Source organism: Gavia stellata, chromosome 27, assembly GCF_030936135.1.
Source record: "Gavia stellata isolate bGavSte3 chromosome 27, bGavSte3.hap2, whole genome shotgun sequence".
NCBI lineage: Eukaryota > Metazoa > Chordata > Aves > Gaviiformes > Gaviidae > Gavia > Gavia stellata.
In genome coordinates, this window is record NC_082620.1 from 5012245 (window position 1) to 5071616 (window position 59372).

Consider the following 59372-nt stretch of genomic DNA (forward strand, 5'->3'; position numbering starts at 1 on the left):
CCACATCATTGGCTTCCATGCACTTCACTTTTATCTCTACAGTTTTCCCCGACTCTTTGCCATCTTTTAAATCCTGCTTCTCCCAGGCTATTCCCTCTGTCCTCGCTGGCCTAACGCTCAGCTCAGGTCTGACTTTCAGATCCATTCTGCGTATTGGTAGCCACATTAAAACCTTGACATTGCATTGAAGCAGCTGGCTCAATACCTCAGTGCTCCTTTGACTCAGAACTTGAAAGGGTTAACTCCTTTCCCGCTGAATCAGCAGGAATTTCATCAGGGGTTGCAGTAATAGCTGCATCACTCCCAAGTCCAGCAAACATTTGACCAGGAACAGGCTATTTGATATGAGATGGACAGCTTGCCTTCAATCAGGCTATCTAGGTTTTTGTAAGCGAGCCTAAAACCTCTTCAAATAGAGCTCTCTCTGCTGAAGTCACGCTGGATGAATAAAAGTATTCAGAGCCTACACAAGTTTTACGAAATACAAAAAGCAGCTAGTACTGGTAGGCGCATACCCATGAGTAAAGCTGGCAATAGCTGTGCGGATTGAAACATGAGATCCTTTTATTCAACAATTCCTGTATTGTTTTTACACCTTCCTTCCAAAACTGGCCCTCGCGGCTTTGAAATTTTGCCCATGTGTTGGGTTTTTTTTCCCCTTTTTGCCCCCTGGCTTTCAACTACCTACAGAGATCACAGAAGTTAGAGGTAGAAAAGCGACAGAATTCATTTCTCCAGTTCACACAATCCCTTTAGGCCTCCTCCCACTTATACAATATTTTGATGTGCTTGGCTAAATTTGCCTTCTACTGACATAAACTCAGATACATTTGTTGATTCTGCTGAAGCTTTGTGATAGAAACGGGCTTTGAGGCAGCCAGAGATAGACACTGGACATTTACACCAGTGCTCCTAAAAGCGAGATTTGCCCATTTTAAAGCAGAGAAGTTTCCTTTGCGAATTCCATTTCACAATCTAACAGATCTCAGCATTAGCTACCTGCAGTTCATTGTCAACCTAAATTTTCTGTTGCTCAGATTCAGCCAATTACTCTTAGTTATAGCTATCGCCCTTGGATTATCTTAAAATACTTTTCTCTCTTTAATGTTCACATCACTTCTGGGGTGGTTATCACCTCACCGCACCACGAGCATGAGCAGCCTTTCACTCGCCATTTCCCCAAGGTGGCAAAAAGGACAATGTGATGCTATAAAAAGAAGATAACATGGTCAAAGAATCCCTCTTAATTTTCATTTCCAGGAAATGTAATTACAGTTCTTGTAATGTCTATATAGGTCTGCTCTACAGACTTGGCTGAAAATGACTTCATGTTCCGGATGTCTTCTTGAGACTTTAAAAAAAACAAAATGAGAAGGGAGGGTTAGGAAGGGGGAGGTCAATCTTCCCTCTGCATTTAGTCTAAGGTACACAGGAATGTGGCCTGAGTGTGGACTTTGAAGAAGCGCTGTTGAGAGCAGGCCTAGGAGAAAATTTTCCATCATACTGGGGCTCTGTGCTGTGGATTGGATGGTGTTGGGATAAAGACGGAATAATTCAGTGACAAGACGGCTTGGCATCATGTGCAAATACCTGTCCACCTTCTCAGACGCTGTGTTATTAATATTTTATGTATATCTGTACCTCCTTCCATAAAAGTATTCATTTTGCTCCTGATCTCCCAGTGTAATAACATGCAGAGGAAGCACAGTTGCCGCTAAGTGTCTCTGAAAATCAGTATTAACAGTGCATAAACACAGGAGAAGACCCCAAGCCCCTTAACAAACAAACACTCTCTGCAGAACAGATAATGGCTCTGGAAATGCGGCTGTTGCCCACTGCCGGGTAAGCTCTTTTCCTTTCTTATTTCAGCTGCATTGTGTGTTGAGCAGCTGTGACATCAAGTGGCCAAACACAATACAGTTGGGTTTGGGACAGAACTCTTCATACATGGTAAAAATAGCAGAGCCCTTCCATTGCACTTTTCATTTTCAAAGAGCTGTACAAAGAGTAATTCATTAACCCCCACACAACTCAGTGGGGCAGATGAATGTAGTGACCCTAAAAGTACAGGAGGAGGGGAAACCACTCTCCAAGCTCCCCGCAAGCATGGCAGTCAGCCCTCTAGGATGGTGCAGAGCCTGCCCTTGGGCCAGAGTACAGGACCGTCACCCACTGCTGCAGAGAGCAGCTGCTGAGAGAGAAGGGATCAGAAAGGTGCAGCCCATTCAGCATCTGATGGAGAGGCCACACCTGAGGCAAGGGTTGTGCTCTTCCTCCCTAGAGCAAGAGAGCCCATGGTTAGGGACTGGGGGAAGCTACATGAGAGGACACAGCAGGACCAGAGCTGGTTTGGAAGAGATGCTTTGTCAGAGGCCTGGCCAGAGGAAAAGGCTTCTGCGGTGATTTTCTGAAGATGTCAGAGGACTTTGTTGATAGATGTGGAAGGTAGGGAAGAGCAGCATGGATTTGGATTAAGAAATACAGTGGTGGAATCAAAGAAGTGTGACTGTAATGAGATCCCACTGGTTAACTGGGATTCCTGGTGTGACAGGTAAATTGGAAGATACAGTGGAAAAGAGGCGCTGGGTCTCAACCCGTGGAGCAGGGCATCCCAGACTGATGCTAGCAAACATCTATTCCAGAAAGAAAGAAATGGAGCAAGAGATGGGTTTTCGCAGGCCCATGTTAATGGGGAGGAATAGTGGGTATAAAGTCTCTGACAGAGGTTTAATCGTAGCGTTTAGTGCACCTGCTGCGTGTCAGACTTCGCTCAACTCTTTGCCTGCGCTTGAGGTATGCGCTGAGGGAGCCGAGCGGGTGGGCCAGAGCGGGTTTGCTGAGCTGCTCACAGCCTGGGAGAGTTTTCAGTCAGTGTTATAGGTGCAATTACTCCACATCCCATAGAGAGTAAGATCCAGGAAGACATGTAAAAGTTATGTGTCTAGGTACGAGTTTGCTGCCTTAAGCTTCCTTTCTCGCCCACGCAGAGAAACAGCCTTGATACAGATGCTGTGTTTTACGTGGGTACCTTTGAGGTCTATCCAGACATGCCTGTTTCCTTTTGATTATAAAAGCAGACTTGCGTGACTCAGAGATCCAAACTACGGACAGATGCATCCAGTTTCAGAGATCAAGAAATCAGTCCCCGCTTTCCCCAAGTCATCTGTGCCCCAGTGTTTGCTTGCTCAGACCTGCAGTGGTTTTTTGCTGCAGGCAAGGTCCATGCAGGGACATTCAGCAAGAGAAGTGCCCACAGCCCCTCCTCTCCCAGTAGCTCATCACCACTGCACTCTGCCTGTGCAAGAGCAGGGAAGGCGGTAGGAGCTAAAAGTGATTCCCATGAGAATGAGGTCGATTTTTAAGGCAGGAAGACAACATGAAGGAAATTTAAATCCTACCGTCTGTGCTGTACCTGTTCTGTGGCAAGAGAATCCTGCTTGATAACCTTTGTGCTTTACATAAGTATTATGCAGTCATTAAGAAAACAAATGAGTTGTTACTGGTTTAGTCATACTGGTTTTTGCAGGTTTCCATTGTAAAAAAACCCAACTAAATACCAAATTTAATTTCTTAATGGCTAATCGATTCCTAGCCTGCTTTCCCTTTTATAGCAGAATGTATGTCAAAGTGAGAGGGAAAGACCTACTCAGCAAGGAGTCTCGAACACCCTGTAAGAGACAGTGCAAGACTTGCACGCTGGCCTCTATAAAGGGGATTACTTAATGGTTTTGTCATGGTTTGATTGAGCAGCTATGGCCTTTGGATGCACAATTCCTGGTAATTGATACCCAGCTGGTTTAAAAGCTTTCAGTCTCACCTCAAATCACCATATCAGAGCATTAGCTGCCAGGAAATGTACTCTTTGGTATTAGCACCCTGAGCTGGGCATTGGTTCACTTCCCAATAACCCTTCACCACCACCTGAAAATGGATGTAGTAGTTTTATATGTAGGTTAGCATTTATAGTACTTAAAAAGTAGTATATATTTTTCCTATTCCAGCCATCTTATCTGCTTTTTTGCTGTTGCCATGGTTGTTCCATTTTAAATAAAGCATGTTCAAAGTATTCTGCCTAGTACATGAGTGTCCAACACGGCTCTCGTATACTCATGTAGGCTGATGATTGACCCACGCTACATATTCATAGCTACACACAAACCTGTGTCCATAGTATTACTTCTCAAAAATGGCCAGTTAGTCTAATGTTACCTGCATCTTCAACATTCATTAAACCACCGTTAGTACTGAATAAACCCTGAGCACCCATTTCACAGAAAGTCAGACATAGAATTCTCTGGGCAAGGTCTGTAGTGTCCCTGCCCTGTCCCTGCTGGCTTGCAAACCTGGGGCAGTAATTTCCATAGAAAATTCAAATCCCAAACCTACCGAAGCCAGCTGGAGTTGGAGAAAATCAGAAATCAGACTGTCAGGTGAGATAGCAGGCTGAGGTCCCTGCAGCCATGCAGGGTTTGTCACTCTGCTAGCAGATCCTCACTGACAACTCTTAGTTTAATTTTTGTGCTGTAATTGCGAGTTTTCTATATGAGGCCCTGAAAAGATCTAATTCAGTCTAGATCCTTCCCTTACCCCAGTCATTGTACTGAAGTTGCTTTCAGACTGGCTATTAAATGCACAAACTGGTGGCTTTTAAATAATTTTCAGGACACTAACCAGTCCATCTCTACAATCCTGGGAGAAGACAGGAGAATTAAGAGAAGCAGTGGAAGTTCCAAGCATTAAGAAAGACATCAGGTCTGTCATCTCAAGTCATTTCATTACTCACATGCCTAAAACCTGTGGTCTTTAATTGCAGAGTTAAGCTGTAAAACAAAAGCATGACAGAAAAGGGGGATGAGAAGCAAGAGAGAGGATGTGAAGGCAGAGGAGGTTTTGAATGCCTGGAAGAAAACATCTTAAATAGTCATTCAATAATTTTAATAGATACCCAGAAACAGCGTTAGTCAGATTCTGCCATTACCTTTCCAATGAACGTTCCTTAAAAATACCACGATCTGCAGAGTCAATGAAGAGAAGAAATCTGAGCGACAGTGCTGACTTCTGCATCCGATCGCTTTCCTCCGGAGATCTAACCTCGGCTATGGTGACGTAGTAACGCAGTCAGAAAGCCTCATTCATAAGGCCACTGAGATGCAGGACTGCTTTTCAAAAAGAAACCTACCAAAACATAAACAGGCTGGCACTTGCAGAACTGTCGGATAGAGTAGGTGAGGGTGGTGCATACACAGCGACCCAGACACATGTTCTTCAGGTGTTCTGTGAGGCACTGGGGAGAAAGAGAAGTTCCCAAGTATTCAGGAAGCGCTTTCAAGGTGCTACGAAAGCTCACGCCCTGGAATGCACCCTACACTGCATAATGGTTATTAAGCATATTAATGCACTGGCAAACAAGTCCTGATCTGTGGTGGATTTGCTGCCTGCCTTGGCATCCTCAGCTGTTTGAAGCAGTGATTTCACACTCTGCAAAGCTCTGAACTCTCCTGCCCAACCACTTTAAACAGGGAAGGAAAAGGCTGGCCTAGTCAGCTTCTCTGCTCAGGAGCATGTTGCAAGCAATCAAATAACTTACACATACTACACTTATGATTTTACCATGGCCTGTAAAGCACAAGGAATGCCTAGGCCTTGCAATGGAAGAGGCTTTTGATCACGAGAATTGTTTTCCAAGTGGTGGATGCCTGTAAGTCAGCTCTGTGTCAGTGTTTTTTCTTCACCTGCTCCATCAGCATGTTATACCAATGTGTTAGTGTACTCGTGTGGGCTGTCAAACTGGGTTACTGGCTACAGTGGCTTTATGTTTCCTGAAACTCTCTGTTCCCAGTATCCACCCCATTAGCCACACATCCCCAAACCATGAAAGAAATATATTATTTTGAAAGAGTGCACTGAGTATTTGATTAACTGGTAACAAGCCCGGATCCCCACAGCAACTCATGCCAGCTAGACATCTCATAGCTTTAGGGATGCTCAACTTTAAAGAAAGAGAAAAAGAAAAATCAGGCAGGATACATGATGGAGCAGTGGCATTTTTAATATCAGCGCTGACTTTTATTTTAATATATATAGCACCGTGCAATTTTAAATCTGCTGATCCAGGAAAAATTATACCAACACCTGAACAGTGCCAGACTACTGATTATGGATGCCTGATCAATGGTGCCTCTAGGTATTGTAGTGCCAGCGTCTTCAGCTGCACCCTCGCTCGCGGACACACGATTCAGTGGAGCGGACACGGCTCTTGGCATGGTGTCTGTGGCCAGGACCGTGAGTGGGTCCTGGCTGCCGGCGATGGGACCGTGCGAGTAGGGGGGGATGCAGGTTCTCAGCACACGGCTTGCTGCTCACACTCCAGCAGAGGAAATTTGCTTGCTTTGTGTTGTTTCTGTGGTCACAAGGAAAGAAGAGCCTAGGCAAGGGACAGCGGCAGAGTTTAGGCTGCTCTTCTACAGCCAGTCCTCTCGCACGGCTTTGCTTCGGTTGAACAGGAATACGGAGCTGCAAGAGCCTCAGTGCTCAGCCTCCTAGGCCAGAGGGTTTGCTTTACACTTCACTTCTGCCCGACACCAAGCTAATTATGACCTTTCATAATATGTCTTCTATTCTTAAAGAGCACCCTACCATACTTCACCATCCGTCTTTTGCTCGACTACTACAGTGTTGAATTTCCCTCAGCCCTAGGCTTTCTTGTGCTCCATCTTTTCCAGCTCATTATAAGACTCAGCACCTCTACGTGATTTTCCATGCATAGCAATCAAGGGACTTTTACAAAGTGCAAAGATGGTGGAGATCTCTAATTCAGCAGTTATCCAGCATAAAAATCCAGGTTTATGATTTCCAGCATCTGATTGCTCAGGAGTGCGTTTCTGCAGGGAGTGCTCCCCTCTCACGCCTTTGCACCAGGAAGGGTAAGGCTCCAGGGTAAGTCACGAACTGCTGCCAAGGACACAGCTGTAAGGGGTATAACATGCAGTTTTGGGGAGGTTGGCACTGCAAAGAATCATTTAGCTCTAAAGTGACAGTTTAATTCCAAGGGCTTTTCCTGGCCAATATTGCTCTCTTTCAGCTGTGTGCAATCCAGCAGCATTCCAACGTGATTCGTGGCTGTGCAGCCCACGTGAATCTGCACCCCCAGCGAGGCAGAAAAAGCACACAAACCAGCATGCAGTGCCACTCTGGGTGTGTGGGCCATATTGCATGGTCACAAAATTGGGTTTCAGACGGCGTCTCCTTGCTAGGAGCCTAGGAGTCATGCAGGGGGGCCTCGTGGGGTACCGTGTCAGCATGGCGTGCCTATGGAAGGTGGTCAGTTCAACAGATTTCCTTTGCTTTTTATTAGACTTAAAGCTTGTCTTGGGGGGATGTTCTCAGGAAGGTAAGAAAAACATGCCCGGAAGAAATGATCAGTCACAGTCAGGCTGGAAGGGCGAGGCAGTTCTGGAGCAAGCACGAACATAACTAACTTTGCAAGCAAAAACATGGCTTTGTATGGTGCAGTCAGGATGAACTGGGCACTGCCAGACCCCTGGAGCCCCTAAACCCCAACTCCAGGCTTGGGGAACTTGGCAGATTTGATGTTATGTGCTCGAAATACTGCAGAGCCAGGCCCCCATCAGTCTGAACAGAGGCTACAGAGTGTCAGTGAAATGGGAGGAAGCAAACCCAGGGGAACTGGGAGTCCCCATGGGATTACACGCATGGGTCTGGGCTCTGCAGTGTCCCAGCAAGACAAAGCACTGGACCCTGCTTAGGGCATCACGCTGTCACGGCTGGGGATGGTGCTCTGCCTTCAACAGGAGCAAACATGTCCAGAAGTGAAGGCTAAGGGCACGGGAAGGTGAGAAGGGACAAGACCGTGCCTTTCCCAGGTCAGCCTATGGCCTTGTTCAAATGTTTTGACCTTGCAATGGGATTTCCCTCATTACAGATTCCCTTCCGCAGTGCAACGTGTGACTATCCCTCAGTTCAAAAATCCTAGAAGAAAAACAGGCTCATGGAAAGCGTGGACACAGCTATTCTCCACAATAAACCCCAAAAGACCTTGTGTTACAACCGCAACTTATCTAACGTAACCAAAGCAGTATATTCCCTGGGGGCCATACCACCGGGGAGAGCCTGGAGGAATGGTGGCAACCAGGGCTGAGGGGGAAGGAGGCATGCCCCCCCGCCAGCACCCCACAGACCCACGGTCCGACGCTCCAGCACAGAGGAGGAGACGGAGCGGGACCTCACCAAGCTGGCTACAAGGAGCAGCTACCAGGGGGAGCTGGATAAATAAGTCCAAGAAGGAGCAGGATCTCTCTGCAGTGCCACAGCTGGGAACAACTCATGTGAGTGGTCATGTTCTTATTAAACACCACGACACGGGGCTACCGCTGAGTCCATAGAAAGCTGAGTATTACTTTCCAGGGATGGAGGCTTTGCCAGTCACAGAGCACCCAGTTCATTCAGTGGTGCATGGTTCATGCTTCACCATAATGCAGCAGACTAAATAATTAACAATGGGTAATTTGTTTTTTTTTTTCTTTACAGAACACCCACAGAGGGATTGGAGCTTTTCAGGAGCACGAGTCTTGGCAAAGTCTTCAATTTTGTGGCCCGGTGTTGAGCTCTGTTCTGCTCTGTTATTTTTTGGTCACAACAGTCTTCATGCACGTGTCTTGGGGCATCAGATGCCCTTGTGCAGACCTAGGCAAAACACTTGAAATTTGTTCCTGTCAGCACATTAGGACCTGAGGTGTGATAACTGATCGCGTGAGTGCTCCCTCTCCACCCCAGGAAGTGTAACTGTTATTCACTTCAAAATCAAAGCAAAAATTTATTGTAATTAACCTTTTCCTAGCACTAATAACCCTCTTCCCAGCCCCCCTCTCGCCAGCCTGCAGCCTTCTTGCCGGTGCCAGTCCCGTTCGGACACCAGCCCCTGGGAAAACATGGCGGCACCGTCCTCCCGCGCCGGGATTTCAGCGGCACGGCAGCACGAAGCTGAACCACACGCTTCTCCAGCCTTTGCAAAATCAAGGCTCAGCTTCCAGTTTTAGCGCCAACACACATGTTAAAATTCCTCCTCTCCCCCCCACAAGCGTGCGTTTGTACAGCGACACACTTAGGCCGTGTACCCAGTGAAGGCCTACGCGCACGAAGGAACCGTTTGCTTTGTAGGCGGACGCCGCAGGAAGGCCCTACGGGTGTCACCGGCTGAAGGGTTTGCCACACAGGAGAAAAATCCCCTCAGCGTGGACCCGGCCTCCCCGCCGCAGGCAGCCCCCCGCCAGCCGCCCGCTGCCCCCTCAGCACGCCGGGCCCCGCCGGGGGAGGTGGGGCGCGCGGCTCCGCCCCCGCCCGCGCTGGGATTTTCCACGAGGCGAACAGCAGAGCCGACCGGGCCGCCGCGGCACGTAGCGCACGCACGCGAGCCCGCCTCTGGCGCGAGGAGGAGGTAGCCAATGGGAGGGCGGCGAGGGGCCGGGCCTGCCAATGGGAGAGCGGAGGGGGGCTGAGCCGACCAATGGGGGGCGGGAGGAGGGCGGCTCATCTGCATGGGGTGGGCTATAGCCTGGCGTCCGCGCAGTCACTCGTTCCCAGTCAGAGGTGAGGCGGCGAGTGGGGCTGTGGTGCGGAGCGCGGCTGCCGGGGCGCAGGTGAGTGTGGCGGCGGCGGCAGGGCCTTTCGGCCTCATGGCCGAGCGTGGCCTCAGCGGCCCAGCCTCCCCGCAGTTGTACGCGGGGCGAGAGGTCCCGGTGGGGCCGCGGTTTCCTTTCTCCCTCCCCCGGTCTCCCCGGGCAGCAGGTCCGGAGCCCCCGCCGCCCCCGTGAGAGGGGGCCGCGCCGGCCCTGCCTGCCAACCGAACCGGGCCGGGCCTAGGCGGTCTCCGAGCGGGTGCTGGCCGCTGTGGGCGTGCTTCCCGCCTCACAGCGCGGCAGCCGCATCGCGGGGGCGGGGGGAGGCCTGCGCCGGCCATAGCCCCGCCAGCGTGCGCCGGGGGGGTAGAACCTTCTGGGGAGTACGGTGGGTCAAGGCTTCTGTCAAAGGCAGGGTTTAACCTCTCTCTCTTAATCATTAACAGTTGCTCTTGGATTGCGTGTCGTGATTTGGACCTTCGCCTCTTTAGTGGCAGTGGATGTCCTTCAGCTTCACATCTCAAATATTTAATGTTTGATGTCAGCGCTCAAATCTGCGTGCCTTAGGTCTCCCAGTGGGGTTAATTAAGTATTAGTTATCTCAAGGCAGCAGTTGTGGGGACTGCACCTGACAACTTGATGTGCATCTCTGGATGTTAAGGTGGGGGGGGGGGAAAAATTCCCTCTTAGCCAGGTTGCCTCGTGCAGGGTTGCCGGAGAGGATCTTGGTCTTTCTCTTGTTCCGTTACTTTGACTGCTGAGTCACAGGGCAGGGCTATGACTTTCTGAGCCTGGCAGGAAGTAGTGAAGTTTGTCATCCAAACCCACAGATTGAGGCAATGCAGTTTCAGGCCTCCATCTTATTAAACAACGAGAAGAGAAAGTGGTTCAACGTGTCTGTGACACGTTGCCCTGTCAGGCATTATTTAAAACACATTGCATCGTGTTGCAGAGCATAGAGGTGAATTAATACCGAGTGGCACACAAGGGAATGAGATTAGAAGGTGCCCTTGTTGGGCTGCATTTGTCCAGCTTTTAGGAGTGCTTCAGCAGTGGAATTGATATATTGGGATCTAATACAGTGAGGTCAAAGGTCTAATGAGCAGTAAGCTTTTTTCAGAGCAGTGATGGTATGAGACGTGCAGTCTTAGAGCACCTTTAAGTCATGTAAGACTTCCACTGATAACTGTATGTCAGTTCTGTAATAAGACAATAGTTCTTTCTATGGCTGAACTTTACTGTTGTTTTTTTAATATCCATTCAGATGCTTGCAGTGCTCGGTCAACCCTGTCTTGACTTAAGAGAAATGTGGCTGCAAAATAACTCGGAAGTACAGCTTTTGGTGATAAAAGTAGGCTGTAAATAAAATCTCTGGGAATGATTTTAGGTTGGAGTAGTCTGCACTGGTGTTAAAGTACTGTGTTCCCTGTGCAGAGCACAGGATCAGATAGGCAGTAAGTGGTGATTTCTTGGACTTCAGTTGAGAGTGGAGCTAGTGCTCAGAACTGGCAGTGGTGTGTTGGGCTGTAACTTAGCCTTGAAGAAGGTAATAACATGTGTGCTCCTGGGAAGGCCGGGAGAGCTAGTTTGCCTCCTGAAGGGAGGCACTGACCTTGCCAACAGATTATAGTATAAAAAAAGGTTTAAGTCAATGCACGCATTAAATACCGCTATGGTATTTGCATGGTTTTGGCTAGCTCCATCACTAAGTACAAAGGTCTGGAGCAGGCAGTGCTACTGATGAGCTCTCTTGCGTTCAGTTGGCGTTTCCACAGCTAGGCCTGTGCACAGGCTGATTCTTACTTTCTGGATGAGTTGACTGAATTGATTGAGGCAGAACACGTAATGCTCAGCCTGTGACGAGCTAAACAGCATCAGATTTTTACCCAGGAATAGCTCAGTGGGAAAACTGTTTCTTGAACATGGAAGTGAGGGGGTGTGCAAAATGAGCCAAAAAAAAATGGTGTGAGGAATTTCTGGAATGGCACAGTGCTGTGAAATGCTTCCTTCTAAAGAAAAGGGAGGGGACTGCTGGAGAGGTCATTTGTCAAGGACACTTGAGTGATGTCAAACCTGGCAGACATTGCCAGTGAAGCTCTTTCAGTGTGTATTCCTGAAGTGCCACCTTGTTTGTGAAGGTGAGCAAACAGTTTTTGCACTAAGACTTCCTGTGAGCTGGCTGTGCTTTCAAAGAATGAGGCACCTAATGTTTTGTCGCAAAGCGGTGGTTCTGAAAATGGAAGTAATGCATAGCAGGTGCCAGCCTAATAAGCTCTGAAAGCCCTTTTCAGATAAATGGGGATTCTTCCTGTTAGCCATTGCTCAGTGCAAGTGCAGAGAGATAAGTGTTAGCATGGATGGGCCTGATAACTAGAGAGTTGCAGGGATTTATTTCTAGCTGACATATTTACTGATTGAAGTTAAGTAGTGGCAATGTGAAGGCCAGCTTGAAGTAAGTTGCCTTGCTTCTTAGGGTAGCCATATCGTCTGTCAGTGTGCGGGGTCTTACTGTAAAACTGGCAATATCTAAAATCTTTGAGCTGCCTTATACAACATCCTGCTTAGAGGCAGGACAACTGGAAGGGACACTTTAAAGCCAAGGGGACAAACGGCTAGACTTGCTTTTAACATGGGGAGGGAAAAATTTGCTGTGGAGGAAGAATGAGTGTATGAAGTTAACCCCCACACACACTCCATACAAGCAGCAGTATTTCTAAGGCCCTGTTTTCTTAACTTTGCAGTAACTGCAGAGAGATTCGTGACCATTTCTGTAAACAAGGTTACCACCCACATTGGCTTGCCAAAAAGCCAGCTTCCAGATAGTTCTGTGTCTGAGGCTGAGCTTCATTCTTCTGCAGATGAAGTGGGTTTGGTGCCAGTCGATGGCTTACAGGCATTTGTATGACTTGGTTTTTTTTAAATGTAGCTGAGCTTACATAAGCCATTCCTTACTGCAGTTTTCTTGAAAAGTGTGTAGATATGTGAGAAGCGGGGAAAAGGAAGTATTCAGAAGATTGTGGTGATTTTTCTTCCTTTTAAGAGGAAAAGCTATTCCTGTAAATACTTAAGATGGGTGTAACTATTAATGCAAGTTCTTAATTAGAGCTGTGACTGTTTCTATTTCAAGATAGGTTACATTTGGCTCTGAACAGCTGCTGTGCATACTAAGAACTGTTGCACTTCAGTCTTCAATCAAAAAGAATTCTAACCAGTAGCAAAGACTGCCTCTATTAGGATTGCTTTGCTGCTCTTATGTGTTGAGCTGACATTCCCTTAGATCTCTCTGGAAACAAGGCTTCTGGTTTTAAATTGTTCTTCCCACCTAGGTTGAAATTTCTGTCCTCTCAACATATGGCTCTAACTCTCACCAAGTATAAAGTTTTCCCAGCTGAAGTAGTGTGAGGTGATGTTTTTAAACTGTTCTCATGACTGCAGGTGTTATTACAGGATATCAATGCCAAGCTGATGCTAGCAGCAGCAGGTGATGCATGCTGAAAGGAGTGCAAGGCTCATGAGGTCCCCGCGGAGGGTGTCTGAGGGGGTTTCTGCTCTCCTGGCACCCTTGACTGTGTGGGAGAGAGACCAGGCAGCAGGTCTCATGAGGGGTGAGTGAGAGTTGGGTGGTGCCAGCTGTGCCTGTGGCCAGTTCAAGCTGCTGGAAGCCTCTAGGGAGCACCAGCAACCAGTGTGTGGAAACAGGGAGAGGTGTCTGTTGGGAGCAGCATCAGCAGTTGGTGTGGCAGCTCTCCTGGGAGGAGTGTGCCAGGGTTTGGGCTGCTGCCTGCTCTGCTCACCTGCAGGCTTAGGCTGCAACCTGATGGTCACACCAACTAAGTGGTGGCTGTGCAGGCCTACCTGGAAGCTTGAGATCTCCAGGGAATTAGAAGGATGACATTTTTCAAAAGAATTACCACTTTTAGTGGACTTTTAAGAACTGTAAGGAGAGTGTAACCTACTGAAAGAGAATGGTGTCCAACTGCTGCAGCTGCAAGGCTGTGGCTGAAAGCCAAGCAGAAACACTACAGCTTACCTATGCTGATGTCTCCACCTAAACAGTCCTCCCAAGGACTGGAATAGCTGTCCAGACCTTAGGTTGCGTGGAGCATCAGTATCTGGAAGTCCCCCTGGCACATGAAGGCAGCAGTGGATGTCATAGCTGCAAGTGCAACGATGGGGAGAAACTCCTCAAACAAGTAGCTGTGTTAGAGGAGCTCAAGAGGCAGTGCAGTATCCAGGGATGTGAGCAGGAGAGAGATAGATGGTATTGTGCACTGTGCCATGCTGAGCCCTGCCTTAATGCTGGGCAAGTTATGCACGAGATAAAGGAGCCTGGACCCTTGTCTCCACTTGGGGTGGAAGAACCTTCCCCATCCTCTGAAATGCTCCTGCATAACAGACATGATGCTCTGGGGTTGAAGAATGAAAAACATGCAATTAATAGACAGGATCCAGGAAAAGCAAACCATGCAAAGTTGGTCTAGCCACCCATCTGCATTAGAACTGGTGCTGCCAGAAGAGCATGTAAGGTATTAGTAATTAGAGGTTCCTTACTGAGAGGCACTGAAGGGCCTGTTTTCCATTCAGACAATTTCTCTAGGGAAGTTTGCTGCCCTATCAGAAGCTTGCATTCGTGACATCACTGAGAGGCTGCCAAGCCTGCTGAAACCTACAAATTACCATCTGTTCCTACTATTCTGTGTAGGGTCTCATGATACTGCAATGAGGTAACTCAAAGCATCGAAAGAGACGATGTCCCTTGGAGCAATGTTAAAAGGATTGGGAGCACAGGTGGTGTTCTCCATCCTCTCAGTCAGAGGAAGGGGTTCAGGAAAGAGGAGGTAAATTCAATGGGTGATTGACTGGCTGCCTAGCTGGTGCCATAATCAGGATTTTGGCTTTTGTGATCATGGATCAACCTTAGAGAAGGCTGGGTCTTTTGGGAGCTGATAGAAATCACCTGACCAAGTGGGGCAAGAGCATTTTTGCCAACAAGCTGGCCAGGCTTAAGGAGAGCTTTAAGCTAGACTTAGTGGGGGAAAGAAATGGAGTTTAGAGTAACAGAGAAGAGCCAGGGGCTGCTGATAAATCAGGAACCAACAGGGAAACAGTTGTGAAATGCCTCAAAGGAATTCAGGCTTGTTCTAAAAAGTTGGCAGGGTTGGTAGCCCAACTGAACTGTCCGATGCATGCAGCATGGGTAACAAACAGGAGGAAGTGGAAGCCCCTGTGCACCTAGAAAGCTATGATCTAATTTCTATTACTGAAACTTGGTGAGATGAATCACACGACTGGAGTGCTGCAATCGATTGCTATAAACTGTTCAGGAGGGGTAGGCAAGGAAGGAGAGGTGTGCAGGTTGTTCTTTGTGTTTAAAAAAGAGACATATTGGTTGCACAGAGCTGTGTTTGAAGAATATTGATGAACAGGTTAAAACTGAAAGTTTGAAACTGGAAGAGGGTAGATTAAGTTTGGATGTAAGGAAGAAATTTTTTGTGGTGAGACACCAGAAGAGGTTGCCCAGGGAAGTTGTGGATGCTGCATCATTGGAAGTGTTCAAAGTCAGGTTGGGCTGTGCTTTGAGCAACCTGATCTAGTGAAAGATGTCCCTGCCCATGGCAGGGGTGTTGAACTAGATGATCTTTGAAGGCCCCTTCCAACCCAAACCATTCTATGATTAATGCTGAACTCTTCTTTTCAGGTGTTAAAGATGTCCATTCTCAAGATCCATGCCCGTGAAATCTTTGACTCTCGTGGGAATCCCACTGTTGAGGTAGACCTCTTTACCAACAAAGGTGAGTCCTTAGCTGTAGATGTACATTCTTTTCTTCTATCTGATAGAACTGAAGAGGCAGTCAAAAGTATACCAACTGTGCTGTTCTAGCAGTGGAATTGTGCTTACTCTTTCCTCCATACATATAACATGTTGCTGAGCTTGCTGTGGGACTTGCAGTAAAAAACTCTACCTCATTCTGCTGGGATGAATTTGCGGAGCTCAAGATACTGGCCTGGACAGTGAAGCATTTTTTGAAGTGCGCCACTTCTTACAGTCTAAATTGTGCAAGTGTTAATCCAAACCTGCCTTCCTCCCCTTGCCCTGAGTGTAAACTGGGATAGCATTTGTAAACTTGGTGCTAACAAGGCCTTCGTTCCTGTCCTTAAGCAGCTGCTAATGGTCTTAGTTTGCAGTGTTGCCCAAATTCTGTATGACTGCACTTCAAGTTTAATTCTTGATTTGTCTAGCAGTCACTTTGTGTAATGAAACAGTCTTTTGCTGCTGAGTTGAATCTTGGGTAATGGTTTCTTCTCTGCATAAGTTCTCAGGCATGACTAAACAACTTGTCTAATTGTGTTTTCACATATAACATCTTACATTTTTTAATTATTGTAGGACTTTCCCTTGGTCTGTTAGTTGTTCATCCCATATCTGATAGGATCTGACAAAGGCATTGTGCAAACACATACCAGTGTGGTTTGGTGGAATGAGCAAATACAATAGCTGTAATACCCTAACTAAATAGCTGATCTTTCTGCCTCAAAAGATTAATGCAGTCATTTAATGAGATTGCCCCTCCTAAGCTCTTTGCTGTAGTGGGATAAGGGGAAGACTGGAGATTGAAGCTGGCATCTTGAACCACAGGCAGAACAGACTCCAGTGTACTGATTTGCTCAAAGTTCAGCATCCTTGGCTGGAAGAATGGCCTGTCTGGGTGGCTGTGCTGTTGTCAGGAGAGCTCAGAACTCATATGAACAAAATAGGCCTCCTAATTGTCCCTTATGTGCCATAGCTTAGAAAAACTTAACAGCTCACCTGCCAGGCTGAGCTCAAAAGCAAATTCAGCGAAGAAAGCTGTCTTTTTTGGGAGGGGAATGGGTGGCTTCCCAAACTTAAACACTTGAAATGCACAGTGGAAGAGAATGAGTGAGTCAGCTTGCTGTTGATCAGTATGAGGGAGACACTGATGAATTGGTGATGCTGTAAAGGAGCGAACAGCTCTCAGGATGACTCTGTAAGTGAGCAGAGATGTGGTTTAGAGATGACCTCTCCAATCTCCAGGGATGGAAGTATGGGGTAGGTTGGGATGGAGTATGGGTGGAGAACGTTTTGCGGGTTTGTATGGGCTAAGAGGGTTCTTTTCTGTTGTAAATAGGTCTGTTCAGAGCCGCTGTTCCCAGCGGTGCCTCAACTGGAATCTATGAAGCTCTGGAGCTTCGTGACAATGACAAGACACGCTACATGGGGAAAGGTAAACCTGAATTTTGGTACCCAGCTTGGCCCGTTACAATGGCTGTGTTGCTGCATATGTTTATGCCAGATTGTAGCAGAGGATGCATGGGCTCCTTCACTGCTGTTCATATTCTGTACAAGGCATGGCAATTAAGCAAAAGCAGTGGAGGTTTACAGTAAGATGATAGCAATGTATGCCATGTGCAGGCTGCATGGTTGGGGCAGATGTAAAGCACAGGCTGCTGGATTTTCCGGCGGACAATGTGGAGAGTGATTCTGCCTCCAGCAGTGCAGCTTCATAGTGGTGGAGATCACTGTACTTCCATAGGTGGGTATGTGGAGCTCAGGCATGCCAGCTAGGTGATAATGCCTCTAGTACAGTATGCCCAAACATACTTTGTTATGCCACTCCTGTTGCCCTGCGCATTGTTGCGTGTCAGAGTACAGAGTGCTTCAGTAGTGTGTTGTAAGAGCATCTAAACTACCTGCTCCAAAAGGCTTGGTGGTACTGCAGCTAGTCTCAAGATCTCTTCATAGACCAAATTTTCAAAGAACTGTTAAATGTATCTGCTCTGGCACTAAAGACTCCTTAGATCCCAGCATTTTAAATCCTGAACCTGAGGTTCATGCCAACTGCTGAACACAGCTATAGTGCAGCTTTACACTGGTAATCATGGAAGGTGCTTTTGTTTTGGACTGTGTAATAGCTAAAGCCACTTCAGCTTCCTGTCTGTCGTTATAGGTAGCCAGGATACTTAAGGTTGTTAATGGTGTAATATTTGAGTTGCCTGGGGACTGATTGTGTGTTCTGAAAGGAAACTAAACACAGCAGTCACCAGACTGGCTTGGGAACAGCTATGGGACAAAATGAATAGCTGTGTACAAGATATCATTACCTAATAAACATTCTAATAGTAACTTAAGACTACTCGAAGAGCTTGGACAGTCAGGATTCCTTTTTAGCTTGCTGCTGTAAAAGCATTGGTGATGCCTTCCAAGCATATGCAATCAACTTAACTTTTGGCTGGGGCAGAGAATTACTTGTCTTCAAACTTTTCTGCCAGTCAGGTGAAAGGAAGCTGAAATATTTTGTGCTTCTTAAGAAAGAGTGGTTAGCATGGATAACTACTGAATTGAACTTGGAGAGCCTGGTCTGAGAAGACTCATGGTTGTTATTACTTTAACACAGAATAAATTAGGTGACTGAATATCCCAAAGAGCTGAAAAGCTTATGCTGTTTACCTAGGGCACTTTTCATTGAAGAGTAAATGTGTACTTACCTCAGTGTGCTAAATGTGTGTGTCCTCAGACTTGTTAAATCTGATCCTACAGGCAGTTCTTCATGATGCTTAGCTATACAGTAGTCTGAGCTTCCACAACAGGCTATCACAGCTGAAGGTTTTTGTCAGCTGGGGAATAACATGAGTTAGGAAAAAATAATCACCAAATGGGATGAGTTGCAGATAGCTGTAGGTCTTTTGTAATACAAATCTGCAGACTTAGACCATTTAAAAGGCAATTAATGTGGTTCAGGGTGTACTTAATTAGCATTCATCAGTTCTGAAGCATAGGTCTTTGGACATCTTTAAACACTATACAGGGATGACAGTATTCCTTAGGCTAATATTGGTAGCTGGCCAATGATGGTATCTGCTTATGGGGAAGAAGCAAGTTTATACTGGAACTGCTGGTTTATGCAGTGGTGGGTCCACATAGATTAAAAGGATGGTGCTGTGTTCGTGCTTTGTTCCCTGCCTGAAGCTAGAGCAGACAATTAATTTCTGTGCCTGTGTCTAGGTACAGAGACAGTATACTTCATCTTTGTATCAAATGTAAAACATGTGCTAAGGGGATGCTTTAGCAATGTTGCGAAGTGATAGCAGATAGTGAAATGCCTGAGCTGCTGCATGCTTAACTTCTGGGGAAACCTTTCTCTTTCCCCTCAGCCCCATACTAGCTACTATGAAGAAAATTAACTCTACCCCAGCCAAAACCAGCACACCCCTTACTTGTCCATTCTATGAATGGGTAGGAGTAGTCTATCCTAAAACCTTTTCTAACTGCTGTCATTAAGCCACTGGAGGTTTGGGTCCACAGTGGTGTTCGCAATAGTACGGAAACCTGGGTGGAAAGACCAAATACAGCCTTGCTGGCTGATGCACAATTTCCTCTACCCTTTGAACCCTTTTATTTCTAGTCTGCTGCTCAGTATCAGACACTTGCACACTTGTAGGTCTGTTTACCTATTTGTGTCCTTTTCTTTTTCTTGCATGACTGGCTTTGTTTCTGGCTGTGAGTCTTCATCTCTTCCTTGATTCTCTTGTCCATTTCGCTTCTGTCAGGTGTATCCAGAGCTGTTAAATATGTTAACGAGTTCCTGGCGACAGCATTGTGTACACAGGTAATGGATGTGCTTTCAGTGCAACCTTGTCACTTGGACAAATTTCTCCAGTGCATGGTCTTGCAAACTAACATTGCAGCAGGCATTCCTAGATGATGCTTACTTCATGCAACTGCCATTCAGTTGAGATGACCTCTATAAGTGTTCAGATTTGGCTGTAAGCTCAGGTTGGATTCATGTTTGAACAGCATGAGGTGGTATTCTGGAGATTTTATTGTTACTGAGATCACCTACTAATGCCTGCGTAGCCAGTGTGGTTGACCAGTGTCCGATTTGCTTGTTCCTTCCAGGTGTCTCAAAAGCTGTTGAGCACGTCAATAAAACAATTGCACCTGCACTGATTAGCAAGGTAGGAGCAATCAGTCTTCTGCTAACATCAGCAAATGCTGGTCCAGTGTGTCCTAACTGATGGGTTGTCTCTAGAGACAGTTACAGGAACTGTATTACATGGGGGGGAGTTAGCCTGTGTATTGGAGTGCATGTGAACAAACTGACCTATGGTAATTGGTTTACTTAATGACTGCCTATCTAACACTTAATCAAAACTATCTCTAGCAGCCTAGTGTTGCAGTGTGCAGAAATACTTAAGCACCTGGGAATTTCAGTGATATGCAGTTAAGATGCAAGCTGTTTTATGCTTAAAAGGGTGGCTGAATGATGGGGAGGGACTGGGTTTTATCCAAGCTGGCTAGCTTGGAAGGGAGTCTGAGGGGGTCTTAGTAAAGTCTGCTTGAGTGAGATTCTGGTGCCCTTTGTGGGTGCTAAGCTCTAGCTAGAAAGGATGGTGCAAGACTAAGTGGTAATGCATAAAGTGATTGCACATTCTTAGTGACTGTTACAAACACTATGTACTAAATGAGCAAGCTGATCATCTTTGAGTTTGCACTGCAGAGGCATAAACTAGGACTTACCAGGCAGATAGCAGTGTAGATGTCAGGAAGTCAAGGGACATGATAGCCTTACAGCTCTGAATGTGAAGAATAAAACAGGCTTTTGATGTGTCCAGCTTACCTGGCAGCTTTGGTCTGGGGAAGTGACCAGAAGATGCTGCTGTGTGATAATTACAACAGCTAGTCTCTTGAACTGCTGGTAGTTGCCCTTAGGCAGTCTTGGTGCCTGCCAGGGAAATCAAAATGCAGTGGGTAGGTGAGTTCATAGTGCTGTGTTTGGTGTCAAGCGGTGCTTTGCTTGTGTCTCTTTGCAGAATGTCAATGTTGTGGAGCAAGAAAAGATAGACAAACTGATGCTGGAAATGGATGGATCGGAGAACAAATGTAAGTGGGCTTTATGTTGCAGTGAGGTGTGAAAAGATGACGATTGGTTTATAGAATTCTAGCTTACCTTATTGGAAACAATGGGCAGTGCATGGCATATGCTCTGCACTTCCATAACTGAGACTGTGGTGCTGGTATTGCTGAGTCTCTTCATGTAGACATAACACTTCTGTAAACAATATTTTTCTGTTGCAGCCAAATTTGGTGCCAATGCCATCTTGGGTGTATCTCTGGCTGTATGCAAAGCTGGTGCTGCCGAGAAGGGTGTGCCGTTGTACCGTCACATTGCTGACCTTGCTGGAAATGCAGAAGTCATTCTTCCAGTTCCTGTAAGTCTGTTGATAGGGCTAGCTAAAGACTTGATCTGACCAGGTGCTTCATTATGTCTTGTGGTCTTGGATCAAGTTTTCTAGAGAATGGAGAGTCTTAACATAAATGCTGTTAGCAATTTACCCTGAAACATTCTAACTTGACTTTTCTTTTTGGTTACTCCAAGGCTTTCAATGTGATCAATGGTGGCTCCCATGCTGGCAATAAGCTGGCTATGCAGGAGTTCATGATCCTCCCTGTGGGTGCTGACAGCTTCAAGGAGGCAATGCGCATTGGTGCAGAGGTCTATCACAATCTAAAGAATGTAATCAAGGAGAAGTATGGCAAGGATGCAACCAACGTGGGTGATGAGGGTGGCTTTGCCCCCAACATCCTGGAAAATAAAGAAGGTAAGAATGAGCTAAGTGTGGGAGGAGGCTTAACTGATAGCTGGAGAAGGAAGACCGTACCTGTCCAGTATGAATGGAAAGCAGAATCAGTAGGCTGTAGAACTTGCTGCTGTTTCTTTGCTCTGCTTCTATCCTGACAGACTTTCCAAGATGCTATACTGGTGTGGTCCAGTATAGGACCACAGAACTATTCCCTTAGACATCAGTTTATGCAGCTTGACAGGATGGCTTTGACTTCAGTGCCTCATTACGGTTTCATTCCGGTAGCAGCTTAAGGGAATCTTGCCACCTTCCAGTTGAAAAGTGGTGTGGGAATGTCTGCACGCATTGCAGATTTTCCAGAAATCAGCAGTCAGAGTTTAGTGGAATTGTTTTTCTGCTGACAAAGGAGGAAAACAGTTTGAACTATGCCTGGTAATGCGTGGGGGTGCGTGAAGGCTTGCCTGGGAACTTGAGATTTTGGCTGCTTCCACAGCCAAGCAGTTCTGTTGAGAAACCTGTGGGGGAGGGAGGCACTTTGTCTTGCGGAAGGTGAAATACCTGTTCCTACAAAAACTGTACCAGAAGAGCTGTTTATCTGCCTCTTGTAGAAATGGAGCTGCTAATAAGCCAGTAGAATACTAGTACCCTCTTAAGTTGTTACTTCAAATCTGTTAGTAATATTATTGTTGAAGGTGGTTTCTGAACTGCATTGCCTTTTCTAACACTGAAGATGCTGAGCCAGCACCAGAAATCAGGGCCTTTGTGAATCCCACAGTCACGTGCAGCTCTTGCTAGGTCTGTACCCTAGCGGACATCGGTGAAGATGACCTTGAATCACCATTACAGTCCCAGGAATTTGTGTTGCTGGCAGCAGCTGCTTCTGCAGTTTGTACTACATTAACATTTTAAACCCCAGCAAAAAACAAACAAAAACACTTGATCTAAGCTTCCTACTGTAAATAGCCTGTCTGACCCAGCTGCTTGGCTTTGAGTCAGAGGTGACTGGGAGAGTCTTACTGGTTGTGACCATACTTAATTTCCTTGCTTGGACTCTGTCAAACAGGGTACCATAGTGGGTAGTATCCAGAGACTCTGACTGAGTAGTTATATTCCCTCTTCTGCATATAAATGTGCGAGTGGAGAACAGGCAGATGCAATGAGAGGGTGCCCCGTTGCAGAGGCAGGCTGTATATCACATTGCCTGCAGGGTTTGGATGCTTACCACTTTTGTGGTCAACACCTGATCTGGAGCTAAAAGAGATTAAAGTGCAGTTGCTACTTCCTGCCCACATACATAAAGCTGAAAGAGGATGTAGTATCATCTAGTATTAAGCTTTCTGGGCAGACATGTAGTCCTGCCTAAAGAGATTGTGAATCCCATAATGGTGTCTCAAGGGTATTACAAGCTAAAAGCAGTATTAAAGTAATATCTTGTTCCGGTCAGTTCAGAAGTTAGAGAGTTTTTAAGAACTTTTTCTATGAGGCCTTTTGGGCTTTCAGCAGGGGGTAATGGAGACTCTTCGCCAAGTGAATGTACTGTTGTTGGTAAATGAATAGCTTTTGAGTTAAAATGTTTGGCGGGAACTCAGAAATACCTTACCGTGTTTCAGCTCTGGAGTTGCTGAAGACTGCTATCAGCAAGGCTGGCTACACTGAAAAGGTTGTCATTGGCATGGATGTGGCTGCCTCAGAGTTCTACCGTGATGGAAAGTATGACCTGGACTTCAAATCCCCTGATGATCCCAGCAGATATATTTCTCCTGATCAGCTGGCAGACCTGTACAAGGGCTTTGTCAAGAACTACCCCTGTAAGTTGTTCATCCACAAGAAGCACGGTAGTAGTGATGAGTAGGGGTTGAATGGTGAAGGAAAGAGTTAGGAAGCAGCCTCCCTTATAAGAGGGATCAAGAGCAGAACAACCAGCTAGCCTTTTAGGGGTCTTAGGAATGCTCTTTGAGGTGGGTAGTACTTGGCTGCAGCACTTTGGTACCACTGCTTTCAAACAAGACCTTTCAGGGTAGCATTGTCTTAAAGCTCCTTGTGTCCCTCTGCAGTGGTGTCCATTGAAGATCCGTTTGACCAGGATGACTGGGCTGCCTGGAAGAAGTTCACTGGCAGTGTTGGCATCCAGGTGGTTGGTGATGATCTGACTGTGACCAATCCAAAGCGTATTGCCAAGGCTGTGGAGGAGAAATCCTGCAACTGCCTCCTTCTTAAGGTCAACCAGATTGGCTCTGTGACAGAGTCCCTGCAAGCGTAAGTTCTCCCCTCTTGGTTATGCCAGGGAGGGGGGTTGTCTAATTGAGGGAGGTGAACATACAGACCAGATCAAGTGGAATAGAAATCTGTCAATTGGGCATGTGTGAAGGGAGAACAATTGTTAATCAATAGAGAATGTTGGCAAGTAAACCTGTGCCTTTATGGTCTTGAAGTCATGTAGGCATGTCAGACAACTTCACTGGGCCTAAGTGTGTGTAAAAGCAGTTCTTGATCACTGTGGTGTGATCCTAACCCTAACATGTAGCAAAGGGCACTTCTGTCTTGCCAAAGCAGGGCATGCCTGCCGCTTTGCAGAACTACTAGAGCAAAGGCTGCTAAGCAGATAGGCATGGTGTGAGGCTTCATCTGTTTATCTCTTCTAGCTGCAAGCTTGCCCAGTCCAATGGCTGGGGTGTGATGGTGAGTCACCGCTCTGGAGAAACAGAAGATACCTTCATTGCTGATCTGGTAGTTGGTCTCTGCACGGGTCAGGTTGGTATCTGTAGCTGCTGTAGCTTGCCTTTTTGCTTGACGAGATAATATGGTGATGAAGCCATACTGCACAGCAGATGGGGTCTGCTCTGGCTTAAGGCATGCATATTTGCTGTTTCTGTATATAGGAAGCTGATTTGTCTAATTGGGAGTGTGACGAAGGAACATGTTATCTTGTGTAAACTCACCTTTGACCACCAATTAAAAAAAAATCTTAGTTAACTCCAGTGGGTGTATTGGGATTTCCTGATACTGAAGCTGTTAGAAAATTAACAATCTTTTATTACTCCCAAGCCCTATCCTGTTTGAGTATACAGATATTTAGAGCCTGGTGCTGAAATAAAGCTTGTGATTATGCATATTACTCAAAATAGAATAGTTTTGTGTTGGCATCTGTGGCCTTATTTCTGCTATAGTTCTTTACTAACTTCTGGATTTCCCCTTCAGATCAAAACTGGTGCCCCTTGCCGATCTGAGCGTCTAGCCAAGTACAACCAGCTGCTGAGGTGAGACTCTTTGGTTGGGGGGGCAAAAGGGTTGAGGTTAAGCCTGACATAAAATGGATGCTCCACTAATGCATTCGGGGCACAGCTTGGTCTTCTGCATCTCAGAAACACTCTGCAGCTTAAGGATATAAACTGACACTGGCAGAGGTGCTTTGGGGCTGGTGCTGTGCTTGCAGAACTGGCTGTAGGCTAAAAGATGAGTTGGGTGGGTAATGTCCCTAACAGACACGCTGAAGGGGAACATCATACAAAGCATCTTGTGATACTAGATAGGAGACTTTGTCTTTCTGTCTGCATGATGCAGTTCCCTTGGGCAAGCATTTAAAATGTTTGGGCGAAGTTATGTGAGATGGGTGACACTGACCAGTGCAGTTAAACATGCACGTAACTGAAGTTGCTGGGTGGGAACTGGCCTGTGGCTCTGGCAGTATCCTTGGTACCAGTTAGATCAGGTGATGTGGCGGAAGGCCAGCAGCTGTGCTAATGCAGGGGTTCTACACTGTCTGCTCATACCCACCACTCTCTTCCCTTTCCATCAGAATTGAAGAGGAGCTCGGCAGCAAGGCCCGTTTCGCTGGAAGGAACTTCAGGAACCCTCGTGTCAACTAACTGTGTGGATCAGTCAATGCCTGTTCTGGTTTAAAGCACTAGACATCTACTTAGATCGCAGTCACTCGTACTAGAACGATAAGGGCAGCTGAAGGAAAAAGACCAGTTTGCAGGTCCTCTTCCCCCCTAGAAGATTCCTTCACCTAGTGTTTTCACCAACTCTGACCTGTTACTTGTAATGCTCCACAGCTTCTGTAGAACAATCCCTGGGAGGGGTTTCTGTGTATTAAACACCCTCTGGGATAGTGACCTTGTGTCTCTGGGCATAAACACTTCAGTTCCTTTCTCTGCCTGTCTGGTCTTCAATGTTTGGAGCTGTGTGAGTTGCAGTGCAGCAAGAGGTACCTGCAAACAGAAATAGTAGTGTTTTTACATGTGGTAAATAAAAGCATCAAACAACCCAATGAAGTGTGGCTTTGAGTTGCTTTGGGGGAGACAGACGAGCAGGGATACCTACCTCTGCATAATTGTACCCTGTTGTAAAGCTGTTGTGCAGGGAGCAAGAGTTGGACTGCTGTTGCTGTGGCCATGGGGTGGACTTGGGTTGCTTTGTGAGAAATAGACAAAGAATTAGCTGGATGGATGTGCCTGCTCTCAGGAGGTGGCCTTCATGGCTACGTGTACTCACTTGGAAGGGGGACTAAGAGTAGGTTTCTAACCCAGATCAATCGTGATCCTGCAGGGGAAGAGAGAAAGCTCTGAGGTCTTACTTCATTTATCAGAGATGAGGTGTATCCTGACAATAACTGTTGTGATTAACCTTTATCATGGACTGTAGCAGATGTCTGCTTGTCAGTCACGTCACAGTATTACTGAAAACATTCAGTGATAGCCTTGGCTTTTAGCAAGAGGTTGTCACTGTGTTAACGGTGTTGAAAATGAGTTTGTAACCTCCATCTTGATCTGTTGCTATGAGAAGATGTAGTTTCCCAGGAGCGAGTTGTGGAATGGTGCTGTTCTGAACCCTTGTGCTTTGTTAATAGCTCTCTAATAGAAGGTGTAATTGGAAGTTGAGCTGATAGCTGCACTTAATTTTTACCCTATTAGTATCTAGGTACCAGATTTCACATGAGAGGAGAAAAGACTTCAGGGGATTTCCAGCTGTGGGAGAGCAGATGGCCATAAACAAAAGGCTCATGAGTAAATATTTGTATTTCCAAACCTCTTTGTTTTGTTCAGGTTGCAGCTCTGCTGGTTTGGTGGGGAAGGGCAGGCAGGGAGAGAGATGGCAAAGCATGTGGCTTGTTCTCAGCTGGTGCTTGTGATCCTGGAGCTGAGGAGGAAGAATTCTTTTTTCCTGGTGTTTGGCAAGAGATTGTTCAGTGGCTCTGTCACTGCTGTGGTTCTGTTGTGCTGTGTAGACATCGTCAGAGCAGCATCCTTGGTGGGGGGGAGTGGGGAGCAGAGTTGTAATGTCAGTCCCTTACCGCAGGAAAAAGCAGACTATTGCACAATTGAGGGAGGCATTGTTTAAGCCAGGTCTTGTTGCTTAGGGTTTTTTCCATAACAGCAGATTTGTAAGGAAAAGATTAATTTCTGATTCACTTCAATGAGTGTTCTACTAGTCTCTCAGTTCTGGGAAACTAAATTACCTGTGGTTGGAAATTTTTATTATCTGTGAGGAGCACAACAGTGCCTCGCTGTGGGTCTTAAATGTGTTGCAACACCACAATGCAACACCTTGCAAGTTGATTTTGTCTCTTACGGTTTTAAATTGGTAAGATGGAAATGGCACATTTAAAGCCAGGGTACGTGTCATTTATCTTAAACCCTGGCTCTTAAAGAACATCTTCAGTTCTAGTTGGGGGAAAAAAACCCACAGATCTTATTTCAAAAGCTGCTGTTAAAAGTACAGAGCTATAAAATGCAGAAGGCTGAGGACTGTGTCTCATATCCCTAAAGAAACCTGTACAAGTGTTCTGCCATCAGAGGAGAAAGGGTGTGAGGCTGCCCTGTGAGGGGTAAAGCCAGCACAGAGATGTTTAAGAGTTGCTGGGAGATGTTAGGTCTGCCGAGTACTAGCGTGAGTAATAGCTGTGAAAGGATTTAGCAGAGAGGACTGTTGATGGGAAAGCCTGGCTTCTATAGCATCTATTGATCAGTGTTTTTGAACTAGAAAGACTCATCTGTTGTTGGCATTTCCAAAATGCCTTGTCTTGTGTGAAGACTGGAGAAGCTGCAGCACCAAGAATGCTAAACACCCTCCACAGAGGAAAGGAGGAGTTTTTGGCATCTTCACTATGGCTGAAACCATGGAGGGAGGAGAAAAATGGCTCTTGTACAGTGCTGTGTCTTCTGATGTGAGCAGCCCCTGAGCCAAAGGGAATGGGGCCCACAGTCCTGTTAGCTCACTCAGCTTGAAAGGAGGAGGAATATTGAGCTCCTGCCACCGGGGATGGGGGTATGTTTGGATCCAGGTCTGTGTTTTGCAGGGCCCAAGGACCAGTGGGAGTAAGGTGAGTTCAGACCCGAACCGCAGCTTAGGCTGCCCCGGCCCTACAGCCTGTTCAGCGGATGGAGTCCGGACGTGAATGCGGCCACAGCTGGCCACCGAAACAAACCTCCCCGCAAGGACAGTAATGTGTGCAATGAAAACATCCCTTTGTTGGGCAGTTGGCAACTGTTTCTCCTGATGAGACTTATCTCCTTTGTCAAGCCCTTCTTAAGAAGAGCTTTGCTATAAATACCAAATTTACCAGCCTCGGCTCAGCACATGGTAAATGCCTCCTCTCACACATATTTGTCCTTTCATAAGGCATCGGTCTAAGCTGGTTGCGCTCCATGCAGCTTAGAAACCTGGTGCACTTTTCACACACAGCTGATCTCTGAATTAGACCTGTTAAATGAATTAACCAGCTAATTACACATAAATCCTATCAAGGGATTTTTCTTCTCTCAAAGAGGCAAGCTTGTAGCATATGCAGAATGGTTTAGAAAGCTTTTCAACAGAAGCATGTTGGGAAGCAATAGCATAGCTGCTTCTCATCTGGTACTTCAGATAGTGAAGTCCCAACTCTCACCCCACCTTACCTGCACCTCTGTGCTTCCACCTGGTGGTTTTCTTTCAATAAGCATCAGAAAGCAAAAAAAAATGGGAAATGGGGTCTCTGGTTGCTGTAAGTTGACAAAACCAGAAATGGCAGTACAGCTGGGATGAAAAGCCTGATGAGAGTAGTGGCTGGCACCTGGGCTGCGGTACCTGCGTGCAGGTATACAGGCCTGGGGGAAAAAAGAAGCCAGTGCCCGGAGCTGGAATCCTCCTCTGCTCCGGTGAATAGTTTGGTCCCAGCTCTGATAGAAGAGCCTCCTACTTCTGCTGGTTAATAACACTGCAAATGAAACCCAGGTATTAACTCGTTATTGTTGACACCTTGTTGTCTGTGCATGATGGAGAATTGTTAGAGGTACAATTACCAGATCTGTTGTGTCTTAAAATAATCAGGAAATTGCATGCAGAATGGCAGGGTTAGAGGAATGTTGCTTGGGCGCTAAAGCCAAAAACGAAAGTCAGATGCTATAGAACTGTATGCTCCTTCCTACACCAGGAAACCAAACCACAACGTCAGATGCTGCGCTCCTGCCCCATCAAACCGGAGCTATATAGAGCTTTCCAGTTAAATCTCGGAGAGTGTTTGGGCCAGATCAGCAAGGTGCTCCCAGCCGCAGAGGATTCAGGCTCCACCTAATGAGGCTGGAGCACTGAAAGGAGTTACTTGCAAAGGAAAAGAAGAGACCAGAATGGGTAAGTGCTGAAACGCAGGACTGTGGTTTGTAGATAAGAATTTAAAGTGCATTAGAGAAAAGTGAATGATCAGTGACTCTGTGTGTGTGTTTGGAGCGAGGGGAATAAGTGAATAGGGAACAAGATTTGATTGCTGAAAATCAAGACCTAAACCTGCAGTGCCAGCGAGGGGGAGAGATGTCTCTGCTCCTTAATCAGGGCTTGAATCCCGCTGCATAGCTCCTCACCTTTCTGTACTGTCCCCATGGAGCTCCGACTCGAAAGGCTGTGCTTTATAACAGAGTGCAAATGTAGCACAGCCAGTGTCTTTATTACTGTAATAATTTGCAGGGATGGCACTCTTTGGAGCAGAAGGAGGCATCAGCTTAGCAAACACGAACCAGGAGGCTATTCTGAGAATAGCCGGCAGCCTTAAAAGCGGATCTGAAGTAAGAAGCAGGCAGAAGAGATGACTGATGAGCAGAGAGGAGAGGCGGGTGGCACTTTGGGGAGCTATTCAGGTAACAGGATATATAATGGAGTGATGCAAAGGACTGGAGTGGGAAAGATCTCCCATTAACCACTGTCTCTCTTTCTAGGTTTGTAGAGGTAGCTTTTCTGCTTCCTAGCCCAGCCTGCTCTTAGTATTTATCTCCTGATATCTTGGTTTCTAGGTCTTGTACAGGCCCTGTTTCAAGGAGTTTGTTCCAGACAGAAAGGCATGTTGCCACCCCTCTGTAATCAACGAGAAACCAAATGATTCAACGTTTGGCTTTCTCGCTAGGCATCGGCCCCTGGCAGGGAGTAAGCACATCATCCAGAAGCTTCACTCTCAGAAACTGCAGCTGGCAGCTGAAAGCGTGTTTTCCAACCCTTCGGGTATTTTGAACCACCCGTAGAGCCTGCTCGCTCATTTTCTAGTATCGTGGGCATCAGAACGGGACCCTATCTTCCAGCAGCAGCAACGGTGTCAGACATAGCGGTGCTGTAACCCTCCCAGGTCAGTTTGGTGCTGTCGGAAGCTCGCTGTCAGCTCTGCCACCTGGGAGGACAGCTCTGTCCCTTGGGCGCAGAGACCTGACCTTACACGCCTCCATGACGCGATGCTGGCTGGGGTGAGGATCTGGATTGCTCAGTGTCCGTGTTGCATCCTGTTCACCTTTCTTCCCTGATTTTTGTGTCATTCAAAAATGTTAGAAATTATATTTTTTTTTTCTCAGATCATTGATTTTAAAAAGAAACGAAACTACAATTGAACAGTGGATCGACCCTCTTCCTTGCAGGAACTGCTCGGCTCAGCGAAATCTTGAGACTTGCCGGGTAGGAGATTTTACTGCCTTTAACGTGGGTAAGAACAATTTTACACCCAATGCTTTTTTCCCTCCTGCTTGCTGATCGCAGGCACAAAAACGTCTTGGTCTCTTTGTGTGCAGCCAGCAGCCAGCGTGACCATCCCGGGGGAGCCTGTGGCATGCACTACTCGCCCTGGGCTGCTGTGCCCTCGCATGTCCCCAGGAAGGGACCTGGGCAAGCCGCGCCGCATTTCCCTGCCTCTGGAGAGGCAGAAGCTGTGGGAGTGAGCCATCTTTCTTTGAAGGAAATTCATTGACTGCAGCGCTTCGTCAACACCCACTCGCTCATTCACAGACATAAAGACTTGTGTAAACAGCCGCGCACGCTGCTGGGGGCTCGTGTCAGCGGCGGCTGCGGGGACAAGCCCCACCGCCGCGCAAAGGGCCGGTAGAGCAGATGAAGGGAGCGCAGCTGCTGCGTTTTCCCCGCTGCAAGGAGGATATTTGGCTTTCCTGCTGCTGTGTAGACAGGGAGGAGACAGGAGGGTGGATGGTGGATGCAGGGAGAGAGGATCTCTGCTGGGCAGCCAGCCAGCCCTGCCTGCCCTGCAGCAGCCGCTCCGGCTGCGGCCTCGTGCTCCCTTTCACAGCAGGATTTAAAGAACTGTGCCAGGCACCAGCTTAGTCCCACCACTCCCTTGGAAAGTTATTACTGTTCTCTTTGTATTGCTGGGTGAAATGATTTCCTTGTAGATATGAGCTGTGGGTGGGTGTGAGAATAACATGCAAGAACCCTGCTCCTCTGTGAGCACACGGGAACATAGCCTCTCCCTGCGTCTGACTGCTGGGGTCACCAGGATGGTGCTCAAGCTGTCCCGGTTTGCCCATTTCTACAGTGAGAGAGACCCGTTTGTGTTCCCTCTTTGGGTCCCCGGGAGGGCCTGAAGTGCTATCAGATCTGACACACACTACACGTACTTTGTGCTCCATGGATAGACACGGTCGCAGAGACTAGAGGTGCAGGGTGGGGAGGAGGAGAAGAAGAAGAAGTAAAGCCATACCAGCTGCAGCACCCAGTTCTGCTAAGAAAAGCTGAAGGTAAAAAAGGAAGGAGAAAAAAAAAAACCAACCAAGGAAGAGAAATGAGGCAGGGAGGAAGAAAAAGGGTTGAGGGAAAAACCCAGATGATAAAAATGAAACATGCCAACAAAATGAACTATAAGGAAGAAAATAATCACAAGGTCCAGATCGCCTCTTTGTGCCACTCTTGAAGTTTGCGTGCGGTGCAATCTCGTGTCTATAATACAACGCACAGGCTTAGCTCTGTCTGGAAACACATACCTTTAATCATCCCAGCTGGCAGTTACAGGCTTAAGTTACAGGAGAGACAAGAAATACGAGGTAGTTCTGCAAACTAAAAACCCTGGACAAAGCCCAGGCAAAATGACACCTTGCTGACAATGGTGTCTGCAGTGGAGGCACCATGGCCAGCACTGAGCATCCCCCGGCTGTCACCTCCTGCTTCGAATGGGGCTGAGCCTCCTTCTCCTTGGCTGTGCCTGCAGCCCAGAGAAGTTGGGCTCTGGTTCCGCATCTCCACTCGCTGATGTTTGCTGTCAGCAACCAGCAGTTTCACCGGTGTGTCAAGGTGTGTGAGGTTAACCCAGCCGTCCCAAGAGTAATCTGAGAACGAGGGAGTGCTGTGATGGGTAGGGGCATGCAGTATTCCCTCTGAAAATGAACTGGGAAAGCGCCTGGATTGGTGCATTTCAAAAGCAGAATAGGTGGTCTTCCATGGTTTCTTTGCTGGGTGCTGGTCTCTTCTCCCAAGGGACAAGCGACAGAATGAGAGGAAATAGCCTCAAGTTGCGCCAGGGGAGGTTCAGGCTGGATATTAGGAAAAATGTCTTTCCTGAGAGAGCGGTGAAGCACTGGAAGAGGCTGCCCAGGGAGGTGGTGGAGTCACCATCACTGGAGGCATTCAAGGAACGTGTGGACGTGGCACTGCGGGACATGGTTTAGTGGGCATGGTGGGGTTGGGTTGGTGGCTGGACTTGATGGTCTTACAGGTCTTTTCCAACCTTAGTGATTCTGTGATTCTGTGGCCAGAACTGTCCCAAGCAAGCATCACCCTGTGCTGTTCAGAAAGGGTTCTTTTCAGAAGCAGTGGCTCCTTCTCTGCCAAATGCTTCACTTCAGACAGCTCAAACTCCTGCTAGTGAGGAATGGCAAAGATCACTTCTGCCCACCTGGAACTGTTTACAAACTTGGCAAATTGATTTGAGCTCAAAACATTAGTTGCACAGCGATGTGTTTGGGTTTAGCATTTTGAGAACAAAACACTTTCACTAACATAGTTTGTTTTCAAGGGATGTTTTTTTTGAAAACTCCTTAAGAAAGCTTTTAAAACAAACTAACAAGGAAACCAAACACTTCCTGCCAGACAAAACATTTTCTTTGCTAACATTCCACATTGCTGAGCCTCTGGGTTTCAGGGTGACCCAACACAATTTCTGTGTGGATGTGGAAAGAGAAACTTTGATTTTTGTGTGCATTTAACTTGCAGCCCATGAGTTGCCTGAACCCCTCACCCCACAAAACCCACTTACTTTTACTGTTGTCTCTGTTTAATAGCAAGCATCTTATGATGTGTTTTAACCTGAGAAGTCATCCAAACCCACCAGCTGACTCTTGCTTACAAAATGCTCGCAAACAGCGTCAGTCACGAAGGCACTGATGTCCTATAGCAGCTGCATTAGTCAAAGCAAAGGATGCAGATAGAACTTCATACATCAAGATGCCAGTGTGCCTCAGGTGGTTGCCATGGGCTTTATCCATGTCTCATTGTAAGCACTTGTTCTCGCTCCCTGAAATTTTGCAGAAGGGTCTTGAATAATATATATTGCATTAAACAGGCATCCAGTGCTGATTCTGTTAATTCAATTACCTATGCAGGTATGGAACCCAAAATGCAAGTTAAGATGCTTTTCACCCTAAGTCCCAGCAGTGAGATCCCTGCTGACGAGCACAGAGAGCGGAGCAGCTCAGCCCCGGCTCCCAGGCGCGGGGGGCGAGGATGGCCTTGGGCGAGGGCATGGGGACAATGCCTCCGCTGAGAGTTTTGAGTCTGCTTCTGAAAGCTCTTCCGCAAAGCGTGTAGACCTCGTTTTTGGTGGCTTACAATGACCTGACTCTCTGTTGCTTCTTTAGTGTGACAGGATGGGTGTTCACCGAACTGACCCAGTAAATGTCAGACTGCTGCTGATCAGAGACTTCCAGTATCGGCCGAGGTGATCGGTGTTCATAGATTTCAAGGACAGAGAACACCCCTGCAACCTGACTGGATCAAATTGGTTTAATTTAACCGCTGTCCCAAACAGAGACAACCCTAAAGCTACGCAAATGTGCTGAATCTGAGGCTACTTTCTCCCCAAACGCTGCTTACACCAAGAAGGAAAGAGGGGTGGGATTTTGCAGGGGAGAACAGACATTTGTGTTGTCCTTTTCACAGAATCACAGAATCATTAAGGTTGGAAAAGACCTGTAAGACCATCAAGTCCAGCCACCAACCCAACCCCACCATGCCCACTAAACCATGTCCCGCAGTGCCACATCCACACGTTCCTTGAATGCCTCCAGCGATGGTGACTCCACCACCTCCCGGGGCAGCCTCTTCCAGTGCTTCACCGCTCTCTCAGGAAAGACATTTTTCCTAATATCCAGCCTGAACCTCCCCTGACACAACTTGAGGCCATCTCCTCTCATTCTATCGCTAGTTACATGGGAGAAGAGACCGACACCCCCCTCCCCACAACCCCCTTTCAGGCAGTTGGAGAGAGCGATGAGGTCTCCCCTCAGCCCCCTCTTCTCCAGACTGAACACCCCAGCTCCCTCAGCTGCTCCTCATCAGACTTGTGCTCCAGACCCCTCACCAGCTCCGTCACCCTTCTCTGGACACGCTCCAGCACCTCAATGTCCTTCTTGTAGTGAGGGGCCCAAAACTGAACACAGGATTCGAGGTGCGGCCTCACCAGCGCCGAGTACAGGGGCACGATCACTTCCTTCTCACTGTGATTGAAGTCCTTGTAGTTTTTGGGTGTCTGAATTGTGGCTGCGCAGAATGGAGCCCTGCCTAGAAAATGCCCGGCTGATGTCCCAGCCTCGCCATCGCTCCAGAGGCACCAGCTGCTGGGGCAGTATTCGTATAGGCTGGGCTTGGGGATTTTTGCATCAGGAGCCTAACCCTAACCATGCCTCATTCGCACCACTGTGAGTACGTGCAAAAAGATGCTGAAAAAAGCGGTGTATGCTGAAGCTCCTAAGCCAGTACTTCGGAAGATAGGTGACAAATCCCTGAAAACGACCTGCTTGCTAATCAGAGCGCAGTTGCAGGGCTTTTGTGAAGGCAAGTTCCAGGATGTGCTCCTACCTCCACACTATTTTATTTTTTGATTTGTCTCCTTGTTGAAGCAGGTCTGCAAACAAAAGCTGGGAAAGAAAAGCTCACAGGCTGCTGTGCTGCTCTTCCATTGCAAAGCTGACTGATCTGTTTTACTGCGCTACTTTAAATAAGTTCTAACCGGGGGTTTTTATGCTCTGTAGTAGTCAGGTTCTTCTCTCGTCTCCTGCAATAAACAATGATTGAAAGATGCTTATCGCGGCTTCTATGTAGGCTATAAAATCACTGATGGTAGGAATAGCTGAATTCAGAGCCTAAAAGTCTACTGTCCCATCAAAATCGAGAGAGCAGATGTTTCTAGGTGTGTGCAGCCTGAACCTGTCTTCAGGCTCTAAACAGGAGAGGTGTATGTCTTTAGGAAGGCAGATAGAGTTCTCCATGACTTTACAAAACCGAAAAGCCTCTTGCCCAGCTGCGCAGGACGAGGGCTGTTAAGAACAAGCCTCTCCGGTGGAGAGAGTCCCCACGCAGGTGCCAGGAGGTTGTCAGCTCTCCTCAGCCCCGGACCTACTCTGAGACCTCGGATGTGTTGTTCCATTTCTCTGTTGTTCACTTGTCTCACCTGTCCCATGGGATGGATGACACTTTCCAGTAAGGTGGGGAGAATCCATCAGCCGATTTTGTGCAGTGCTTTGAAGATAACAAGCACTGAGGGGAAAAAAGGGCTGGTGCTTGAAATGGAAATCTTCCCGTTTCTGTCACTGTATTTTCTCTCCTTTTAAAAAAGTACATTCAAACGTACCATCAGAAGCAGCAGCGTTGCAAGACCAGGGGAAGAGCAGCTACCATGGGGGTGGGAGCCAGAAACCTCCTCCTGGAGGAGCAGATCTGCAGTGGGAAGGACAAAAATGCAAATCTGATATCAGTCCATCTCTCTCTCCCTTGAAGGCTTTGGCCATTTATAACAGTTTAAAGTGAAGTCAGTCACTGAGGACAAGAAGAGAAGCTTGTAAATCCATTTACTACTTTCTGCACTAAGGAGAAGCAGTAAATTTATAGTGGAAATGCAGTAAGTGCACAGATGAGGTGTTCCACGTTAGCGGTAGAGGATGGCTCAAAAATATCAGCGCAAACCTTTGAACAAACAGAAAACGTGGAGGTCTTGGGAGCCAGATGAATCAACAGCTTTGCGGACTAACCCACCCTGGCGCTGAGTTTTCGCCAAAAGGCACAGAGGTGTCTACGCCACGTCTCCTTTGGAGTCCCCCGTTCTCTGCGGTCCCATTGCGTTGGCAGCACGAGCCTTATTGCCGCTCCCCCTGAAACCCTCCCTGCCACCGTGGGGGTGGACAGCGGCGTCAGAAAAACGGGGGGCTGTCCCGGGGGGGGATTCCGGCCTCCCCGGAGCAGGCAAATCTCCTTCCAGCTCAGCGGACTTAACAGCAGGCATTGCGAAGACCTGAATTGCCTCCCATCACCCCTGTTCTTGACTGCATGTGGAAACCACTTTCTGCCGGGTTTAGCCCACTCCGTGCCTTGCCGGACCAAGGCTGTGATTCCAGAGCTCCCTTTGCTGCAAGGCCAGTGGGCCTGTACCAAAACCATCACGCTTTTGGTGTGTCGGAGGCAGCCGGCTTCCCAGTCTGTAATTTCAGATTCAACTGGTTTTTACATAAGCTCCTATTACGAGCAATCAACTGATACTAATCACAAGAAACGTAGAAACGAGCCAACTCCGGGCATGTGCCGGCATGTGCCAAACTTGTCACTGACAGTGAAGTCCCTTTACAAAAGTCCAAGAGTTTAGATGAAATTGGAAATACACCCACTTCTGAGCTGTGTTAGGTCACCGCCGTGGCTTACACAAGGCACCCGGTGCGTCTGCGGGACACGACCTTGTGCAAAACTGGCCCTTTTCTATTGGAAAGCAGCAGAGTGATACGGCTTCTCGGTGCGTGGCTGCAGAAGGAGACCTAAGCATGCCCGAGTCTTCCTGGGGGGGACTGCATACGTACCCAGTTACTAGAGGACAGGGAGCTGCTGGAGAGGGGACAGCAAAGGGCTACAAAGCTGATTAGGGGACTGGAACATCTCTCTTATGAGGAAAGGCTGAGGGACTTGGGTCTTTTTAGTCTGGAGAAGAGAAGACAGAGGGGGGATCTTATTAATGCTTATAAATACTGAAGGGGTGGGTGCCAGGAGGATGGGGCCAGTCTTCTTTCAGTGGTGCCCAGTGACAGGGCAAGAGGTAACGGGCACAAACTTGGTCATAGGAAGTTCCACCTAAACATGAGGAGGAACTTCTTTCCTTTGAGGGTGGCAGAGCGCTGGAACAGGCTGCCCAGAGAGGTGGTGGAGTCTCCTTCTCCGGAGATACTCAAAACTCGCCTGGACGCATTCCTGTGCGACCCGCTCCAGGTGACCCTGCTCTGGCGGGGGGTTGGACTAGAGGGTCTCCAGAGGTCCCTTCCAGCCCCTCTCATTCTGTGATTCTGTGCTACTTGATGTCCAGTGGCTGCTACTTCTCAGACACAAGGCTGTGATACTTGAAGGTGAAAAGGTACCATAATACCCAACAAAAACACACACAAACCCCCCTGGCACTTACGATCCTTTTTACAGTATTCTGCTGAAAAGGACTACTTTCAGTTTGTGATGTTATTACTATCCAAAAGCTGTTTTGGGTTGAAAGTACGTTTGTCATATTTTCTTTACTGACCAGGTTTTATCTGGTATGTAAATCACAGAATGAATTACCTTGTAACTATCCCCAGGTATGAACGGGATACAGAAATAAGCATCAAGGGGTGATGCAATTAATCCCACTCAGGAGGAAAGAGTGCCATTAGTCATTTGCAGCTTCAGCACTGGTGACTTTCAAGGTGTACAAATCTCTCGTTAGATACATCTCATGTTCTGCAGATGGCCATTTTGTCTTCTCGCTGCATGCACTGGAACATGCCCAAGTACACAGAAATGAGAGGAACGATGGTTAGGGCTGAAATTTTTTGTTCATTTTCAATGGGATTTTTTTTTTCTTTGCATGGCGCACATCCTGGGCTTTGATAAATGAGTCTCACTAGACACTGTGGTAAGCCAACCTCTGCTAATATTCATTATGCAGAGCCCACTAGGAAATGGTCTGAGTCAGGGAAATGGAAAACCTTTAAAAGATAGAAAGAATATTTTTTTTTTTTAAATGGGGAAACTACTTTGTAACACTTTACATTTCTGGGATGTTTTAGACTATTAAGACCAGACATTTCAGGGTTGTATGTGCTCTCAGTGTATTCAAAACTTCATAGCAAAGATATAATGACTGAGCCATGTGCAAAGATACAGACAAGACACTTCTTCAGATCACACAAAATGTATTCAGAGGTGACTTAGGAGCCTGATGTCAGAGTCTGAAAGAAGCCACCAAGGTGGAAGGTGGGTGTGAACATGCTGTGTGCCACTGACGCCATGATCAGTGCAGTGGGCACGTTCTCATCCCACGATGAATAAATAACCAGTCGCTTCTTCCTCTTCCGTGCAAGACCCCGAGAGCGTCTGTACCATAGTCACCATGGGGCAGCTGACAGCCAGTAACCTGCCACTTTGCCCTATCCTGTTGGTAATGTGTTTCTCCAGCTTCTGAAAAGTTGCATCAGGTTAACAAATAACGTGATTCTTTTTAACAGATTCTGTCGAGCCACTGTAATTTTGCGTGCACTTGAATGTGTGCGAAAACACTCAGATTGATTTAAATCTCAGTTACGTTGCTTTCGCTTTCATTGCGACCCACACAGCCAGTTTTCAACAGAGATAACTGTGTCCAGGAGGAGTTCACAACCACCCAGCGCATTATCCTTCGAGTGGTGTGAGACTTTCAAAAAGTTCTCTAATAATATGTGCGAAAATGAGATTTTAAATTCCTGAGATTTCTACAGTAAACAAAACAAAACAGACCCTCCCCAAAGCAAAGAGTTTTCAGTTAAAGGGCTGGTATTCAGATATTACAAAGGGAAAGAAAGAATATAATCCTTTTTCGTGAGTGGAGTTAGGTCATCTGTAAAAGCTTCTCAGAATATTATCTTCCAAGCTAATCGCTGTATTGACATTTGCCTGTTTCATTAGAGCTGAGTTTTCACCGCATTGCTGAGGTTGGAACCTGACTCATCTGTCATGGTCAAGGGCTGGTTTGTAATTTCATGACTGTAGAATAAAAAAAAAAAAACCTCCCTTATTTTAACTAGTTGGGTTGAAATGGCGTTCACAGAACTCCCAGTATTGGTATTTTTTGACTTCATAGCTCCTAGTGAGATTTTTCCTCATAGATTTTTGTTTCATTCAGTTGGCAAAGGGACAGTTATTAAAAAAAGAGCCATGTTAAAACACATTTGTAAAGAGATCATTTTAAAAAGTTAAATATACCACATACACTGACATATAGATGTCAGATATAATACATGCAAGCCCTAACAAAGGGAGAAAGAAAGAAATGTTATCTAAAACTACAAAGAAAAAACAATTTAGGCCAGCATTAAGTCAGTTATCCATGTAATAAACCGCCATGGGTACTGACTGAACAGGTAAGTTCATGGCCTCTATCATACACTGACAGTAAACTCTGCAGCAAAAGGGAAGTGTCAGAAAAGTTCTACGCACATGCAGGGAACAGATCAGCATCTGAAAGGAGTCAAAAGTTGTCTGCAGAATCCTCCTTTACCCAGGGTAAGAATTCTTCTTGCATCACACTAATAAGTCCAGAAACGCTGCGCGTCATCATTACGCAGATGTATTTATTCCCTTCAAGAGTGTTTCTAAGGTTTGCTGGATGCACTACAGATACTTTTCTCTACCCACATGAGTGGTATCTGGATTTGGCAGCGAAGTTGTCATGAAGCATTTTAACTCTCCACTCATTGATGACCTATTTTGTCTGGAAGTGATTTTCCTTTGCACCAGTGCCGGCTTTCTGTCCATTCACTCACCTTCAAGTGCTATTCCTGCAACAGTTCTCTGGTTAAGAAGCAAACTTATAATTGGATCACTTGGGTGTGGTATGAGGATGTGGGTATGCTTGCTATAACTGGCTGAGAATAATCACCTACTTCTGCGGTGCAACTTGTGTGGATTTCAGGGGGCACACAGATATTAGTTGTACAATATAGGAGGAAATTTCCCCCCCAAATGCTCATTTTTGTTTAACAACAAAATACCACATCAAAATGTTGTGATTAAATACGTTTAATCCTTGTGTGGCGATGTGATCACCGGGAGGTTAGTAGAAGAGGAGAGGAAAGAGGGAGAGAAAGAGAGAGAGAGAGAGGCTGCTGTGGAGAATTTTCCCATCACAGAGAGGGTGACTGGAGAAAGCCGAAGGCAAGCCTGCCGTTGTGGTAATTCATACAGTTTTTAATGCATACATCCAGAGACCAAGGAACATGAAATTGTAATTAGCAGAGAAAATAGGAGAGATGGAATCAGACTCTATCAAGGACAGCTTAAGTGTAGCCTCCAAAATGGCTGTGTCAGACATTTAACTGATGTGCATTTTTAGACGCTTATCTAAATTAGTTATTAGAACACAATCAACTCTGTGTCTCAACCTCTGGTGGTAATGTCCCTGAAGTTATGCTAGGGATAAATTTGTCCTGTATGTTCGGGGCAAAGAACTAAAGTCCTCTGATGTACAGACCTCAAATCTCCTTGCGTGTGCCTTGCTCTTCAGTGAAAACAGTTCCCGCTTCCCTCTGCTAAAGGCAATAATGTGAACAGCATTCAACTTATCTCCTGTGATACTACTAGAATCAGCCATGAAGACAGTTTACAGAGACAGCAAACAGTTGGGGTTACACAAGTGTAATTGAGGGCAAAATCTGTCCTGACATATCCTAGTGCTTTTTCAAAAAGGAAGATATAATTCCACATGAAATTTCTCAGATCTCCAGGAAGAATGTGTGACTTCCTTTACAGCCATGTGATTTATTTTGCTGGCCTGTGTTCTGCGGAAGAAAGGTGAGGTTAATGTTAAATAACAAGTTTGCTCTATTTTCAGCACTGGTACCTTCATGCTATCTTTTCTAACTATGTGATAGCTCAGAGATGAAGAAGCTTAAAAATCTCCTAAGTGACCAAGTATTTTATTAATTGCTACTCAGTAATTTGGAATTCTGCTGTTGTGACAACTTCCTCACCCCACAGAGCAATGAGAAGCAGCATCAGCTTTTTATCCAGCAATGCATTATGTATAATCTGAATTTTCTGTGCAAGACCAGTAACAGTGGCTTAATGTGACTAATACGGAGTGTGGACCTAAAAGGTCTGATGGACTGGAGCCACAGCGCAGCCAAAAGCTTCTGGCAGAGCCACAAAATTTCGTACCTTGTCTCCCATTGAAAACGCTTCAAACGCATTTCCTCGTAACGCTGATAACTGTTTACTTATTAATGAGAACAAGACAGCTCGGAAGAAACACTCGCATGCCAAGTGCACGTCGAACACGTACTACGTGGAAGGGTATTACGCGACGTACAAACGGAGCGGTGGAACACCAGGGCGGCTCCGCCTTTGCGCCAGGCCTCGTGCATCTGCCAGGGCGGGCCCGGGCTGGGCCGCACGGTCGACGGCCGCCCTCCTGCTCGGGCCAGCGGTGCCAGGGCCCGGGCCAGGCCGTGCTGGAGGCGGCCGGGAGGTCGCGGGGCTCACACTCCCCATTATTTTCTCTTGCCCGGCGCACCATTGCAGCAGAGGATGGAGGAGGCAACCTAAAAAGTTCCCCCCCCCGATGCTTTTGACATGTAATCGTTAAACCAACCCGCAGAACACTTAAGGGCTCTACGTGTCTGCCTGCGGGATCTCGCCCCGCGCACTCCGCCGCTGGTGGGTGGCCGAAGGGAAGGGAAGGGAAGGGAAGGGAAGGGAAGGGAAGGGAAGGGAAGGGAAGGGAAGGGAAGGGAAGGGAAGGCCCGGCCCCACGGGCCACCCGCCCGGGCACGGGGCCATCCTCCCCAGGCCGTGCTGGCGGGGCGTAGCGGGGTGTGCCCAGCGCACATTCCCTCCGGGGCGGGTGGGAGCCGGCCGCCTTTGTGCGACCGGGCCCGGCGCCCCTTCCGCGGCAGCGGCCCGGCCCCCGGCCCGCTCCCCACGCCCCCCCCTCCGCCTTCCCCCTATTCTTTTAAATCACTTCCATCCACTTTGCCGATTGGTTCCGGCCTCCTGCCGGGTCACGGGGTGCCCCTTCTCCTCCAATGGGGAGGCCGGATACTGGCATGCGGCTCCGGCCTGGCTGCGTTGCTGGGTGCCCGTTCGGTGCGTGCGTGCGTGAGGAAGGCAGGCGGAGGCAGCGCTCGGCTGCCTGGACCCCCAGCCCGCCGCCGCCCCTCCTCCTCTTCCTCCTCCTCCTCCTCCTCCTCCTCCTTCCCCCCCTCCCCGCGGTCCCCCGCCCCGGCCCGGTCGCCGCCCCGCTCCTTGTCTCCCCGTTAAAATGCCCCTGGGCTGCCGCTGCTGAGGCACCGCGCGGGGACCCTGCCGCTCGCCGTCGCCGCCCGGGCAAGAGGGGAGCTGCTCCCCGCCGCCGCCGCCCCGCTCCCGCCCCGCGGCCCCGCCGCCGCCGCCGCTTTGTCCCGGCAGCGAGACGGAGCCGCCGTTGATGGTGTAGCGCACCGCGGAGGTAGGTGGGCGCGGAGCGGGGGAAGTTGCCGGGGTTTTGTTGTGGCCGCGAGTCGGGGGGCGAGGCCCTTCCCTCCTTCCCCGTGTGTGCGCTGTAGGTGTATTTATTTATCCGCTCACCGGTGTTAACGAGTGCGGGAGGCGAGGAAGGGAAGCGCCGGGTGAGGGAACTCCGGGAAGAATGCCCGCGGCTTGACGCGGGAAAGGCGCGGAGGGGGGTTGTGTCTGCAGGCGTGAGGCGGGGGGAGAAAGTCGCTCGCAGACTTCTCCGGGCTCCTGCCCGCCCTTGCCTGGGGAGGGGGCATGCACGGGCTGCTGGGGCTGCTCTCTGTCTCTCTGTTTTGTTTGGGTTTTTTCTCCCCCCCCCCCGAGTGTCGTGTCTGTTTAGTGCTCGGTAGAGGCAGGGTTCTCAGAGAAAGGTTTAACTTGTTTTAAATAAAGGTGGGGTTGGGAGATATTTAACTTAAATGGACCCACAGAGGAAACCGACTTGGGTGTTTAAAAGATGCACTTGTTTTCATGGGTGGTAGGTACAGAATTGTGAAATGAAGATTTTATGCAAATGAATTTAATCATAACATTTTCAGTAGCATAGGAAGAGGTGGGGTTTTTTGTTTTTTATTTTTTTTTCTTTCCCATTTCTCTTTTTAAAGTGTGAAAAGATGACGACCAGGATCAGAAAAGTAGTAGGAGGTAGACAACATTGGAAGCTGGCTGTTCGAGAAATTGCTGGGAAGAAAACAATATGATTCATTGTTGAAGTGTCTTTTCCCTTAGATTTATTTTTACACGCTGGTTGCAGTTATTTTGATTTACCGATTTCTTATGCCGAGTTTTTCCTCGAAGCAGTAATGTTCTTGGAGATTAGAAGCTCAACGTTTTTATGCAGTCAGCAGGCTACTGTTTGATGTCTGCTTGCCCCTGAGTTGCATTGAGCAATTATTGAAATCAAAGATACTATTTTGCTTGTGCACCAGTGTAACTGAAAAGAGGAGCCTCATCCAGTAGTTCTTACTGTTACAATTCAGTAAAAATGCTTTCTCAGAACAAATCTTAAGTGACATAATTCAAATAGTATGCTAGTTCTTAAATATGTATTTTAACCAGGTAAAAATGAACACTATGTCAAAGGAACTAGTTGTTGGTTGTAAAAGGCGTGTGTCAAACTTCCAATTAATGTGCAATGTATAATATTTTTTTTGGTATTCCTAGTATTACCAGGCAAACATTTTGGTTCTTTGTACACTGCTCCCTTAGAATTGAGAAATCCATGGTGGTTAAGAGGGGTGGAAGCGTTGCTATAATAATAAAAGCACTTCTGGTAAATTCATCTTATCTTGGTTTTACTCCTTTAGTTTGTATCATGAACTATGAACTGGGTTTGATTTCAGTGGCCTGGTTTGGATGAATAGTGATTTTGGGGATTTGTCTTGTTGGTTGATGAGGGCTGGAGGGAAAAGAAGGAGGTAGATGCACACAATGCCCAGGCTTGGGAGCTCATTGTTCTTTGCCGTACACTCTGCTGTGTTTGGGACCGTGTTCTCACTCAAACACGGTATCTTTTTCTTTTGAGAAGTGAAAGATAGAGAATGGGAAGCATTTTCTACCTATTTCCTCCTTCCCCAGAATGGCCTTTTGGTAACCTTGCAAAAAAGCAAAATAGTAAATTAGAAGCTAAAGGGCTCCAAAACGTTCTGTATGTTCTTTCCTCCTCCCCTCCCAGTGCTGGCTCTGTTTCTTTCTCTGCCTCTAAGTGAATGTATAAAGAGAGAAGAGGGAGCACACGAGGTGAGACTCGGAAGTACACTCTTTTGAACCCCTCTCAACTTTCTTTCATGTTCTCCCCCCCAGATAAAAACCCCAGCTGGCTTGAAATAAAAAATACTCCACTTCAGGTTTGTGTATTAGCTTTGGGATGTTTGGTCTGGAGGCATGTGTGCAAGGAAAACTACTGCCAAGGGAGAATACTTCAGATAAATGCTTTGGGATGACAAAAGTAAAAGGAAGTGTGCAGAGGTTAGAAGTTGATTTCAGTGTATACATGGTTTCCTTTCTTGATGATTGTTTAATGTTTCTGTTTTTACAGCAACATCTGTAAAAAAAAAAAAAAAAAAAAAAAAACCAAACAAAAAAAAAACCAAAAACCCCCAACAAAACACAAAAAAGCCCCCCAAAACCAACACCCAAACCCCAAAAACCCCCATACAAACAAACCACCCCCCCCCACCCCCCAAACAACAACAATCAAAATCAATTGTAGAATCGTAGCATATCTCAAGTTGGAAGGGACCCATAAGGATCATGGAGTCCAACTCCCTGCTCCTTGCAGGACTACTACTATAGTGTGGGCTGAAGCTGTGAAAGAGTGACCTGCTGCACAAGGGCTTGAGCTGCTCCCTAGGTTGGGTTACTGAGGTATGGTAAAATCTCAGCTCACTGATAACTTCAGCTAGTCGATGATACTGAGGTATGCAGAAGGGGGTAAAAAAATAATGTGTGTGTGGAGGAGAAGATGCCAGAGTGCTAGATCCTTTGGAAAACAGGCAGCAGTGGCTGTCATAGTTTAATCGTGAGGCCTCTTAAGTTTTTAGGTTTTGACTCTTCAGCTGACTTCAGTGTATAATTGGAGTAAATGACTTTAGTTTCCTTACCTGAATAAAATGTGGTGATTGCCTCTGGACTGAGGACGAGGTTTTTTTGGTATTTTTCTACCACTTTTATAGATTTGGTGTGGCTAGTGATAATTTTAACATTACTGTAGGCTATTGTCTGCATGAATGCTACAATTTGAGTTCAGAGAGGTACAGTGAAATAGTTATGCTGCCTCTCTGTGGCTTTATGATTCCTGTGGCATGTGAATTTGTACTGTGTAGTGACGGAGAGAGGGATAACTCTCCATCTAGACAAAGCTCTTGATATCCCTTTGCAAAATGGGAAGCATTTCTTGGACAGAAAAGGAGCTAGGAGAGACAGACCTGCCTTAAACAGTAATTACGTGGCTGGATTAACAAAGAGTGATTTAGTTGCATCCAGGGGTTTGTTTTACCTTAGTGGGGGTTTTGTGTGCCTGCAGATGTCCATCCTGTGGAGTTGTGGGTATAGATTCAGTGCTGCTGCCGCAAAAGGCTAATAACAACATTCACAAATTTGAAGAGATATGGTGTGTGTAATTCTTAATGCTGATTACAGCTTGGGTGAGAAAAATGGCGTTCTGATGTTGCAGTTTAATAATTGACTTTTTTAATAACACGCTGTTTGCAAATTTACTGTCATAGCTACAAAATGCATGTCTCTGTTCTAGCCATACTGAGTAGTTGTTTTGCCCATAAAGAAGTTATTTCACTTTTGGGAGTGGGAGGAAAGAAGTGTGCTATGAGCATATAGAATTTTGCAAGTGTGTGTTACTGGCTGCGTAATGGCACAGCAGAACCTGTTACCCTCTCAGCAGAGCTGTTCGTACATTAAGATTGCCTGAGGGTAGCTTTGATTTCATTACGTGCCATATTTAAGGACACTGTAAGCTTCAGTAACATGTTATGCTCTGTGTTGTTGGCATATGAATACAGTACTCAAATTGTAGTTGATCTTCTAGTTTAAATAATGATCATTGGAAAACAATTAGTTATTATGTGATCGTGAAATGAGATGAGTGAGCAACTACATAAATTTAAAAGGGGTGGTCAGGGTTGGAGTTAACCATTATAAAAAAACCAAACAACTCTCTAACTTTCTAATGTACAGGTTTGGGGTTGGTTTTTCTAGCATGGTATCCTGTTTAGACCATTTTTAAGGTTCAGCTATTTTTCACTCTGGTTCTGCTATGGAAATATATTGCAGTTGTTTCAGTTGCGTGAAGTCTAAGCAAATCATCCCGCTTGACTTAAAGGGATGCATAGTATCTGACTGTAGCTCAGAGCTTGAATTTAAATCAATAGGCTTAAAATACGGCATATTTTAAAAAAAAGACCTATCTTGGAACCAAAACAGAACAAAAACTCTATTGATTGGAGACCTGTTTATTTAGTGTGCTTTTTTTAAAGCTGCTTGAAATGAAGCTTGTGCTCCACTGATGTTAAGTTGGTTTACTGCAGTAGGGAAATTGGAAGGTATGTGAGATGGGCATTGGTGGTGTGGAAGGTATCACAAGGAGGTGAGTGTGATTAGATGCAGTTTGGAAATGGCATTTCCAGCAAGTTGCTAGGAAGAAAATCTAGCCGCTTCTTGGAGCGATAGGAGGTGTTAGGGAGCAGGATCTACAACGCTGTATTGTGCTCTTTATGTTGGTTTGCCAGCAGCATTTTACACAAGCTTTTATAATGTTGGTAGCTGTGCCCAACTGCTCTTTTCAGAGAGGCTGATGTACGAACAAAGGAGCAAACAAGATATGAATACTACCCTGGCTCCTTTTGATTTAGAAGTCTGCTGGGGCAAGGAATTGCTCTAAGTGACTGAAAAAAACCAAACAGATCGAAATATTAGCTGACTATTCCTGTTTCAATAGGTGTTGGGTTGTTTTGTTTGTTTAATACAAATGTCTGTTTAGTTCACTGAGCATCCAGAATAGTATGTTGACCTAGAGAAAAGTGAAACTAGCTTGGAAACAAACATCAGTTTTCCCTCTATGCCTAATGGGGATAATGATGGCCTTTTTTTGTGAAATTCTTAAAAATGTGTGCATGAAATGCACTGTATCAGAGCTGATGGCATTTCTCTGAATTCTAGGCATAAAGAACTACATTTGTATTTGGCATCTTAATTCTGTTAAAAGTGTAACTCTGAAAATGTACATCAGCTTAGATGTTGCAGCATAAGTTTGATAGATTAAAAAGTAAATTTTTATGTTTGAGTTATCAAAAAACGCGTAATTCTGTGAACATGTAGGTTGCCTTTGTTCTTCCTGCAGAACACGAATGAGGCGAGTTCACTGTTTTAAGATTTGAGGTAAGTGGAAGAAAATGAGTGCTTGTTAGTTTTGAGATCTTAGTTAATCTATGTATTTAATCTACTTCTCTATATTTTAAAAAATAAATTGTTATCATGGTACTGTCAATCCCAGATACCGAGAGTCAATTTTGGCCTGTTTCAGATATGTAACAGGATTTCTGTGTTAGAATGACAGATGTTACGTGGTCTTTCTAGTGCATGCAGTGAAACTTACAGTGTGAATTTATTTTCATGACCAGCAGTACTAATGAAGCTTATGTCCTAGTAGTTCTTCTGGGGAGACAAGAGCTTCTAAGTCCTGAAGTTTGCCCCCTCCATCCCTTTTGCCAGTTAATTCCTTTTTTTCTTCTGTCCTTCATAACAGTTGAATGAGCAAGTAGCATGGATGTGCCTACGGACTAGCTGGCTGCCAAGCAAAACTTAAAATGCTGGTTTCTGTCTGGCCTTGCCTTAGTGGGGATGTAATTAATTAGAGGGGTTTTTTCCTATCCATCTGCTGGTTTGCACAAAACTTTCAGGAATGTTGGTTATTGCTGAGATGAATGTTGTGGCAGGCTGGTTTGAAATTCATTACGCACCAGAAGTTACTGGCATGAAATAAGAGGATAAGGGAATTGGGGAGGGTGGGAGAGGGAGAAGTGAGGTGAAATAAGAAAGTTTATCTTCTCTGAGAAACCAGGTTAAAGAAAGAGAAAGGAAGTTCTGTCGTCTAGTGCTAATAAATATTTCTGGCTGTGTGATGAGCACTTGCTCCGTTGTGTTCGTATTTTTGATATGGCCAACGGTTTTGGGGTGGAAACAGACAAGTTCTTGGGCACTTGGCCCATCTTCCTGCAGATCTTCCTTCCTTTTTTTGGAGCTGTTTGGAAGCATTCTTAGTGATCAGCTGGTCTGGGAGCAGGCATCTCATACAACTGTTGGTTAAAATACAGAGGGGGAACATTCTTGTTATACATTGTGCTAAAAATGAATAAAAACATTAAGGACCAGAATTTCTTATTAGTGGGAAATCGCTGTTAAAATTATAGGAAAACCAAGCTTTTGTTTGGTTTGACATGGCTCTTGGGGGTGTGTGTGTGTGTTTATACCAATTCTCCAACAAACGAATCCTTACCTAGAGTAAGCATAATTCATCTTAGGGGACTAAAAAATTACAGATCTTAGTTGATCTCAGATATCTTGCAAGTGGTATATATTAGATTCTTAGGCAGATATTGTATATTAAATTCTTGATCCTACGTTCTGTACATGGAGTCATGGTAGTCTGAATGTGTAGGGGAACAGATGGGGGAATCTACTTGGGGGGGTTGTTGATCATGCACGTCGTGACGCACATAACCTATATATATATTTGTGCCTAACGTGAGGTAGGGGCACATTAATGAGTTAGCTACACAGCAACTTATCCTGCACGTATTGAATGTTAGATACACATCAAGTGTTGACTCTCAATGACAGCATGTGCGAGAGATGCCAATTTTCTTTCTCTGAAGGACAGGTGACTTCAAGCAGCCCTGTTTACTTCTATCCTGTAGTAAGTGGCTCTGGACTCTTAACACAGAGTGGCCGTGACTCATGGGACCTCATCTGTGCATTTATACCTTGAGTCAGCAGTCTGTGCGGTACTACTCATTCCATAACCACCCATGTATTACATAAACTGACAAATTGTCTTGTTTTAGCTCCTATCTTACAAATACCTTTTGTTAAATTTTTTTAATGTTGGCAATAGAAGCTCTAGAGAAGGGAGGTTTTAAATTTCCTTTAAGTGAGAAACAGTTCAAAGCATGTATAGCTTGTGGGAGAGGCAAAATGTGTAGTGAATAGTAGACTTCCAGTGTTAGACTTCCAGCTAAAGGCATCGAGTCAGACTTTTGATGCCAGAGATAAGTCTTTTCTACACTGCTACTGAAATTGCTGTGGTCTAGAGGCAGCTGGTAAGACTGTACTTTGTTTTAAACCTGAGCACTTACAATAATTACGTGGTTGCGTTGCTGCGTAAAGCAGGATGATCTGGACTTGAGTGTATTGGTGTGGTGGAATAGAGAATTAAAACAGAGTATGATGGTTTCTGTCAAAGCCTGCTATTTTGGCGACCAGTTCATTCCCTGGTTTAAAGAAAAATGGCAAGTTCAGTTAGTAATTAACTTTGTATTATAGGATGTTAGGGTATCAGAAGCTTTGTGCTAAATATCTTAAATATCTTTTTATCTTTAACTTCTGTCTTCCACTCTGTGTGTGTGGGTTTGTCTTCTGATTTTGTTTTTTTAATAGTGGTGCTCATCTGTTCTTTGGCAGTTTTTCTTGCCCTCAGAAACAACTTAACCTGTCTCTTGGAATTCTACCTGCATTCCTTTATAATTCTTCAACTTGTTTTCCCATCCCCTCTGTCTGCAATAGCTTTAATGCAGGTAGTTCACCTCTTGTTCAGGTGCATCAGCTTCACTGTGATCACACTTCAGTGTGATCTAGAACTGAAGTATGAACTTAGAAGTATGAAAGAAACTTCTAAGTATGGAAGTAGAAGTATGAACTTAGATTGGTGAAGGTGCTTAAAATTTACTTGGTTAAGGCCCAGTATCTGACAAGATTCTGCAAAGAAAGCTTTGCCTTGCTCCTCGTTCTTAGTAAAATTAAAAATGTGAAAGACCACAGGTTCTTTAGGTGAACAAAATGCACGAACTTAACAATAGTTGTGTGTTCTTCTGGTACCTGATACCTCTGTGCCAGGATGGTGCATCTTTTATAAAAAGGAATGCAGTGTCTCCATTAGAGATCTTCTAATGAGGTCAGTGCAGGAGACTTAAACACTTAATCCTCATTTTTACGAACTTGGAGTGAGATGCAGGAAATCTAATTTATGTCTCCAAGGTCATTCATTTTCATGAAACTTAATAGACCTGCCTCTGACTGCTCCTTAAACCGCTGAATTATGCTACTTGCCTTCTAACGTGAACCCTTAAGATGAGAAACTTTACCCAATGATAGAATGAACTTAAAGTTATCTATACATTTAAAGATTTCTGTGAGTCAAATGCCCAGCTAGTAAGAGCCATCAGGAAATAAACTGGCTTACTTTAAGACTGGTTTGAGCTGTGCATTTAATTTCTAATGTATTTTATTTACAAGACTTAAACTATAGGTTTATTATTATCACACACGTATGTTTATTTGATGTTACTGGGAACAAAATCAGAATGGACATGTTTTTAGTGAAGTAAAACCCATTTTATTTTTTGAAAACTTGCTGTGATTTGCCCCTTGTATCTGTGGTTAAACAGGGAAACCTCCTTCCCCTTTCTTGTTCAGTGTTTTCTGTGACTCAGTTTCCATGGTAAATATTATATTCCCTGCTGCTTAATTCAGCTGAACTCAGGGCAGAAGCTATGGAAGGCTTTCAGATGCTGACAGTAGAAAAACAGTTTAAGGCTGCTCTTGTGTTGGCTGGCCAAAGCTATAGGAGAGTATTGTTTCCGAGGTTAAGCTGTAAATCAAAGGAATTGAGTGAAAAGGGGTAAATGTGGATAACTTGATGAAGGTGAATGTTTGTGAAGAAATGTGGATGGAGTATGGTAGTGGAAGTATTTCTCCTAAGGCAGAGATGCAAATGAAAGAGCCTAATGTTGTTAATAAAGGGAATAGGGGTATAGGGCTTTTCTTTTTTTTTTTTTTTAAGGCAGTCTCTTGGTCTTGGGGGGAGGTTGCAATGCATGTTTCTGGATGAAAGTGTGAATAATACATGGATTAGAAAAGGGCCAAGTTCACTTTTACCATATACTCTTGAAAGAAAACTTAGGCAGAATCTAAGTTCTCTTCTGACCTGTTGGAACAGTTCTGGTTGCTGTTTGAATGTCTTCATCAAAGTTTTGAGATATTGTAGGAGTGCAGTAGGTGAAAAGAGTGGTGCATGTAGTCTAGTAGTCTTGAGATTTTTTTTATTGTACTAATTTGTAGGGAGGTGCTAGAATTATCAATGGCATCTTGCCATATGTCAGCTGTCCTTTAGCAGGTCAGTAGAAATGTACATGGCTTGTAACATACTTATTTTGTACCTCTGCTTATATTTTTTTTAAATAATTATGCCATTTTCCCTACTGTAGATGTCAGGATTCTACCTGCTGTTACTTTTTTTTGGTGATTAATGTGAGCGTTTGAGGATATATTTCTTTTTCCATGAGTCTCAGTTACTATCACAGCTTACCTTCCAGGGCTGGCTTTGTTGAACACAGTTCTGTAAACAGCATATCTGCTCATTCTTCTGGTTGGAAAAAGTCATTTGATTCTTATTTCCTGCTTCTCTTCATGTTGAATAGACTTAGTCTTTTATTGTTGAATTTTATTGTCTGACTGCATGCTTCTCTTTCCATGTCTGTAATATATGAAAAATGAAACTGGCTCCACTGGTATTCTCATTGTATGTCACTTTTCTCTCCGTGCAGGCTTGCTTCAATTAATGAGAGCCCTGTTCTCTTCCCTACACTAATTAGTCATCAAATAACTACTTCCATAGCTTTTGTCCCAAAGTACAAGTTTAGTAAGATATGGAAAGTAATTACTTTTGTGTATGTTTTAGTGAAGTCTTCTGAGTCCTGATAAGTTATATTCACACTTTTCCTTGCTGGGACTTTTCTGAGGCCCTAATGCACATGTTAGATATTCTTGAATAGAAACAAAGGCTGGGAGGTATGATTAATGAATGAGACCTCTTGTTTATAACGTTCTGTTTGAAATAAAACATGTTTCCTGTATTAAATCCCAAAGATACTTTAATTAGGTCATATATTTAATTCCTGAAGATGACAAAGGGTCATGCTACAAGTAGGCAACCAGAGAGACTGGAAAGATTGCATGTTGTTAATTCATAACAAGAATTTAGATGTCATTGGTATTGCAATCTTTGGATTGTGCTCCAGGCACTTAAAAAAAAAAAACACAACCAAACCCCCACAAACACAACTTGTTACATGACCTTGAGCTGAACAACTCATTGCAATTTTGTCTTTCTGCTTATGAAATAGGTGTGATGATACTTTGTCATTGTTGTCAGGAAGTTTTATAGATGTTAAGCAATATGAAAATGCTAATTTTTTGTATCTGTTTAACTTGGCTAATCTGAAAACCTATGTTAACTTAGTGATATGTTAAATGTTTCTTCTTTGCAGTGATGGTGAAATAGCTATGCTATTCACTGTATTTTAATGCTTTAAAAACAACACAAAAAAATCCTCCCAAACCTAGCAGCTTGGGCACCCCCCAGTACAGAGAGAACTTGACCTGATAGCTCAGAACCGTGAAAATCTGTGCTGTGGCAAACCTTTTAGCTTTCTTTCTATGGTATGTTGTTGTTTGGTATAGACAACCAGTGAGCTATAAAATAATGATGAAATATGTGGGGATTTTCTTGTTCTCAAGAGTGGGTTACAGGAACAATAGGTAAACTCTCAGGAACCTGTTGTTCTACTGGTTAAGAAATGACTACATTTCAAAAATATATTTTGAGCAGCTCTCTTTTCAGTTTATTGTGGTTACTTGCACCTTTTTTTTTTTCCCCCCAGTGAAGAATGAAGTTCTTTCGGTATTTTACCATGTTACTGTATTTTTTCTTCCCTGTTTGAACATAACAGGGAGGTAAGGTGTTCTTTAAAAGTAAGGATGTTGTTTTGGTGGTGTGTGGTTTTTCTTTCTCTATATTGATGTCTGGAGATCGAGATATATATATATATTAGGTGGTATATTTGCAACAAGGCATCAGTGTGCTCTGTTCTATGAGACTATAGATCATCACTTTCTCACTGTATCTTTTAATTTAAGACATGGTTGCTCTTTTACTTCAAAGTCTAACTCTGAGGGCAACTTTCTGTTGTATCTTTGCATTTGTTGTTTTGTGTATTGATGTATCATCAGTATCTATTTGGTATTACTTGTCTATATCAAAGTAGTTAAGGATCTTCTGATAACAGCAGCTGTAGAAAAATACTTAGTTCTTCAGTATTGGATGGATATTATTATTATTATTGTTTGTTAAATGCCTGTTCTGTTAGCTGCCAAATTTGAGTTATATGAAATTTTCTTCTTAAAGTTTTAGAATAAATTTCTAGCTTGCTATTTTCCATGGTTCTCAGAACTGGTTTATGCTACAATTCTTGTCCTGAATCAAGTTTGCCTTTAAAATAAGCTTTGTAGGAATTACTGTAACTTCTTACTCCCTGGTTTGTTTTATTTGTGCTTATAGCAGAAAATATATGCCTAATGCTTTGTAATAGCAGGCTGTCTCTAGGTATTACTAATGGAGAGCTCCTATACTTAGTCTCCCTCTTGTTACTGATTGACTATTTGATCATTCAGAGAACAGTTCTGAATCAATACTGGAAATACATTCTGAGTAACGTTCTCTCTACCTCCTTGAAGTGAATGAAACTGGGATTTTGCTTTCAGGTGTACAAAGGTGAAGATATAAATACTGAATGAGCCTTCCAAGGTCAAAGGAGGTGGTGTCACCCATTAGTAAGCTAAGGAAAGCTAGAAGGTTATTTCCTATGTACATGTTTGCTTTTAATAAAAATGTGTTTTTTAGAATCTAGTTCAGTAGGAACATAATTTGAACCTCATTTAAATATGGTTCTTTAAAATCAGTCTGTGGTTCAGTGGCTGTATGAAGAATAAGATTTGTATTCTCTCTAGCTTGCTTCCCCCCCTGCCCCTAGGTGAGAGGAAGGAAGGGCTCCAGAGAAGAAAATCAGGCAGAAGAGATTAATACTTGCAGTGCAGGAAACAGACTGATCCTTCTGTGATCTTAAGTTTCTGGTTGAAGTCCAACCAGGTCTGTCCTCTGTGTGGCTGGATGTGTTTCTGAGCTTGTATAGCCTGTCTGTGATTAGGAGAAGAGGTGGTAGCTATCATGAGCTGGTGTCATGAGTGAAACCAAAATATTCTTTAAACTTTAAAATAAAATTTAACATCATACAAACACTTATTGGGGAGCATGTCTGGGGGGAAGAGGGTTTTCTTCTTTTCTGAAAGTACTTAGGCATGTGTATGAGTTTGTGTGAGTTGTTGAATGGGACTTATTTTTTTCTCCCCCCCCACTAGTTTGTGTTTTTTTGAGAGAAAAATGAAGACCGTGTCCACTGTGTTAATCTTCCACACTATGACAATACAGAAAGACACCAGACTTAAAATGTACCTTAAAAGTACCGCTTCACGTAGCAGCAGAGCCCTTGCCTTCAGTGTTTAAGTTCAGGCAAACGCCTTAGCGATAAAAAGTATTTTAAATTTTGAAAGTAGTGGATTTTTATGTGGGAAGAACCTATTTGGGTAGCATCACTTAAACATCCCTTTGGGGTTGTTGCCTGCTTAGTTCCTCGATGTTAACAGTTCTCAGGTCATCAGTTCCTACTTGCAGAAATAGGACTTTAGGGGCCAGTCATCCATAGCACAATCTGACTTCTGTAGCTGCGGAAAAATGTCTTATGTTTCAAAAGACTGCAGATGTTAAGTCTTTGTCAGAAGGAACTTGCAGAGCATGGTACGTGGCTGATATGCTTGCTCTAGTGACTTGATTAGCTATGAATTTAGACTGTAGATAAATTGGCTGTCAGGGTGGGCTGTAAGCGTTGTCTCTGTAGCACAGTACAATTTTTTGTTTTAATTTTTTTTTTAAACCGCTGGTGTCAAAACAAACCTCTGCTGCTATGGGGACTGAGCACTGCAGAAGCTTGAATTGGAAGTTTTCACATTAGTGGGAAACTGCTTAGAGATAAAGGGTGTGCGGAAAGTGTGATGTTTGGGGGTAGCCCTAGGTAATGAAATACATCAAATCATTTAAGAGGAGGGAACTGATAAATGCTCTTACAGTGCAACATCTAAAGGAGTTGGTTTAAAAATGTGAAAGGACTTCCTATGAGCAACAGCACCCCTCCCCGATCCCTTCAGGGTCTGGATATCCATCTGAATTACATTTGTCCGTTATGATTAGTTGAGTATATTCCTGAAAAGACAAAGGCTTTCTATAGTCTTGCTTTTTTGATCATCCTGAGCTTGAGGAAACCCACACTTCTCTGTAGTGGTAACTCATTCAGCTGTGTCTAAAATTTGATGCTCTCTTGTAGGAGGCAAAAATGTTTGCTATGCATTTAGTTCTTAGTGAAGTGTCATAGCTGAAACATGTTTAAAGAAATCTGCATTGGATTACAAGGTTTAATTTTGCTTGCTTGTGCACATATTTATTTTTTTTTCTCCAGCATGGGATTTCTTGCTATTCTCTCAGCATGAAAAGAGCCCATACAGTGCCTTTCATCATAGCATAATGTAATCCAAAAGGAGATTATATGGAAAAACTTGCTGGCTTGGGGAATGTGCTTCTCAACAAGAAGAATGTCACAGCTCACCTACACATTGCTTCATTCTGTGTGTGTTAGGATAGCTCATTATAGATATATTTACTCTTATATGTTAAAGAGAATTCCTTTTGTGACTTTGAATAACTATAAAGTTCAGAATTACACAGCTGAAGTCTTTGAGGTGAGAAATTGATTCAGGTTTGGGATACAGTTAGATTCCACTTCTGTATTGGTGATAGGTTTTGACTATTAGCACCATGTAAGATGGTAGAGTATAACTTTAGACTTCGTTATCCTTGGTCAGAGTAGTGAAGAGGCGGATACGCACGTAGCCTGTTGAGTGTCCATTGTGTGGGCAGTGTTGACCTGACTGGGCTAGTTATTGCTTGCCACAGGTATGAGGCAGCGGCTGTGGTAAAGGTAAGCAGCAAAAGCTTTCTGGAGGCTTTCAGCAGTTTGGAATATTTCTAACCGGGTTTAGAAGAAGGGGAAAGAGCTGTGGAGATGATCACTAGGGGAGCTTGGGAGTGCAAAATGTGTTTGTGGAAACAAGCCAACACTTAAACAGAACTGTCAAGACCTGTGTTCTGATCAGCTTTTTAATGTGAAAAGAGCTCCCCAGTTTGAATTATAGGGCTCTAGTTAAATGATTACATGAGGTACGTTTAAAAATAGCTAATGTATTTTATGTCCAGTCAAATAAGGTTCTTAGGTTTCATTTGAGTTTTGAATACCATGTTGACTTCCATCTGACAGCCAAGTGACTCAAATTCTATGTTTCTTGAAGGAAAATGGCTTTTTTCTTTATTTTAGATTAATTCCATTGTAGCCTGTAACAATGAATAATCTTGTACTGGATTTTCTTTAGAAGAGTAGGATCCCTAACTCTGCAAGCATGCTTCCGTTCAGCTATTTAAAATAGGGTTTTTAATGCTTATGCTAAGGCAAGTTACAATTTGTGAAAACTATTTTTTCAGTGTGAAATGGTTTGTTGAATGCTTCTTTAGCTCGTTTCTGTGCACTTCAGTTTGCCAGATTAACAGAGCTATTAATAATGGCCACTCTTGCTTTTTCAGCATGAAAGAGTTGGTAAGCATGGAGCTATATGTAGTTTGTATTTTTAATTAAACTTGTACTGGGATTATCTTGTATTACTAGTTACCTTCTAGAAGATTATGTTCATAAAAGGTTCATGAGTTGTTAAGTGGAAGAGATTAAAGTGATTGTTGGCATGTTAGTAGAATTATTTGTTGCCTACGCAGCATTTGTTCATAGCTTTCATTTGCCAGTAATGGCAGACAAGTAAAATGCAAGCATCTGAATTTGAAGAGCTACACTAGCTGACAAAACCAAGCTGTATTTTGGAGTGATTGTCTTTTTTATTATTTTTAAAATGTGATGTTTAGTTGTTTAGAAATATTGCGTGGAAGAATAGCGTTTTTTTCCAATGTTTTTGTGCTGTTACTTTGTGATGATACTTTTAATAGTGTGACCAGAAAAGTATTTTATTAAAGAATAGAAAACCACTTAAAGCATGGAGCGCACAAATGAGCATAAAGAACCGATGAGCACATTCTGGAGAAGATAGCTGCCATTATAATGGACTTGTAAATCCTTGCTGTATTGGTCAGTTAGTCAATATAGGAAAGGCGTTGAAGGAATCCTGCGCTTCGATAAATAATGTGTTGAAATACAGTGCTCGGTATGATTGTACGCATCTAGATCGGTTTAGAATTAACTGAAATACGTTGCAGCAGTAATGAAGAATACAGTGGGTGTCTCTCTGCTGTTATCAAAATCCATTAGCAAGTTTTGCTGTGCTTGAATGCCTTTCATTGTTATGCTTTCTGATTCATCCTAGAGCAGTATAAGTAAATGGCCTCCATTCTGTGCTGATACAAACAGTTTCTATATGCTTTACAAACAATGATGTTATAGTTTGAGTAAACATCTGTTTAGCTTTTAATAATGGATACCAGGCAGGTTGTGGAACTTCTAGCTACAGTGTATTTTAGCTACAACAAGGAAAAACAGATAGAGGAGATGATACGGTGAACTTTGACTTTGTCTGATTATGCACAGATATACTGTGGAAACGTGACCTATAACTTGGAATGGTAATCTGCGGGATGAATTTTTCTGTGTAGATTAACTTGTTAATGGTTACAGTAAAACCAGTTTCCAGTGCATTCTGTGATGCTACAGAAATGTATTGCACTATTCTGCTCTGTATGTCTTCTAAAAAATATTTTTCCCTCCCATTTTTAACACTATCTTCCCTTGCAGTCCTTTGAATTTGTGTGGGCTGGGGGAAAAGGAGATCTATCTGTCCATGAATAGATTTGAGTCGGTGCATCACAGCAGACTTGCGCCAACATTGAGCAATACTAATGCTAAGCCCACTGTTTCGAACTGATGATGACTGCGAAACTTGGCATTACCACTAACTCTTCCACATGCTAATACACTTATCTCAAATTTGGAGATGTTTGAGATGATTAAGAATTCTAATCTTAATTGCTCTTTGGCTGCCAAAAGTGTATTCTGCTAACAATATGTCCAATTTATCTTCATCCAGCTTTCTTTCTGCCCCATAATGATGGTTGCATTGTGTTGTCAGTGTAAACATGTGCCTAGCTTACTGAATTTACAGAAAGACTTATTGTGTTACGTGACTGTATTTAGAGGTCGTGTATTGAGCGAGATGTGTGTGAGTTTAATTTGAAAACTTATAAAGCAGTGACCATTCCTAGTGGTCTGCTTTGAACTGTGAAAACACGATTCCGGTCTGTAGCAACCTGCAAAACAAGAGTTTCATTGCAGAACTTCTGATGAATGCATCACTATGTTTTGAGACATAACTTAAGGGTTTTTTATGTTCTTGCAGACAGGCAATATATACACGATAGCTAGTCAGCACGTGGTGGCAATTTTCTCAGTAAAGGAATTTATGTGGATAGAAAGTCTGAACTTTCTTTGCTCAAACATGAAGAATGCAAGTATGCTTTAAGTTAGGCGTATTAGTTACATTGATCACTCTGTTTTCCAGATGTAGTGAGTTTGAGAAGGGGTATATATCGGAAGGGACCATCAAGAAATTAGCATTAGCTCTGTCTTTGAATTTAGTATTTCATGCATGTCTAGCCTGTAAAATGCTAAATGCAATTTTTTCAATTATAAAGGCTTAGCAAAGCTTAGAGATTATTTTCTGAGATTCTAAAATATGTACTATTTAATACATAATGTAAAAGGAAAATCTGGTTTCTTAATGTAAGAACATGAAAATGGAACCAGCTGCAACATTATGCCACCCTGATGCAGCTTTGATGCTACATTTTTAGCAGTAGATTAAATATTGATACCTCTTTCTCCCCCCTCACCTTCTAGTACACTCTTAAAGCTTTTGCAGTTGTCTTTAATTTTTCATAGCTGGTCAAGCTTCTGTAATTTTTTTCTCTAGATTTTTAGGAAGTAATAAGAGTTTATGTCTGTAGTTCAGGGGAATAACACCATGAGCAATTTTCTTCTAGGCATAGGTGAATCTGTTTGTGAACAAGAAAACTGCAGAATTTTCTAAGCTCAAATGAAACATGTTCATATTGATAAGGAGCATGATGTCCCTTGGCTGCAGCAAAATCATACCCAAGATCAAGTAAACAGTATATGAAATTAAACTAGTAAAATGGAAAATAAATGTGTAATTATATCACAAATGAAAGACAGATGTTAGGAACCCAGGGATTATGAGGGCTGGTATGAAAACCATGCAACAATCTGATGCTTGTTTGAACCATATGTTAGCGCTCAAGTGTGAGTTATATACCACTGAAACTGTTCAGGATACTAGAAAAAAGTTCTTGTACTTCTGAGAATTAGTAAAGTGGAGAGGTTAAGAGGAGATTTGTAAGGCGGTCAGAAT

The 59372-nt window shown here is 44.8% G+C and overlaps 1 protein-coding gene across 2 annotated transcripts; it reads left to right on the top strand.

Annotated features, from left to right (window-relative positions):
• Positions 1-9600: 9600 nt before the first annotated feature.
• On the top strand, positions 9601-25506 carry ENO1 (enolase 1). Of its 2 annotated transcripts, none has more exons than XM_059830131.1 (12): positions 9601-9656; positions 15334-15427; positions 16784-16879; positions 19203-19261; positions 20466-20535; positions 20731-20864; positions 21032-21254; positions 22847-23044; positions 23291-23492; positions 23879-23987; positions 24435-24493; positions 25033-25506. In XM_059830131.1, exons 2-12 carry the CDS (start codon positions 15343-15345, stop codon positions 25100-25102), a joined length of 1305 nt encoding a protein of 434 aa, XP_059686114.1. In that variant the 5' UTR covers positions 9601-9656; positions 15334-15342; the 3' UTR covers positions 25103-25506. The 2 variants fall into 2 exon arrangements, with proteins under 2 accessions (XP_059686114.1, XP_059686115.1); XM_059830132.1 differs by lacking the exon at positions 19203-19261 and adding an exon at positions 19552-19610.
• Positions 25507-59372: the final 33866 nt, after the last annotated feature.

Bases quoted from the DNA above. Each gene is read 5' to 3' on its own strand.
- ENO1 (XM_059830131.1), top strand. From the start codon at position 15,343: ATGTCCATTCTCAAGATCCATGCCCGTGAAATCTTTGACTCTCGTGGG. The intron at 20,865-21,031 runs GTAAGTCTGTTG...GGTTACTCCAAG, and splicing joins AAGTCATTCTTCCAGTTCCT to GCTTTCAATGTGATCAATGG. The intron at 21,255-22,846 runs GTAAGAATGAGC...ACCGTGTTTCAG, and splicing joins CATCCTGGAAAATAAAGAAG to CTCTGGAGTTGCTGAAGACT.